General features: G+C 35.2%; 2 protein-coding genes across 2 annotated transcripts; both read left to right on the top strand.

Moving 5' to 3' along the window:
• Nucleotides 1–24,746: 24,746 nt before the first annotated feature.
• LOC145134619 (thylakoid soluble phosphoprotein) lies at nt 24,747–25,377 on the top strand. The gene has a single exon (XM_079069464.1). It carries the CDS (start codon nt 24,877–24,879, stop codon nt 25,243–25,245), a length of 369 nt encoding a protein of 122 aa, XP_078925590.1. The 5' UTR covers nt 24,747–24,876; the 3' UTR covers nt 25,246–25,377.
• Nucleotides 25,378–61,504: 36,127 nt separating this feature from the next.
• Nucleotides 61,505–65,694, top strand: FTSH9 (FTSH protease 9). The gene is made up of 13 exons (XM_079064263.1): nt 61,505–62,636; nt 62,711–62,776; nt 62,877–63,011; nt 63,143–63,208; nt 63,312–63,497; nt 63,565–63,651; nt 63,728–63,841; nt 63,956–64,080; nt 64,171–64,279; nt 64,357–64,482; nt 64,570–64,893; nt 64,981–65,104; nt 65,256–65,694. The coding sequence occupies exons 1-13, from the start codon at nt 61,761–61,763 to the stop codon at nt 65,399–65,401; spliced, it is 2,484 nt and encodes an 827-aa protein (XP_078920389.1). The 5' UTR covers nt 61,505–61,760; the 3' UTR covers nt 65,402–65,694.
• Nucleotides 65,695–72,089: the final 6,395 nt, after the last annotated feature.

Genomic DNA, 72,089 nt, shown 5'->3' with positions numbered 1-72,089 from the left:
ATTTTTCATGTGAAATCTAATTTAAAAAATAAAACATAATATCAACATAAAATTAAACAACGCAAACATGTTATGATATATGTACAAGAACCAACCATCTAGTGACATTTTGTGAGCCATCACAAAAATCTCAAGGCCGTCCTAAGGGACATAAACAGACCAAAAAATCTTTAATTGTTGCATTTTGTCCTCCCACTTGCTTTGACAACTCCAACTTTGAAAACTACATAATTTTATAAAAGTTAAGAAAACTTTTAAAATCATGGGGTGAACTCTTGATCCTCTAAAATGATCTTCATCTTCATTGTGTTACATTTTTATAAAAATAAACTATTTCAAAAACTAATCTAATACTTACAAAAATAAATAAAATGAAAACTAATATATTTAATTATTACATATCATATTAATAAGCAAAACAACCATTTCATCAAATCAACACATACAACAACACAAGAGGTCCATGGCTAGTTTATGCACATCATACATTTATAAATACTCAAAAATTTATAAAACAACACTTTGTTTTTCTAAGATAACTTTTATAACTAAAAAGATACATGTAAACTTCTAGTCATAAAAATAACAATTATAAACGTTTTAAAGTTTTCATAGAAAATATGTATAAATTTTTTTTACAAAAAGAAAAATCATCTATGGTTTCTAAAAGCAAAGATAATACCAAATTATCAAATAATCTAACCAAACTTGAAAAAAATGACTATAATACCAATTGTTGAGTTTTATTCGAAAATCAGTTTCTAAAAACACTAAAAACGGCAACGTAAGCTTTAAAATTGTGAATAAACTTAAAAAAAAAATTAACCCACCAATTAACATTTTTAAAAGCAAGGAAAGATTAAAATAACCATATAAGGAAAGAGATTATAACCTTTGAAGACATTGATTCCTTTTGGCAATTAAGAAGTTGATGAATAATGTAGAGTATAAATCCTCTTATGTAGAGGCAACAACACTTCAACTTGATAAGAGGCTAGTCTTGACTCTTGTAACAAAATAATACTATTAAGCTTTATGTTAAAACCCAAGTAATAAATTAAAGAGATTTTTTAAGTATCATATTCATATATCAATATCTTAACACTTTAAGAGAAATGAGAAGAAGAAAGAACAAGCATACGATTTATATAAATCATCTCTTATTTTATAAAAACTAAAGCGTTTAGTTTATATAAATTATATAAATTATTCCATATGATTTTATTTGACACTTATAATAGAAAATTATTGTTTTCATAAAATAATTATTTTCCAATTAATTAAAAGAAATATAAATGTTTATTAAGAATCAATGTCTTAAAAATTATATATATATATATATATATATATATATATATATATATATATATATATATATATTATAAATTTTTTTTTATTAAGAATCAATTCTAATAAATAATATATTATCATCAAGTTGCTAGCATGATCCTTTTAAGATCATATATTATCTAACAATATCATTCTATAATGTTTCTTATGCATAAAGATCTTTCATATATATATATATATATATATATATATATATATATATATATATATATATAGAAAAGTGAATATACCCTACAATATATATAAGCTTAGGTATCCAAACTGACTATACTACATCGTTTTGGGTCATATATGAATTGTAATCATCCAAAGTTCTTAAAATTAAACTCCTAACTTGATTTACTTGCTAGATTTATAGAAATTTCACCATTATTTTCCTCCTACATAATTTCCATTTCCAACTATAATATATGTTAAATGTGACTCGAGCATTTGGAGCACTTTGAACTCAATGTAGCACTTAGGGTTCATGGAGCATGTGAAAAAGGAACAGATAATCTGAGAATGGAATGGATATCCTGACAAAGGAACGAATAAAGTGACAAAGGAACGAATAAAGTGACAAAGGAACAGATCTTCTAAAAGGGGGTATGGAGCACCTAGAAATAGAATGGAGCATCCTGATGCATGGATGTGACATCTATGCTTGAAGCACCATTATAGATGTAGAAGCGCCACCCATAGTGTCACTCATTGTCTAGATATGACATTCTAGAGGAGGAAGTGCCACTTTGAAGGTAGAAGCACCACTATGATTCTAGAAGCGCCATTATGAGGTAGAAGTGTCATTCTGTAGGAAGAAGCGCCACTTTAAAGGAATAAGTGCCACTATGGTTCTAGAAGTGCCACTCATAAATAGGAAGCACCATCCCTTAAGAAGAAGCGCCATTCCATACAGAAGAAGTGCCATTCTCATGTTGATGTGTCATCTTGTTGCAATGATGCACCACTTATGTTCTTTAACACCCGTGTTCCGGATTGGTTAAGATTACTTGTATCAAGGAAGAAGAGGGAGTTTTGGAGAAAACTTTGTGCCACGACATGGCAATAATTGTTTGATCAAGTATTTATGGACCAACACGACGTGACAGATGATCAGGCCCAAGCCCATGACTCTTTTAGGGTTCCCTTCGTATTTAACCCCTCTAAACCCATTTTAGGATTCATTATCAGCATCCAAGCCCCCTTTCACCTTAGAAAACCATAGCCTTCATTCCTTGTTTGATTCTTGAGTTTTTTAGAGCTTTCTGGGCTTGAAGAAGAAGATAAAAAGAAGAAGAAGGTGATCGTTTTGTGGAGCTTGCAAGGAATCAACATTATCATCACCTCACATTGTCTCTGGACCTTTGTAAGTGTCCAAACTTCTTGCTTTACGAATTTTGGTGGTTAGAGAAATTTTTCCCTTGTTATTCATGTTGGGCAAGTTTGGAAGGAAGGAGTTCATAAATTTAGAAACTTTGTGAGTCTCCTGGATCCCAAGAGTATTATATGTTATGGATCTAGTCTTTCATGGAAGTTATTATCATTTGCTTAAGCCTTGGTCTTTAGAGCTTATTATTTTTTTTTACCTAAATTGGATCTTAGACATGTATTGGACATACATGTCTATAAAGCTTCCATCTTTATGTTAGATCTGGTATTAGAAGCCTTTCTGGAGTAGTAGGGTTAAGGACTTTTTCGGATTAAGAGCTTAATGGTTAAGAAATTATGGGTTTTGGCCTTATTTGGACCTAGGGTTATAGATCTTGATCTCTTTGGGTGTCTTAATGGATAAAGTTGGAAATTTATCCATTTAGACCATAGTATGGACCAGATTTGAGCTTTGGAGCTCTTGGAATCGAAGAAAGTAGCTTAATCCATTAAGTGGCTAGAAACCCAGTGCCCACGACGTGGCCACAGGTTCCAGGACATGGCGACTTGGTTTTTCCCGTCGGCTGGTTTTATGAGGGCCACGACGTGGCTGGTGGCTAAAGTCAACTCTGGTCGTTGACTTTGACCATTGACTTTTGGCATGGGTTGACTTCTGGTCAATCTCTATTTTTAGAAGGTAGACTTAGGGTTTGCCTTGTGTAGATTGTTCGGAGGTGTTTAGAACCCATCTTTTGGCGGTGAGAGTTGTTGGTCGTGATCGGTGCGGCGTTGCGCGAGGTTTTAGTCAGCATTGTGATTCAAGTGAGTCTCCTAACTATACACGGGGGTCGAAAACACCAATGATGGCCCACTTATTTATGTTATATAGGAAGACCAGGGGGTGCCGCCTGGCATTTGTATGAAAGAACCTGAAGTGGCTCCCGACAAGTTGTATGCAAGACCATGGACCGGACCCCTGGCACATATATGTAGTATGTTAGTTGTCTTTATGATACTTACATGAAAGACTAGGAGGTGGCTCTTGGCACTTGTTTGTAAGACCCATGGTTTTGGCCCCCGACCTGGAAAGGAAAGACCATGATGCAATACATTGCATAATGACAGGACTATGGATGGCACATAACAATCTTTATTGTATGTATGGTATGTGGTATTTCTTGGAACTCACTAAGCTTTGTGCTTACGGTTTTATGTCTATGGTTTTAAGTACTTCCGGTACGAAAAGGAAGGGCCAGGAGTGACTGCACAAAATCCCCTAGGGTTTTTCACATTGGCAATTTATGTTCTTTACTCTGATGTTTAAATTATATATTTACTTTGATCGTTTTTGGAACTACTCGTTTGCATGGTTTATTGTTTTAAAAATGAAATATTTTCTATGAATTTTTGGGACGTTACATGTTCCTTGATGATTCATATGCTACGAAGTCCCCTATGATGCTCAATATTATTCGAGGAAGCTCGAAAGTTGAAGATGCGCAAGGATTATTGCTTGATGCGCCACCATGATGGTTGATATGCCATGGTGATCTCGATGTGCCACTCTTGCATCATGATATGCCACTATAGATCATTTTACTCTATTATGTGTGTTGTTCATGCTCGTGCGAGGATGAATGTTCCATAAGATGCTACATGGCGTATTGGGATTGGTTGACACCATTCAAGGGCCAATGGGCTTGACCCATTTGGGTTTCTGATCCCTCAAGTATAAATAGGGATGCATGCTAAGTAATTTTGTATCTTGAATTCTAGAGTGATTGGAAAATCTATGTGAGAAAGTACTTGTAAGCTCTATCTGAGAACTCTTAAATAAATAATACTCCCCTCCTGCCCGTGCACGTAGGTCGCCTTGACCGAACCACGTAAATATTGTGTCTTGTGTGCTTTTAGTTTTGCAAGTTATTCTCTTTACTTTTTGACAAGTGGTATCAGAGTTGTGGTTTGTGTTTCTATTGATTAAAGATGACATCTCACAAGTTTAATTTGTAGAAGTTCAATGGTTCAAATGAATTCACTTTGTGGAAGGTGAAGATGAGGGCTCTTCCGGTTCAACAAGTATGTGCAGTGGCACTGAAAGAAGAGGCAAAACTTCCAAAGGACATGGCAGCTGATAAGAAGGTGGACATTCTAAAAAAGGAAAACAATATCGTTCTATTAAGTTTGACAGATGAAGTACTAAGGGAGGTCGTGGATCTAACACCTACTTCTGGGATTTGGGATAAACTTTGTGACAAGTACCAGAACAACTCACTGACGAATAGGTTGTTACAGAAGCAAAGGTTGTACACTCTCAGAATGTCTGAAAGTACCCAAATGAAAGATCATTTTGATAACTTCAATCACGTCATCTTGGATCTAGAAGGGGTTAATGTGAAGATTGAAGATAAAGATCAGACGCTCGTTGTCTTATGTTCTCTTTCGAACTCATATGATAATTTCATTGATACCATGCTCTATGGTAGGACAACGACCACTATCAATGATGTGAAGGACTCTCTGATGTCCAAAGAACTGGAAAGAAAAGTTTCAGTTAGAAATAAGGTGTCTAGTTCCAGTTTGTTTGCAGGAAAAGGAAGGACAGAAGAGAGGAAAGGGGAAACAGAGGGAGATCTCGTTCTAAATCAAAGTCTAAAGGTTCATCGAATGCCCAAATTTATAACTGCAAGGAGATAGGGCACTTCAAGAGAAATAAAATTGTTGTTGTGGTTCAAGAAAGTTCATATGAAGGGGACGATGGAGAGGTACTGACTGTAAGTACATCTAGTTCTGCAGATGCATGGGTCTTGGATTCTAGAGCATCCTATCACATGACATATAATCGTGACTGGTTTGACTCCTTAAAGAGTGGGATGGCATAGTCAAGATGGGCACTTATTGGGTGAGCATTCTCAAGGGTAGTGGCACGATGCAGATCAAGATACACGACATCATGGTCAGAAAGTTAGATTGCTGGTACATTTCAGAACTTCAGAAGAATATAATTTCTTTTGTTACATTGGCTAAGAATGGGATAAGGTACACTGGTAAAGGTGATTAGGTCAAGGTCACCAAAGGCTCTCTGGCTATAATGAAAGGGAAAAAGAATCGTGGATGGATTTATATCCTAGAAGGCAATACGGTTATATGAACAATGGATATCTCTCAATCCTTAAATGAAGGCAATGACAAGATGGAGTTGTAGCATCATAGATTGGGGCACAAGAGTGATCAGGTCATGTCAGTTCTAAGTAAAGAAGCACTGCTTGGTGGAGAGGCTACTGGAAAAACAAAGTTTTGTGAAGCTTGCGTTAAGGGAAAGCATTGCAAAGTGAAGTTCGATACCGGTCAACACAAAAGCAAGGAAATCCTGGAATATGTTCACTCAGATCTATGGGGTCCTGCACTAAGGAAGTCTCAAGGAGGATGCTCATACTTTATGAAGTTCATTGATGATTATTCAAGGAAGGTTTGGTTGTACTTTCTGAAGACCAAAGATGGTTTTTTAGGAATTTCAAGGAGTGGAAGACCATGGTTGAGAAAAGGACGAGAAAACAGGTCAAGACTCTAAGGACTGACAATGGGTTGGAGTTTTTCAATGCTCCATTTGATAATTTCTTCAAGGTAGAAGGTATAGTGAGGCACTGCACTGTACGACACACACCACGGAAAAATGGAATGGAAGAACGGATGAACCAAACACTTATGCAACATGCAAGGTACCAGCGGATAGTTGCTAACTTATCTAAGAAATTCTGGGCAGAAGCAGTAAACACTGCTTACTATCTGCTGAACAGGTCACCATCAACTACTATATAATTGAAGACTCCTCAAGAGGTATGTTCCGGGAAACCATTTGACTATTTTGGTTTATGTATATTTGGATTCCCTGTGTATGCTCATATGACTGATGGTAAACTTGATCCAAAGACAATGAAGTGCATATTTCTAGGATATGCCAAAGGAGTAAAAGGTTATCAGTTGTGGTTTATAGAAGAAGAAAGAACTCCTAAATTTATCATGAGCATAAATGTAAGCTTTGATGAATCTGCCATGGGTAACCAGGGAGGAGGTGATACAATTCAATCAGGGAACAAAGATCAGGGTGCTAGCTAGAAGGTGGAGTTTGCATCTCAAACTCCAGATAGAGTGGTGATAAGTGATGAAGAGCAAGGCGGCAGTGAACAAACTAGACAAGATGAAACCCAATAGAAACCTATGGGATCTTCGTCCAATATTAATGTCGGGAAGGATGATGGGTCTAAATCTATAGCAAATAGAATATCCAAGAGGGTTATTCGACAACCCGATAGATATGTGAGATGTGTCAATTCTAGTGATATTGTAACGCCGTAGATTCGGGCTAGTCAATTTAGAGACGATAAGCGTCAAAAATGACTTTTTAATAGAAGATTATTTAGAATGAATAATCTTAACCAAGTGATAGTATATGTTACAAGGGTTCCGTACATATAAAGAACACCGAAATCCGAGTTATAACGAAGAAGTTATGGCCCGTTGAAGTTTTACGGCAAAACCGGCACGACACCAGGAGACGTAAATAGTGAATTTATGATAGAAGACTTTTAGCCTTAGTGATCTAAACAAAATTTGTATTATACGTTAAACCGAGAACATACAAAAAAAAAGAACGTCAAAATCTGACTTCGTATGAGGAAGTTATGATTTTTCTAAGATTTGGCATAGCAGTGCATAGCCCGAAATTCGAATTTTAGATCTATAGATTTTTGGGCAACGCAACCTAAATGAGAATTGAAGATCTCATTAATAGTAGCGCAACGGTAAAAATACAGACGAAAACGGACGTCGGATGAAGAAGTTATGAATTTTTAACGGACTTTTCCTGTCCCGGCCTGTTAAAAATATAACTTTAAAAATAAAGTCAAAATTAGCCGACGGAGTCTAAATGAAAGTTGTAGAGTACGTCTCCACCTACGCGTGGATATAAAGAGCGTCAAAAACGGAGTTCGTATGAACAAATTATAAATTATAATAGCATATTTACGTATTAAAATAAAGTATAAAGCATATATACGTACATATATATATATATATATATATATATATATATATCATTAGAAAGGTATCGACGATGCGGTCACTATAAGACTAGTGTTGAGTACTTTCGACATTAGTTTAGTATAAATATCGTTAAATCTATTTAAAATAGTATTATGAAGGGGTGTTTAGTTGTTTATATAACTATAAGGTCATTAAGTAATTATGGAGGGTAGTTTTTGTAAATTCAATTACTATAAATAAGAGCCTTGGGCTTTCATATTTCTTGCACCATTCTCTTGAATCAAAAGTCTTTCTCTTCTTATCCCCCGAGCATTTCGGTCCCTCGTGATTCAACTTCTCTTTCTGTAGTTTTAGTATAGTAAGGTGAGCGCTGAAGCGCTGTACGAATCTTTCCTAGAAAGATTCAGCGACGAAGTTCTGCCCCTGTAGAGCCCGACTCCTAGCTAAAACTCTCTTGTAAGTAAGTTATGCTTACCCTATTTTAATATAGCGTATATTTAAAATTAATATTGTTATTATGAACTTATAATAAATATTTGGGCTATTATTATGACTTATATAAGTGTCGTTATAATATCTTTTTTAACTACTCGTGGTACGGGGAATCTGGTTTAAAGGGCCGCATATGGTTGTTGGATTTCAGAAGTGCTATATGCCAAAATGGTCCTGCCCTCCGGTGTTTTATGTCTGGCCCCTGTCTGTACATAGTGGTTGGAAAATATTGTTTAAACGCTTATATTATTATTATTATTATAATAATAATAATAATAATAATAATAATAATAATAATAATAATAATTAGTCACGGTAAATATTAGACTAAAATCTAGTGGTAATAATACTAGGTTTCGTCGAAGGAAATTATTTTTAAGAAGCGAAGCGCTGTCTGAGTTCGGAATCACCACCTTAACAAGTGAGTGCATAGTTACTTTCATCTTACACATAGATATGAAGTATTTTAATATAAATTACGTGCTATGTGTGCGTATTGTCTGAATACTTGCTGTCTATGCTGAATGAAAGATTTTATACATGTTTTAAATGATTTAAGATGTATATGTATTTTATATCTACAAAATATGTTGGGTAAAACATGGGTAGATGAAATATGAATTGAATGTTGAGATAAGAGGTGATATAGACCATAAGATAAGGGTGAGAGGTGAACAATGAAAGAAGCCTTTTACCCAAGTGTGGCCCCGTCTTCTAGCAGAGTATAGATGACAACCACAGACTATTCTAGACAGTCCAGTGGAACACTAGCAGGCTCGCAACCTGTAGGTGTTGTGAACGATGTGTTCACCCGGTGTACTCTAAACCCAGGCAACTATGCAGACTTAGTTCCCGAATCTTGGCGATCATGCAGACTTGGTGCCTAAACCCTGGCGACTATGCGACTTAGTGTCTGTTGTGTAAACCCTGGCGACTATGCAGACCTAGTTCCTAAACCCTGGCGACTATGCAGACTTAGTTCCTAAACCCTGGCGACTATGCGACTTAGTGCCTGTTGAGTAAACCCTGGAAACAATGGACTTCGTGCCAATTCCTTAGGATGATCCTTAGGAATGAATGAACGAGGAATAGTTGATTCTTAGGGTAGATCCTTAAGAATAAAGAAGATAATGGGGATGGGTACTTGGGTTTATTGTTTGATGTTTAAACATAATAATTATATTATTGTGGGTTGAAAACCCTATGTACTCACTAGGTTTCCCAACCTGACCCACTCAGTTTATTTGCATCACAGGTGTCTATATGAAGTTACATTACACTGAGGGATTAAGGAGATATAATCACTAGTGATAATGAATGTAAGTTCTGTTTATGCTTATGTGTCTGTATTGACGATGACATCCCAATGTTTTCAAATGAATAAAAATACATTTCTTCAAAAATGCTTTGATAACGTATTTATCATGTTTTTCTGGGAACAAATTCCGCAACATTTTTTTTAAAAGAGGTGCTCTGATTTTTATAAAGCATAAACAAAACCGGTCTTTTCTGGCCATGAAAATGGGGATGTCACAGATATTAACTCCATTGCTTTTTCTTTAGCAATTAGAGAAGATATTGACACTGAGGAGTCACAACTGTACAAAGATCCAGTGATGAGTAATGAAGCAACAAATTTTTTGATGGCCATAAATGAGGAAATGCAATCATTAGAGAAGAATGAAACATGGGATCTAGTTCCATTACCAAAGGGAGAAAAACCAGTGGGGTGCAAATGGATCATTAAGAAGAAGGAAGGGATACCATGAGTTGAACCAACTAGGTTCAAGGCAAGGTTGGTGGCGAAAAGGGTTTTCTTAGAAAGAAGGAATTGGTTATCATGAGGTGTTCTCACCGATCATGAAGCACAAGACAATTCGGGTTCTTTTGGCCATGGTGAGTGCATTTGATCTAGAGATTGAACAACTTGATGTGAAAACTGCATTTCTTCATAGAAACTTAGAAGAGAAAATTTATATGTCTTAGAAAGAAGTGTTCATTTATTCTAAGGAGGATCATGTATGTTTGCTGAAGAGATCTCTATATGGTTTGAAGCAGTCTCCAAGAAAATGTTATGACAGATTTGATTCATTCATGATCTCACATGGCTACACTCAGAACCAGTTTGACAATTATGTTTACTCAAGGGAATTGTCACCAGATTCCTACATATATCTATTGCTATATGTTGATGATATGCTCATCGTAACCAAGTAGATGGGTGGAATAAATGACTTGAAGGTGACCCTGAAGAATGAGTTTAAGATGAAGGATTTGGGAGCAAGAAAGAAGATACTAGGGATAGAGATTCAAAGGGATAGAAGAGCAGGGCGGTTGTATATTTCTTAACAAAAGTACACTGAGAAACTTTTGTAGTCTTTCAACTGTGATCAGTCCAAACCAGTTGGAACTCCTTTAGCGGCTCACTTTAAACTTGGTCCAGATACTATACCCACAACTATTGAAGAAAGGAAGTACATGGGCAGGGTTCCTAATTCTAGTGTTGTTGGAAGTATCATGTATGCAATATTTTGTACCAAAAATTATTTGGCTCATTCAGTTAGTACTGTAACTAGGTTTATGAGCAATCAACAGAGGCTCATTGGCAAGCTGTCAAGTGGATAATACAATACTTGAAGGGAACAATGGATTTTTGCTCGGTGTATGGAGATAATATGAAGATTGACTTGGTTGGATATGCTGACTCTGATCATGAAGGTGATTTGTTGAAGCACAGGTCACATACATATTATATTTTCACTTTATTCGGATGTGCCATCAGTTGGAAGTCAATGTTACAAGATAATATGGCTTTGTCTACAACTAAATCTGAGTACATGTCTATGACAAAACGAGTAACGGAGGAGATATGGTTACATACGCTTATTCAGAGTCTTAGTCTAAAGCTAGAGAAGCCGGTATCATACTGTAACAATCAAAGCGCGATGAATATTGCAAAGAATCCTATGTATCATGAGAATATGAAGCATATTGATGTCAGATTGAATTTCATTCGTGACATTCTGGAAACAGACAGGTTCTCAATTATGAAGATTGATACCAAGGTGAATCCAGTAGACATGTTGACAAAGTCGTTTCCCACGGAGAAGTTCAAGCTTTTCTTGGACTTGGTTGATGTTCGTAGGAGGTAAGTCCCTCCGAGGCTTGATGGCAGGAAGGGAGAGGAAGTTCTTGTTTAAGGTGGAGTTTAGAGGATGCTCAAGTCAAGGTGGAGATTGTTAAATGTGACTCTAGCATTTAGAGCATTCACATGGAGCATTTGGATCACTTGGAACTCATTGGAGCACTTCGGGTTCATGCCGCATGTGAAAAAGGAATGGATCAACTGAGAGGAATGGATCTCCTGAAAAAGGAACAGATAAAGTGAAAAGGGAACGGATCTTCTAAAAGGAGGTATCGAGCACCTGAAAGTGGAATGGAGCATTCGGTGCATGGATGTGCCATCTATGCTTGAAGCACCATTCTAGAAGTGTCATTATGGATGTAGAAGTGCCATCCATAATGTGGTAGCACCACTCGTTGTCTAGATATGTCATTCTGTAGGAAGAAGTTCCACTTTGAAGGTAAAAGCATCACTATGATTCTAGAAGCGCCATTCTGGAGGAAGAAGTGCCAATTTAAAGGAAGAAGTGTCACTATTTTTCTAGAAGCGCCACTCCGAAGGAAGAAGCGCTATATCTTGAAAAGAAGTGCCATTAGTTGCACAAGAAGCGTCATTCTCATGTTGATGTGCCATCTTGTTGCAAGGATGCACCACTTATGTTCCTTGATGAGCCGTAGGCTATGAAGTCCCCTATGATGCTCATGATTATTCAAGGAAGCTCGGAAGTTGAAGATGCTCAAGGATTATTGCTTGATGCGCCACCATGATGGTTGATATGCCATGGAGATCTTGATTTTCCACTCTTGCATCATGATATTCATTATAGATCATGATGCTCCATCATGTGTGTTGTTGATGCTCATGCAATGATGAATGTTCGAGAAGATGATGCATGGCAGATTATGATTGGTTGACACCTTTCATGGGCCTATGGGCCAATGGGCTTGGCCCATTAAGGTTTTAGGTCTGATCCCTTAAGTATAAATAGGGATGCATGCTAAGTCATTTTGTATCTTGAATTCTAGAGTGGTAGGCGAATCTTTATGAAATTGTACTTGTAACCTCTGAATGAGATCTCTAAAATAAATCATACTCCCATCCTGCCGGTGGACGTAAATCACTTTGACCGAACCACATAAATATTGTGTCTTGTGGGCTTTTAGTTTTGCATGTTATCCAATTTACTTCCTAACTATATATATATATATATATATATATATATATATATATATATATATATATATATATATATATATATATATATATATATATATATCCTAGTAGGTGTTCGACAGAAAGATGTGATGTAAGATGAGGATAATAGTAAAATTTTAAAAACATTGGAAGAAATCAAGTTTACGGTTGAAGTTTAAGAACATTGTTTTGCATATACGATACAAAACGACTAAGTATGGAGGGTTTAGGTATCTAAGCTTATATACCTTGTAGGGTATATTCACTTTTCTCATATATATATATATATATATATATATATATATATATATATATATATATATATATATATAACATTTAAAAAGAACATAAATAGAATATATGATTATGAAAGCTCTAGTATGATCAAAAGTCATATTAAAGTAATATTGCTAATTAATGTGATACTAATGAGTCACACTAACAACAACCTGATACAATTGATTATTTATTAGAAATTGATTTTAATGAATATTTAGTAAATTCTTATAATTAATTGGAAATTATCTAATTGTTTGAAATATTAATTTTCATTAGCACGTAACATAATATATCATATGGTATGATTTATTAAGCCATGTATATTATTTTGGAATAAAATACACTTTTGTCTTTTAACTAAACGTTAAATTTTATATCTTATAAAGAGTTATAAGAATTTTATAAACTTCTGTTCTCTTTTTATATAAAAAAGATAAGCTAGTTTTTAGGAAACAAGACACGGTATTTTGAATATAATAAGGGAAAATAAGCATTGCTTAAGAGGCTTGGGAGACATGTAGGCATTAGGGTATGGAGTGCCTAAAGTGTTAATAACTCTTAGGTAATGATTTAGTTTTATGAAGGCTTTCTTTCATTCATATTTTACTCACCAAAACCGTAGCTACCTCATACTCTCTTATATTCTATCTTACAAAGAACTGTAAGAAGCTTACTTGCTTGCAATTTGCTCTGTTTAAGTCATATTTGGATATAAACTTAAAGCTTAAGAGTTTTGACTAGAATCTACATCAAATTGGTTTCATTTTGGTGTCTCAAACGTTCTCATTCTCCATTAACTTCCAAGCCGCCCAAGAGGACCGAAAGAACTACAAAGGTTGTTATCTCTTCACCTTCTTCTTTGGTTCTTGTTTTAATCTTTCTACAACTTGCAATATGATCATTGGTGGGTGTAATTTGTTATGTTATTTTCGAAAATCATAAGTCGTCAGGTTTGCCATTTTACAAGTCTATGAAACTAATTTTAAAATAAAACCCAACAATGAGTATCAGAGCCACATTTCAAATTAGGTTATATTTTATGATTTTTGGAAATCTTAGTTTTTGGAGAATATGGATAACTTGTTTTATATAAAAATACGTGCATACATATTTTCTTTGACAATTTATTAATTGTTATTTTATGTGACAAAGACTTAATGTATTTTTATCACTTAAAGTTGTCTTATAAAAACAAAGGTTGTTTTATGTTTATATGTATTTAGAGTGCATAAACAAGCCTTGGACCATTTGTGTTGGTGTTTGTGTGATTTTGTTAAAAATGGTTCGTAATATTCTTTTATTCATAAAGTATGTAATAAAAGTAGCTAGTTTTTTTATTCTTGTTATCTTTATGTAATAGATTATTTTTAGACTAGATTCACTTTATAAAATATGTAACAATGTGAAGATGGAGGCCATTTCTTAAAGAACCATGGAGACCAACAGTTTTATGAACATTTTATAAAAGTTCATAACTTTTATAAAATCTTTGTAAATTTTCAACAAAGTTGGTTGTCATTGCAAGTGGGAGTTTGAAGATCACATGAAGAAGAAAATATTTTGTTGGATCACAAAAGTGTTAACTAGATCAATGTCTGTTTATGTTAAATGCATACTTGTGTTGTTTATTTTTCAAGTAAATATTTTGTATGGTTGATAATTTAGCTTTTCACAAACTCAAACTATTTTTTGGACAAAATAAACATCACATGGATTTTGGTTTTCAATTTTCAAAATGAGAACAAAATATGTAACAAGTTATAACTTTAAAATAAAAACCAGTTTTATTAAAACGATATTAACAGAAAATTTTGAAATTGTAAAATTATAAGTTTAAAATGGTGATTTTATAACTTATTCAAACTCCAAAATATTAATAATAAAAGAAGTTTTATTAAGTAATAAATAAGGTTCTATATGGCTCAAACTCAAACTTAATATTGGATATTATCGTTAAAATTGAACCGCATCAAAAATATAAAACCAGATTTTATATTTAAACCTTAAGTGTGATTGTTTGGAAAATTGATACCATGATCAATTGGTTGCATGAAGTTATCATGATATCATATGTTTTTAAAACTAGAATTATAAAATATAAAAAGACCATTTCAAACCTCAAATCTATGCAATCCATTTTGAAGACCACTCGCACATCTCTTGTATGCACTAGTGAGATAAATGATACCTGGCCGCTTAGTGTTATCTTTTGATGGTCGGGGTGTATTCGTGATTTCTATAACCAATTTATAGTTCGACTACACGATTTTGTCAAATTGGATGATTTGATCAGAAATCTTTTGTTATAAATGATACCTAAGCAAGAGAGTTCTGAGGCATAGATGGGATCAAACATGTCTAATTAATTTTTTTATTAGCAGTCCCATAAATCTAGGAATTATATAGTAAGATATAACTGATAATTGATATTTAGCAGGTTGGATTCAAATGGATGGGATAAAGGATACCTAACCATGTATTTGTTTTGCAACTTGGATACTAGACTTTGATAATTTTGGACTAGAAATACTCTTTTGTCTTTTAACTAAACGCTAAAGTTTATATCTTATAAAGAGTTATAAGAATTTTATAAACTTCTATTCTCTTTTTATATAAAAAAGATAAGCTAGTTTTTAGGAAACAACACACGATATTTTGAATATAATAAGGGAAAATAAGCATTGCTTAAGAGGCTTGGGAGACATGTAGGCTTTAGGGTATGGAGTGCCTAAAGTGTTAAGAACTCTTGGGTAATGATTTAGCTTTATGAAGGCTTTCATTCATTCATTTTTTACTCACCAAAAACGTATCTCCCTCATACTCTCTTATATTCTCTCTTGCAAAGAACTGTAAGAAGCTTACTTGCTTGTAATTTGCTCTGTTTAAGTCATATTTGGATATAAACTTAAAGCTTAAGAGTTTTGACTAGAATCTACATCAAGTTGGTTTCATTTTGGTGTCTCAAACGTTCTCATTCTCCATTAACTTCCAAGCCGCCCAAGAGGACCGAAAGAACTACAAAGGTTGTTATCTCTTCACCTTCTTCTTTGGTTCTTGTTTTAATCTTTCTACAACTTGCAATATGATCATTGGTGGGTGTAATTTGTTATGTTATTTTCGAAAATCATAAGTCGTCAGGTTTGCCATTTTACAAGTCTATGAAACTAATTTTAAAATAAAACCCAACAATGAGTATCAGAGCCACATTTCAAATTAGGTTATATTTTATGATTTTTGGAAATCTTAGTTTTTGGAGAATATGGATAACTTGTTTTATATAAAAATACGTGCATACATATTTTCTTTGACAATTTATTAATTGTTATTTTATGTGACAAAGACTTAATGTATTTTTATCACTTAAAGTTGTCTTATAAAAACAAAGGTTGTTTTATGTTTATATGTATTTAGAGTGCATAAACAAGCCTTGGACCATTTGTGTTGGTGTTTGTGTGATTTTGTTAAAAATGGTTCGTAATATTCTTTTATTCATAAAGTATGTAATAAAAGTAGCTAGTTTTTTTATTCTTGTTATCTTTATGTAATAGATTATTTTTAGACTAGATTCACTTTATAAAATATGTAACAATGTGAAGATGGAGGCCATTTCTTAAAGAACCATGGAGACCAACAGTTTTATGAACATTTTATAAAAGTTCATAACTTTTATAAAATCTTTGTAAAATTTCAACAAAGTTGGTTGTCATTGCAAGTGGGAGCATGAAGATCACATGAAGAAGAAATTTTTTTGTTGGATCACAAAAGTGTTAACTAGATCAAGGTCTGTTTATGTTAAATGCATACTTGTGTTGTTTATTTTTCAAGTAAATATTTTGTATGGTTGATAATTTAGCTTTTCACAAACTCAAACTATTTTTTGGACAAAATAAACATCACATGAATTTTGGTTTTCAATTTTCAAAATGAGAACATAAGATGTAACAAGTTATAACTTTAAAATAAAAACCAGTTTTATTAAAACGTTATTAACAGAAAATTTTGAAATTGTAAATTTATAAGTTTAAAATGGTGATTTTATAACTTATTCAAACTTCAAAATATTAATAATAAAAAGAAGTTTTATTAAGTAATAAATAAGGTTCTATATGGCTCAAACTCAAACTTAATATTGGATATTATGGTTAAAATTGAATCGCGTCAAAAATATAAAACCATATTTTATATTTGAACCTTAAGTGTGATTGTTTGGAAAATTGATACCATGATCAATTGGATGCATGAAGTTATCATGATATCATATGTTTTTAAAACTGGAATTATAAAATATAAAAAGACCATTTCAGACATCAAATCTATGCAAATCATTTTGAAGACCACTCGCACATCTCTTGTATGCACTAGTGAGATAAAGGATACCTAACCGCTTAGTGTTATCTTTTGATGGTCGGGGTGTGTTCGTGATTTCTATAACCAAGTTATAAGCCGACTACACAAGTTTTTCAAATTGGATGATTTGATCAAAAATCTTTTGTTATAGATGATACCTAAGCAAGAGAGTTTTGAGGCATAGATGAGATCAAACATGTCTAATTAAATTTTTTATTAACGATCCCATAACTCTAGGAATTATATAGTAAGATATAATTGATAATTGATATCTACCAGGTTGGATTCAAATGGATGGGATAAAGGATACCTAACCATGTATTTCTTTTGAAACTTGGATACTAGACTTTAATAATTAATGTTTTTGGAAATTAAAAGGGTATTAATTGTTCAAGAGTTTAAATATTGAAAATAATAAATGAATTTTGTTAAAATTTTGTAGATGAGAACCAAATCTAATGTCACTACCATGAATCACTTTGAACTTAAATATCTACGAGAGATCATAACATTCGATAGGTATAATATCATTGAATGGACTCTTTCCTTAAAAGAGAATCTCGAGATATGTGAAAAATTGTGTGTCCTTAAAGTCTCTATTCCTAACCCACATTCTTTGTACGATTTACCTACAAATGATGTATGGTGGATACATAACTGTGATTCTGATGATGTCTGTGAGACTATTATGGGTACAGTCATTCTTGACTTTTGGAAAGAGTTGAAAGGCTTGGATGCATTTCATATGTATCATTAGGTTACAAATATATTCCAAAGATTCTGTGACATCTGATATGAACCAATTTAAACAATGGAAGAAACCAAGGCTGAAAAGAGTCACCCGGTGTGCTCTAATCGGCCTCAAGTTTATGGAAGGAACACCTTTAGGCCCAAGAAATTCAACAAGGCCCACATTGATGTATCTTGTTTATTTTATGGAGAAACTAAACATTGGAAGATTAACTACTCCTATTATCCGGAAAGAAAGTCTAGAAGAGGCTAGTACTTCAGGTATCTACTAGATAAAACTCATATTTTTCATAAAACACTCAAGTACTTGGTACTTAAATGTTAACCTAATATTTGTAAATGGCTTGCCGATATTTACAAGAGAGTAACCAACTGAGCATAATCAAGTTGGAACTGCACTCTTGTAGTTTAGTTTACTAGTTATGCTAGGAACATAATATACTTGTATTGTGAAACAATATTTATTTTGGAATAATGTACGTTTTAATTTTGCTTGTCTAAATATATGTCTCAATTAATTTATGAATTATTGACCATTTACTTAAATCGTTTTTCATAATGATTACCTTCATATTCGGAAATGATTAAACTCTTTTTTTAGACTAGATCTCTTAATAAGAATTATAAAGTAAATATCAATGTTTTATAAATAACAAGTTCTATATGCAAAGTACTTTTGATGTAAACTTGTTTTAAATCAAACTCATCTTTTACATTGTTATCTTTATTATATAAATGACATTCACATATTCCAACTTCAAGAAATGGATCTTTAAAGGCAAATAATGTAGTTTGTTTGACTTCTGTGAATCTTATTTGTATATAAAAGATTGCTAATGATATTTCACTAAGTAGTTGAGAAAAAAAAATACTATTAAGGAACTATAAACTATGGTGTATGACTTCTTTTCTAATGAATGTCTAAGATTTAGCACAAGATACCAAATCAACTTTATTAACAACTATAGTAGTTATAACCATATCTTACATGGTAAAGCATAATTGTGAAATATTGTTTGAAGCTTTCAAATATAAAGTAAAAGTTGAGATACAAACCGGTAAGAACGGTCTAAAACGTTAATGATAATAAATGATGAATTAAATCTTACTTGATATGATTTACTTTCTAATCAGTAGAAATGTCCTCCTTTCATTTCCTTGTGATTATACCTATAACACTATCAATTGTACCTTAAGTACAAATACCAACTTATAATTAGATAAAACATTTTCTCTATAAGATTTTGTGTGGAAAGGCTCCATCCCTATCTTATTTAAATGTTTTTTTTATTTGAAGCCTATGTTGGACCAAAGCTTCACAACCTAAAATCTACTGAATACATATTTGTATAATACTCTAAATGTGGCTTAGATTATTATATTCAAATCCACCAAGAATAATTTCTTTTATTCTTCTGAAAGTTAAGTTATCAGAAAGCAAGCTTCTAATAACAAAGCAAGTGGGAGGTACATGGAACTTGAAGCAGCTCAAGAACCATAACCTAATGCAGTAACAGTCGGCACTAGTTTTAACAAGGGGTTCTTAAACTTGAACAATATCTCTTCACAAACACAAATTGTTCGCATTAGTGGTAGAAATCATCGTTGAATTGAGAAATGTGGAATTTCTCAATGATGAGATCTTCTTGATGGTTTTTAGCAAATCCATCAACTACCAAAATGTTATATCAGATCTTGAAACTGATAAATGACTTAGAGTCATGAACGTGAGATGTAATGCATGTAAAATAATCAAGTGTGCTCTTGATTAAACTTCCTCCTTATAGCAAGGCTAAAAGGACTAAGTGACTCTTCTAGAAAGAATACATTACATGGATAACTATACACATTTAAAGCAAGACTCGTTATAAAAGGATTTTCTCATACTCATTTCATTGACTATGGTTCTTATCATACTCATGACATTGACTACGATCAAACATTTTTCACAAGTAGCTATGAATAGACCATCAAGGCTATTATTTTCTATAAATCATATTATTAATATGACATATAGCAAATAGATTTCAAGAAAGACTGATTTTCCTAATAAACATAAACTAGAAGATATCTATATATATTACCCTGGAGGTTTTCTTAATCCATGATTATCCTAGCAAAATATGTAAAGCTTGAGATCCACTTGTGGATATAAAGCAAACATCTCAAGGTTGTAATCATCTTTTTAATATAAAACCATAAGGTATGCTTTTATATCAAAATGAATAGAACATGTGTGTTTACTAAGAACTATTGGGAGCATAGTGACATTCCCAATCTTGTATGAATGAGACATACTTAATCATAATAAATGACATTTTGACCATGCCAAACTTTTTCACCTTGACTCAGAATGTGTTTCTAAAATGAAAGACTTAGGAAGGACAAGATACATTCTTGGAATGTAAAATCTATAGATAGATAAAATGAATGTTAAAAGTTTTATATCTTTATGCATATATTGACAATATCTTGAAAGTGATCAAGATAGAAGATTCCTTTGGAGCAACCTTGGCATTGTCACATGGCACTAAGTTTGAGCTAGCCTCAAGAACCTATTTCATAGGTTTGAACTCATTAAAATAATTTATATTCAATTTGCATGGAAAATGAATCTATCAGTTATGTCATATTATGCATAAGACCTGTTATATGATCATGCTATGAGCATATCACAAGATACCAATTAGATACATGGTTAAGTCACCTGATGACTATAGGAGCATTCTAAGAGTACTTTTGAAGAACTAAGAGAATGTATATGAGATAATTAGTTTAGAATAAAATCTTCATGTAAAGAGCTACATTAGATTCTCTAAAAAATATAGATAATTATGAATTATAATTGGATTATGAATTCATTATGGGATGAAGAATAAGTTTAGTTGGAATGTGGTCCAAGCAAAACATAATGACACAATTTACTACAAAACAAGAATACACTACTTTAGAAGTTGAAATTGAATATGATTGGATGAATGAGTACATTGAAATCTTTGTGACTTCGAGATTGTACTTAATCAAACTAAGAGACTCTATGTCACGAAAGAACGCTAATCATATTCTACAAGATATTTAACTATACCTAGAGTAAAGTCAAATATGGAGATGATAGTCTTCACATAATTCATACAAATTAAGTTTAGTTGAACCTATTAATAAATTTCTTCTTCTGAGCTAAGTATGAATGGTCACACTTCACCTATAAGACTTTATTATTTTATAAATGGGATTTTGATTTGGATTTAGTATTTGGATGTTAGAACATTATAACAACAACTACTATATAATGTTTTGATATACTGGGATATGATCATAACATCAATACTTGTTGTGTTCTATATTAACATGTTTAATCCATGAATAATCTTGTTATTCTAAAAGTTCATAGTATGTTATAATATTGGGAGCAATTATGAAGTAAGACTAATATAAATCGGATTAGTTGACTTTCACCAAATGAAAGTAGGCAATGGGTTGTAACCAAGTTTCATAGATAGAACTAGTATTGAAATGACCCGCATCAAGATCACCTCATGGATCGCTATCATGAGTGATAATTGATTAAAAGGTACTATCTTTGTATCCTTAACTAGGAAGTTATAGAAGGTATTTTCAGGTATAATTTGAACTATGCAAGAGGCTTATGTAGTGAAGATGAGATTTGTTCCTCTTATGTGTTGAGAGTTAGACATCTAAGGCGCCTTACCAAAAGTTGAACACCTAATGAGATTGATCGCGATCCGTATCTCATGTTCAACATGATGTATGTAGCAAATGGATAATTGATAAACTTACCTTATACACCAATTATAGCTTTGAGATTTTTGGGAATTGGGTGTTGATAGAATGTCACAAAGTCATATGTTGTTGGGGGCAGTGAAATGTTGCTAGACGTTCACCAATGTCTATATTAGTCTAATATGAGTCTTGCGCAAGTGGGAGATTGAAAGATCTAGTGTGATCAAGAGTCATATTAAAAGTAATATTGCTAATTAACATATGATACTAATGGGTCGCATTAACAACAACTTGATACAATTTATTATTTATTAGAAATTGATTTTAATAAATATTTAATGAACTCTTATAATTAATTGGAAATTATTTATTTCATGGAAATATTAATTTCATTAGCAAGTAACATAATATATCATATGGTGTGATTTATTAAGTTATATACATTATTTTGGAGTAGAAAGACTCTTTTGTCTTTTAGCTAAATGTTAAAGTTTATATCTTATAAAGAGTTATAAGAATTTTATAAACTTTTCTTCTCTTTATATATATATATATATATATATATATATATATATATATATATATATATATATATATATATATTTATATATAAAGAGACGAGCTAATTTTTAGGAAACAAGACATGATATTTTGAATATAATAAGGAAAAATAAGCATGGCTTAAGATGCATAAGGGACATGTAGGCTTTAGGGTATAGAGTGCTTAAGGTGTTAAGAACTTTTGGGTACTGATTTAGCTTTATGAATACTTTCATTCATTGATTTTTTACTCACCAAAATTGTAGCTCCCTCATACTCTCTCATATTCTCTCTTACAAAAAAGTGCAAGAAGATTACTTGCTTTCATTTTGCTCTCTTTAAGTCATATTTGGACATTAACTTGCAGCTTAAGAGTTTTGACTAGCATCTACATCAAGTTGGTTTAATGTTGGTGTCTCTAAAGTTCCTCAATCTCCATCAACTTCCAAGCCTCCAAAGAAGACCCAAAAAACTACAAAGGTTGTTATCTCTCCATCTTCTTCTTTGGTGTTTGTTTTAATCTTTCTAAAACTTGGAAGATGATCATTGGTGGGTGTAAGTTGTTATGTATTTTTGAAAATCATAAGTCTTCCGTTTGACATTTTACTAGTTTATGAAACTAATTTTGAAATAAAACTCAACAAATTAATCATTTTTCTTGCATACAAACATTGTTTTTGCATGAATACATACAATATGAAAAAAATATACTTAGGTAAAAACAATACAAAAAAATTATAAACTTAAAAGTTATTTGCGATTTAATATAATTGTAACCAAATATTTTTGTTATGATGGGTAAAAACGATAAAACCAAATATTTTTGGCAAATATCATGTCATTAATGAACATAAAAACGAATTTAGTGTAAAACCGAACATATTTGGCAAATATAAGAGCTTTATGGCATTAATGTTATAAAGCATGTTCCCTTTTAATGTTATATATGATTTCCTACTCGCATTTACCTAATTTGTTATGATATCAGGTTTGTTTGATATACATTTTATCATGTCTAGTAAGAGGTTAATTAGGCTTGATTGAGTCAAATACAAATTGTTTGATACCATAATTAGAAGTTTCTTTATTCTGATATGCCTCTTAGTGGGTATAATAAAGTGTGTATAACTTAATCGGACTCAGTCAGATCTAACAACCATCATTTATATTTAATTTTTAAAAATTTAATTAATATTCTGTTCTAGACCGACTAGGGGTCGTTTGTTTTGCACTTACCCGGACCGGTCAGAGCTGACTGTTGACTCGGTCAGCAGTCAGACTGTTTGATGGGCCTTCAAAAGTGGTGATTCGGTCAGCAATAGCTGACCCATTGGCTGACTTGGTCCCCCACAAAAACAAGGCTGACTGAAAAAATAACCTTATCTTCCCGTGTGTTCCCCTGCGCCCTAAAATAGAAATCACGCATCGCATTCCTCAAGCGACTCCTCCCGCTTCGACGCTTTCTCAACAAGGATTGCTTCAATTCCAAAATCGACAGCAGCATCAACAGCAACAACGATAGCAGCAGGTTATCTTTTTTTTTTTTTTAATTTATCTCAAGGCCATATGAAATCATCGCATCTTTTTTTTCTGATGTATGAAATTCGTTTTCAAGTTTGATTCTGAATGAACCTGCCACACAGAATAATCTTTAAAAACTTTATTACAAAAGGGTACTTTGATTGAAGGACAGTGATGTTCATGTTCCATTAATTAACGACAAGAACAATTAGCAAACATTACTATGAGCATAATATGCAAATGTAGGCAGTTTACACATACCAAGATATGGAGATACTACTACTTCCAAATCCATTACAGACTCTTTTGAGCTTATAAATTTTTTAATCCCAAGTTTTCCCAACCACAAGATTCACATTGATGAAATAACTTATCGTTACCCAACATTGATGAAATACTTTTAGATTTTGTATGACACTTTATATTTGGATTTTAAAAGATGTATGTTTAATTTGGATTTTATGTGATAGTTTGTATTTTTATAATTATTTTATCTAACACAATCGACAACATAAGGGTAATATGGTCATTTTCATGATTCAGCACAATCAGTCGGAGAAATAATCAAACAGCATAAACTCAGTCAGATGTGGAGTCAGTCAGCATTTCTAACACAGTCAGCTTCTAACCCAGTCAGCTCTAACTCAATCATCAACTATCAAACGACCCCTAATATCTAATCATTAGGGACTAACCTACTACCGTCTAATCATTTTTAAAACATTGATATAAAATTATGTCGCTAAAAAAAGTTGAATAAAATTATGTGCTAAAAAAAGTTTTATGTGCTTTATACGGAGTCACGAACCACAAGATCATTTTGGTACGGACATAGACGGCTCGTTTTTTCCCTTCAGTCGTAGTGTTTTTATCACGCCTACCCAAAAAACTTGATCTCACGTGTCAAACTTGTAACCATGTTTGCTTGAAGATGAGCCCCTCCACCTTCTCATCCCCACGAAATAATAATAAAAACAAAACGTTATTTATATTTAATATCTAGTTTTTCTATAACACAAAAAAGTTTGAAGATAAGCAACTTGTGGAAGGCTTGTGGCACACACCAGTTGTATTATCTCCATATACTTTGATCGATTCCTTCATCCTCACAGAAACCACTCAACCAAAAACTAAAGTTTCCAAAAATGGCTTCCTTGAACATGTTCCTTGCTCCGGCCACCATATCGACGACCGTCAGCAGCAGTACTAGCAGCATCACCACCACCACCACCAGCATCGCCACCACAAGAGCAAGAAGAGTACAGACCTTCGCTACAGCTGCAAAAGGTTCCGGTGGAAGCAGTGAGGAGAAGGGGTTTTTCGATTTTCTTATGGGTGCACTGGTGAAGTTCGATCAGCTGGTGGAGACTGATCCAATTCTCCAGAAGGTGGAGGGCAAGAGCGGTACCACCACCATTTCCAGTAAGAAGACCACCACTTCGGCGGCGCCACCAAAGAAGGATGCTGGAAGCGGTGGCTTTGGTGGCCTTGGTGGATTCTTTGCTAAGAAATGATATGTGGATTCTATAATGTTAGTTCGGAATTTTTATAAAATTCAGTATAATATCGCATTTTAATATTTGATTATAAAAATATAATCTGTCCAAAGCACATTAAAGAATTATGCATTTCTCGATTTTGCTATATATACCTTTACATCTGCACATTGAGCATTGTTACGTCTTGTTAAGAATCATCTACAATACTTTGTATTTTAGTAAAGGATCTTAAAATTTTTTACTAGGCAGAGCGGATATGGCCAGGGACATAAAATTAGAACATATAAATAGGCAAACTACATATCTCCATGATGTTGGGGAATATAGAAATTAGAAAAGAACTCTAACTTGAATTTTTGACATTTTTTGTCATTTAAATTATATTGTGTAATCCTTCCCATCTCTTTCCTTTAGTTAGCATCATTTTTTGTTAATTCAGGTAAAATTCATACTAACACCATTTTCTTTAGCATCATTTTTTTGTTAATTCAGGTAAAATTCATATTAACACCATTTTCTTGAGTTCAATTTAACGAAGAAAAATAAAAGAGATAAATGGAAGTAGTTAAAAGAAAAAAACTGGTGTTCTTTTTTTTTAATTAAAGGAATGGGAAGGAAGTTGAAAGATAACCTCCCCTCCTAACTTCAATTTTGGAAGAAGTTTGAGAAAAAAATGTATATATTTCTTTTCATTTCTCTATAACTTAGGAACATCAAAAAAAAAAATTTCTTTTGTTTTCTTCTTTTCTCTAATTATCTTATTTCGCCTTCTTTCTTAAAAAAACTAAAAAAACAAGATGTCAAATGAACAATTTATAACTATGTACTTATAATTATTTTTTTATAAAATTACATAAATAGTCTTTGTTGTTTGGTATAATAGACTACTCTGGTCCAACATTTTTTTTGTTAAGTAGCTCGTCCTTGTGGTTCTCTTTTATTACAACGCATATCCCTTGAGCAGGCGTCGTCTGAATGTTGTTTTCTTCCTCTCACATCCATATCATGTGAGAGTATATTTGTCCAAATAATTAGCTCGCATTCCTTTTAGGTCATCCGTTATACCCACCACTAACCATTATAATGGTGAATTTCACATCATCACCACACTCTCTACCACAAACTATAGGATACCTACCACTAAACACACCACTCCACCTTATTTTTTTAATTAAATTTAAATCAAAAATACATAAAAATCATATAATTTTTTTTAAATACTAGTTTTCATTAATTGAAAATACCAAATTACATTACTTAAAATAAAAAAAATAACATTAGAAATAAAAATTACACTAATTAAAATAAAAAAAATAAAAATAACATTAAAAATAAAAAACCTAAAATTACCAAGCTTAAAAAAAAAAAAACTATCCCCTATTCTTACGTCGGACTCGAACAGACTCCTTCATCGCGAGAAATAGCTCAAAATCTTCGTCTTCGAGGTCGTCCGCTTTCATTTTCAATATTTCCATATTGGTTTTTGTTTGAATCACCGATTGTGTTTCTATTATTTTTTGTTCTACCCGACTCAACATCTCCGCCTTCGTTTCTTGAACGTGCACATAACGATCAAATTTCTCTCCAAATTGATCCATAACACTAGATCCCGAAGCCGTTGAAGCCGCTTTTTTTGCTTTATTTCTTCCAACGGGCCAACGAAGAGGTTGCTCGTCTTCAAGATCGAGCAGTTCATCGTTGATGTCGAAATGTGTCCGCCCGTCCGATTGTTGAGACGTTACTGTAACACCCAAAAATTTAAACCAATTTAAACTTTTAAAAACATTTCAAACCATTAAAAATCATTACAACTTTGTTTTCAAAATATATAATATCAGAGTTTTCCCAGAAACATAGACAAAACATGAGGAGCTGTACGATCACGCCTTCGCCTTGTCGCGATCCCTTGATGTACCTGAAACAATAAACTGAAACTGTAAGCCCGAGAGCTTAGTGAGTTCCCCCAAAATACCGATACATATACAGTCCATATAAACATATCATAACAAACTGAAAAACATGTAATAGGCCCCCAGCTTTACAGACTGGATTACCCCTGAGCCCACAGTACGAGTCTCCCTTTAGCCCGTAACTGGAATGCTCCCGAGCCCACAGTACGAGTCTCCCTTTAGCCCGTAACTGGAATGCTCCCGAGCCCACAGTACGAGTCTCCCTCTAGCCCGTAACTGGAATGCTCCTAAGTTCTGTTGGCTACCGCACGGAGCAGTACAACCTCAACCCATCCCACATAACATATAACATACCACATAACCACTGAGCATGCAATAATCATATAACATCACAGGTAGTCCTACAGGTCTACCTAACTGACATAACTACTAGCATGCAACACTAACTTATACTCAACATCTAACACTGCTAGAATAACATATCCAATGGGCCGGCCTTGGTGCCTTAGACCCCTTAGTATAGTGAGGATAACTCACCTTGCAACTGTCGTCTGAAACTAGAAAGCTCAACTCCCGGATCGCCAACACAAACTCCACCACCTATAGTTACCATAAAACCCTTTTTCATAAATCTCCAAATTACCAGAATACCCTCAGAAGTCAACTGGTCAACTCTTGGTCAAAGTCAAAGTCCACAGTCAAAGTCAACAGTCCATGTTGACTCGACTCGTCGAGTGCAGTTCATTGACTCGTCGAGTCCTTCCTGAACTCGAGAAGTCGTGAAATCCTTGATTGGCTCGTCGAGTTCCCCTTTAACTCGTCGAGTTCATACGTGTCCAAGAATTGGGAGAAACCCTAGCCGACTCGCCGAGTCTTCGAACGACTCGCCGAGTTCAAGGCAATCTTCAACGGACTCGCCGAGTTTGTTCATCAACTCGACGAGTTCACGACCATCTTCATATGACTCGCCGAGTTGACTATGCAACTCGCCGAGTCCTTACAGACCTTCATCCATGCAGACACTTTTTAAGCCATGCCAAGGTTCCAGATTACAGATCCAAGCTTCTAAGGCATGTTTAACACGTAAAGTTGCAAACTTTACACACATGCAAGGCCCTAAAGGCTCTAAATGACCAATCTAAGCTTCTAATGGAGCTTTACACCATAGGAGAGTCTCATCCTTGCAAAAGCTGGAAACTTTATGGACTTAGGACTCATAGAGGTTCAGATCTGAAGTTTCAACTTCAGATCTAGCTCTCATACCAACATCCCTTCATGAATAACTAAAGAAAGCCCTAGTTTTCACATATGAATGATTCTAGAAGAAAAATAGGTTAAGGTAACAGTTGATTACCTCCAAAACGTGCCCAAACTGAAGTAGACTCTGGATCCACACGGAAATCTTGATGCTAGCCTCTTGATCTACAAGTTTCCTTCACAAAAGTCACTCCCTAAAGCTCCAAAACACTCTCCAAGCTCTCACTCACAGCAATTAGGGTTTCTGGGTCTCAAGAGGGTGATAGAGGACAGTGGGAGGCGCTAATGGTCCAATATATAGGGTGCAAAAACCCTGAAAATTAGGGTTTCCACTGCCAGCTCCTACTCGTCAAGTCCCATGCCGACTCGACGAGTAACTCATTAATCGACGTGTCCTGGCCCGCTGCTACTTGACGAGTCATAGCGCCAACTCGTCGAGTAGACCTTCAATGTGAAGTCTAAAAGGAAAAATATTAATAATACCTGACGGTTGGGATGTTACAGTTACATCGGGATTTCTTGAACGCTTTGAACCGGAAGATTGTGAACTTCCTTCTGTTTGCTCTTTCCATTTCGGAGCATCTTTCAACTTTAGCCAAGGTTTCACATACGGAAAAGCTTTGCGGGTTGGCGTTATTTTTTTCAAATTGGTCCAAAGCTGCCTAGAAAACATCAAAATCATTTGATCCGCTTTTTCGTATGTTTAGGAGGTTGTTGTAAATTCCTCCAAATTCGGTGCATTTGAGTCGAATATCGCGCCACTTGGAGCTAATTTGATCGGGATTTCGACTTTCATTTCCCGTCAACTCATAAAACACCGTGCAAACTTTCTCCCAAAAACAACCTAACGTTTGACTATCGCCTTCAATCGGGTCTTGGGAAGCCGAAATCCATGCCTCAGCTAGCATTTCTTCTTTGTCTTTTGTCTGTGAGACCCTTTCTTGGGTGGTGTTGGGTCGGGCCATTTTTTTTCCTTTTTTTTAGGTTGAGGTGGTGGTGAAGGTTGAGTTTTCGAAACAAAATTCGGTGAATGACGAGGTTGTGATGGTTGTGGTTGGAATTGTTAATGTTGGAGTTGTTGGAAAGCTTGATATTGTTGAAGTTGTTGTTGTTGTTGTTGGAAGGCCGGGAAATCTTGATAGTGTTGTTGGAAAAGTGTTGTTTGTTGGATAGAGGAACCGGTTTGAAGCAAATTGACAAAACCACCTTGAGGTGATTCTATGGTTGGAAATTGGCGAAGGGTCGTGTCTAACACAAAAGCATTATCGGGTTTGCGATTTCTAAAGTTTGGGGGGGTGTTTTGGTTGGGATCCATTTTTGATTGATATGAAATTGTTGTGTGTGTATTGTGTATAGATAAAGAAAAGAATGGTGTGAAAAATAAGTGTAAAAATGTGGTATTTATAGGTACAAATAGAAGTTGTTTAAAAATGTTTAAAAAATGTAGTCGTTCAACGACTAATTCTTTTCCTCTTCCCCCATTCGCCGTTCTCCTTCGTCGTCCCGAGCACGAGGCTCAACGAACACGACCGACCACGAGATACAGGGGTGTTGTGTATGGACCACTATCGTGGCCACGTAGACCACGAACCAGCTCGTGGACGGTATACCGGAAGGCCTTACATTTAAAAAACCATATTTATCCCCCGTCCCTAGACGTGTCAATCGTGTCCTGTCATGTAGATCTGTGTCTTGTCGAAACTGATGAGTTTTATAGGTTATCAAAAACATGTAAAGCGGAAAATCTTAACATTTAAGTTCACATGCAACCTATAAAGAATCTATGTTTTCTCTAACTGATAGCAACATACTATGAACTTCAAGAACCCTAAAGAAACTCTATGAAAATCAAAATTCATAAATTAGGGTTTACATATCTTTAGATTTATTATAGCAAATAAATCTTTGATCCTTTCCTTTGTGTCTTTAGAAAGCAAGCATCAAAAGTATCATATCTATAATGGCTCACACCTAAAACCCTAGAATGAAGAGGAGATAGAAGAGAGGGATAGAAATTTCGTTCCTAAGCTTGTAGGTAAAGGTATGAACGAAATTTATTGGTCTTGGGATCATATTTATAATTTAGGTAATTTACAGGCAAAACCATATTTGAATTAATTAAATAAAGGATTTAATTCAAATTCAAATCATTTCTTTATTAGCATCTAGGAGGCTTCTGGAAACCCTAGAAGAGCTCCCAAAACCGTCCACCCTTGGATGGTTCTAAAATTGTCTCTTTTGTTCAACTATTGAACAATTAAAATTCACCCATTGCACCTTTAATTAATCCCGAATTAATTCCAAATTAATTTTGATTAATAATTAATTAATTATAATTGATTTCTTATTAATTTATTAACCATATAAATTAACAAATCAATTATTTAACTATTGATCTCATTTTAATTTATCAATCACATAATAAATTAACAAATCAACTATCTATTTCCAATTAATATATTAATCGCATAATATATTAATTAATCATTTCTCTCTCTCTCTCTCTCTCTCTCTCTCTCTCTCCCAATATCATTTATAGTTATTTCTTATTATGAGGGCAACCAAAAAAAAACTTTGCTTTTATTTGCAAGTTTGTACCAATTTAGTTTTGAGCTTAGACACCTTAATCCAACAGAAACAATATATGGGTTGAAAGTGATTAACCTTAACACAAGTCGTTTAATTAACGTATCGTGTTGTGTCAACCCGTTTGTTTTCGAGTCGGATTAGTGTCGGGTTTTGTGTTAGGGGTATACCTTGAAATATGTCGTGTCATGTGAGGTTGAAACACTAAACATGTTGAAAGAGTATGAGTTAGTTAGGCTGAAAGGAAAAAGTAATAGTTGGAGGCGGAAAGATAAAGCTATAACAAGTTTAGATGACAAAATGGAAATAGTAGGAGATGGGAAGGCGGAAAACAAGATCATGAGGATGAGAGGGTTGTCAAAGGCACTGTGTAGTTTAGGAGAGAACGAAAAAACTGAAAATGAAGTCTTGATCTAGAAGGCTAAGTCATTTCCACATTACAAAACGAATTAATCAAAATGAAGGCACTGTGTAGTTTAGGAGAGAACGAAAAAACTGAAAATGAAGTCTTGATCAAGAAGGCTAAGTCATTTCCACATTACAAACGAATTAATCAAAATGTTTTCTTTTACTTATGGTTTTGGTTTTGGATCTTTCTAGTTTTTTTAAAGAATTCAAAAAACTTGCATATAAATAAAAGAGTCATATTCAAGCTCTCAACCGTGACCTTACACGTTTAATTTTTGTGTAATGTCGTGTCAAGGCGTTTATTTAAACGGGTTGAAATATCTTACCCAAACTCGTTTATTGCGTGTCAGGTTCGTGTCGTGTCAAATTTTTGCCACCTCTACCCCTTCCATCATCACTCTCACCTCTAATGTCTCTCGAATTTTCTTTTCTTCTAAATCGAAGACAACAATGGTGATTTGATTTTTTAGACGAAGGTCTATAATCTTTACATATTGACAAACAACAACCTGAGATGAAGGTTATAGCCGTGCTTCAAAAAATAATCAAAGTTCCCATTTATTAGATGGGTAGACCCACCAATATGTCATAGATCAATGAAATCATACATGGATTGTTTGAGGTTAAGGAACATGATCGAGGAATCTCTTAAAGAGTATGTTTATGAACCAAGGACAAGATTTTATACTTATATAGTTGTCTTATTTTTTGTATTGTGTATTATTTATGTTTTTTTTGGTCTTGTATTAACATTTTGAAACCTATATTGTGATTGTTGGGTTTTTATTAAAAAATAGTCAAATTATAGTTTTAAATTTGACGTAATTAGCAACAGAAACATTTTACAAATTAAATAAACTAAAACCATTTTAACCCACCAATGATCATTTTGCAAAGACTTAGAAAGATTAAACATAACCAAAGAAGAAGAAAGTATAACAACCTTTGAAGACTTTGGTTCCTTTTGGTAATTAGGAAGTTTATGAAGAAGGCTTTAAAACTCCAAGTACAAGTTCTCTATAATGTATCCACCAAGAAAGATTTGAACCACCAAAATATGCTAGTATACACTTGTATAAAGTTGTTCGTAAGATTTAAGACTTATACCAAATAAGTGCTTAACTTTAGAGCCTTCATTTCTAGCACCAAATGGAAAAAGAAGAAGAGAATGACAGCATGTAAATTCCGAATTTTGGCTGCCATTTTATGGAGATAATGGTGAGTAAACCACTAGCCAAAACTCATCTCTTAAGCCTTTCTTTTATACCAACACTTAGTACAAAAGGATGGCATAAAATAATAGAAGCATGAAGCTTTCTTACAAGCATGACATGAGGTAATAAACAAATCAAAAGGCATGTCTAACACCATCATTTCATATAGGACAAAGGATACAAAAATGAAATGCTCTTTACTTTATTCAACTAGCTAGTTACATATGTTAACTTGATGTTTACTCAAAGTGCTCACTCATTTGTAGATGACATAAATAATCATACAATATGATAATTCACTAGTTTTATTCTCTTTATTATTATTTCCTAGAAACAATATTTCCTAATATGTTGGTAAAATATTATTTCCCAAAATAATGTTTTTCCAATTAAATACAAGTGTTGATATTTATTAATAATCAAAATTACTCTAATAAATAATCAATTAGTGGTAACTTGCTATAAGGTGTGACCAATATAGGATCATATGTTATTACCAATATCATTCTATAATGATGTGACATCCCTATTTTCACGGCCCGAAAAGACCTTTTCTTTATGCTTATTTTAAAACAAAGTATTCTTTATATTGTGAAATTTGTTCCATAAAGAATTTCCGAAGAAATGTTTTTCGTTGATTATGAAAAAAACTTGGGATATCATAACTGATACAATAAACATAAACATAAACATAGTCATTACAGGCCTTATAGTATCTTATTATACTAATGGCCTATATCTCCTTAAATCTCTCATCAGATCACTATCCATGTACCTTTTTACTGATGCTTGTGACACAAAGAAATTGAGTGAGTTAGGTTGGGAAACATGGTGAGCACATAGGGTTTTCAATCCACAATATTATAATCTTTAATTATTTATTTTTCAGCGATCAAATAACCCAGTTACCCATTCCTGTTATCCTCACTTCCTAATCCTAAAACAATGATATCGAGTGATCTCTCCTAAAGGATCTTTATCAGTAGTAGGCGTTGTCTATACTTTCCTAGGTGACTAGGAACAATAGTACCATAGTACAATGGGTGAGCACAACAATACGATAGTATTTTGGTCACAGCACAGCAGGTCACAACTTATTATTCCGCACAACCTTTTTCTAGCTATTACTTTTCTAAATTACTAGGCACAACAATATAATAGTACTTGGGGTGAGCACAACAATACAATAGTACTTTGGGTAAGCACAATAGTACGATAGTACTTTGGGTAAACACAACTGTACGATAGTACTTTGGGTGAGCACAACAGTATGATAGTACTTTGGGTAAACACAATGGTACGATAATACTTTTGGTGATCACAACAATACGATAGTACTTTGGGTAAACACAACAGTACGATAGTACTTTGGGTGAGCACAAAAGCACGATAGTACTTTGGGTAAACACAACAGTATGATAATACTTTGGGTAAACACAACAGTATGATAATACTTTGGGTAAACACAACAGTACTGTGACAACCCGAAACTTTTCCGTTATCCTTACTCAATTTCCGTTAATCACATTCGGTTTTTTATTTAATTCCGTCAAAATTTGATAGTTTGGGAAAGACTTTGCGTTTAAATAAATCAATTCGGATTTATTTCCGTTCACGTTAGTATTATTTTTGGACTAACGGAATATTCTAAACTCAGTACATCAAAGGAATCGGTATTAGGATGAATTTGTTGAAGTTCTAGACATGAAGCAAACCAAAAACCTCCTCAAAAAGGAGTTTTCGGTCAAGGTGACCGAAAACCCCACCTTATATATATATATATATATATATATATATATATATATATATATATATATATATTCAAGATCATTTGGATCATTCTTTCCCTTTTTACAAGTCTAGAACTCGAAAACTCTCTCAAGTATCATCAAGTTCTTCACTTTGATCTTCAAATTCTCAAAAAATGTAAGTGTTTCTTTCCCCTTGATTTGTTATTAGATCTTCCTAACTAGTAACACCCTTCGAGTTCATCCATTAACTTCATTTTCTGGGTTTAATCTTCAAGAACACCAAGAACACACACTAGTGTGTGTTTGGCCGAAAACACCCTTTCTTGCTCCCATATCGTAAGTATTACTTTCTGCACTTATTTTCTAGTCGAAACTCTTGTTTAAGGCCTGGAAATCGTCATTTATCCAATAAGAAAAGGTGTTTTCGGTCTATGCATCTCCTTAGACCGAAAACCCTCCTTAAGGGGTTCTTATAGCCTTAAACCTTCCTAAGACTAAGCATGAACCCTCGAAACCGATCCCCTTTGAGCATGACCCTTGAAAAACATCATTTTTACAAGATTTGAGGAGTTTTCGGTATAGTGCATCTCCTTAAACCGAAAACCCTAAAGAAAGGTGCCTTTAAGACCTTAAAACTCACTTAAGGCTTTGGAAAAAACTTAGAACCCCTATGCATGTTTGAAAGCCATTGAAAAAAACACCACATGCACCAAGTATTTTGAATTTTCGGTCTTAATCTCTTCGGACCGAGAACCGCTTCGGACCGAGAACCTCTTCGGACCAAAAACCATTTGGACCGAGAACCACTTGGACCGAAAGCTCCATTTGGTAATCATGCACTCCTTTTATGCAATCATTTGTGATTGTAACACTTCCATATAAGTGTTTCCTAGACTATAAGGGTCCCGACAAGCATTTCCAAGTCTTTAGGGGGGTTTCCCGTCATGTTTAGTCATGAAACACCCTAAATCTAACACACATATGTGTTATCACATGTTAATAGGATCCACTTGCGTACGAAACATCGGTTGACACTCAGCATTCGTAACTGATCATACACCCAGATCCTACGTCAAACTGTGAGTTCATACCCCTACGCTTTTTACGAGTTTTTCATGTTTTCAGGGGGGAATACAAGCAAAAGTACAAGGAAACTTGTGCTCAAGTATATTATTTTGTTTAAAATAATTATATGTTCAGTATGCTTTTAACTCAGAAAACCGTTTTACCAATCGATTAAGAAATCAACTCGTAGAAACAGTTTTCAAAACTAAAGCAAGGAACTTGTAAATCTTATCATAAAATGTGATATTTTATAAAGGATTTATACAAACCATAAACAAGATTTTCGATACTATTACTTGTAAGTTTGTTATTTTAGGATTGGAGACACGTCCTTGGTAACACTCCACCGGATTTCGTGAGTGTAGGACTAACTCTTATAACCAGAATCTCTTGTAGGGAGAGCGTAACTATTGTGTATAGATCTATACGGGACTGACTATCCCGCACCTAAACTGCTAGCTACAGTTCGGCAGCCATGTCTGGAGTGACAAATTCATAAAAGATACTGGCCCCGTTACGTGCCATATCCAGGTTAATGTATGGTTATAAAACTCGCAACCTAGATAACATAGATTTACTTTGGTAATAATGAATCAAGTGAACTAACCTCAAAGTAATAACCGATTTGATTACTAGAGGGTATTGATAATACCCTTAGGATCTAGTTCACTACCTACTTCTTTATTAGTTTTATTTATGTAATAAGGCTAATACATCTCACAGAGAGTAAACAGGGTTTTTCAAGGAAACTACATCTAACGATACAAGTATGGTAGATACTTGTACACCTCATTTCAGAATCGATAACCAACTATCAACTTTTAAGGAAAATATAGGATTTTCCTGGGATAACTTAATCTTTCATAATCAGGATGTTTAACATATAACTAATGGATAATCAAACCTCTTTCATAAGAAAATATAGGATTTTCTTGGGATACACTTTTCAAAGGATCAAAGAAACATTTCTTTTACTAGAACTAAACGCTTATGAACTCACCAGCTTTATGCTGATATTTTAAAACTGCTTGTATTCTAAGGGCATCAATAGACAGGTACTCCTGCCGACTTTTGGAGAAGACGGAACATTCTGAAGTCACGTCTTTTACTTTTGCTATATTTACTGATATGTATAAACCATGTTTTTGAACAATGTAAATACTCATATTATAATGTAATGGTTGTGTTTACTTCGCTTACTATGATACAACTGTTGTGATACTACACATGACGTCCTCCGCCCCGGAACGTTTCCGCCATCGGTTTCGGGGTGTGACAGATTGGTATCAGAGCTATTGTTTATAGTGAACTAAGTATACCGAACCTTACATGGTATACAACTATAAACACTAAGGGGCTGAAGTGCTCTGAACTAAAAGTATACTTTTAAAATACAAGTATTTTCTCAAAAAGTATACAAGTGTACCTACGTACCAGAATCAGTATCATAAGTAGAACAAAACAAAAGTATTTTGGGTGTTGAACACTGCGGTTAAACCTGGGCAGTTATGTAATCATGTCTAGGGTCAATATAGCCTGATCAACTATATTTATTCGAGACATGACCAACATGTGCTTGGGAGTGACTTTGGTGTTGCAACAGGCCTAAAACTTACCCAGTATCAATACAACTTAAAATACTATAGGAGTATTTTAGTCAGAGCCGAATACATCGTAGAAATTCATTCCTAGTGTTGCTACCTATTCGTTTCTTAGCGATAACTTACTTGCATTAGTAACTTTCCTTTGCTTATCACTTGGTTGAACACTTTATTATCAGGATAGGATATATTTTGTTTCATATATCTTGAGGACTTACCATCCTCTTCTTCCTGATTGTTTTTAGAACAAGATGCCTCCTTGAAAAAGACCTATCAGAAGGAATGACGACGCTCCACCACCACCACCGCCCCCTCAGTTTGATCCCGTTATGTTCCAAGCAGCTGTTACTGCTGCTGTGGCTTCCGCGATGTCACAGATGAATCCTGGCGGATATGGTGGACAGGGAGGTGGTACGCATCCCCAAAATCATGAAGGTGGTCAGGGACACCAGAAGGAGTGTTCCTATAAAGACTTCATGAGCGCGAAGCCCACATCTTTCCACGGCAAAGGAGGAGTTATTGCCCTGACTCAATGGTTCGAAAAGATCGAGTCCATTTTTGAAGTTTGTTCCTGTTCTGAAGCCAACAAAGTAAAATTCGCCGCTTGCACTTTCGCCAACAGGGCACTGACCTGGTGGAATGGTTGGGTCAAATCCCTAACCCTACCAGTGGCAAATGCTGTGGGTTGGGAAAGCTTAAAGGAACTCATGATAGCTGAGTACTGCCCACGGGGCGAGATGCAGAAGCTAGAGCACGAACTCTGGAATTTAAGGATGAAGGAATCTGACATTGCTACCTACACTTCTAGGTTTGAAGACCTAGCACTTCTTTGCCCGGGAATGGTCACCCTGAAAAGCAAGAAGATAGAGAGATACATTTGGGGACTGACACAACCCACCAAAGGAAACGTCTTGGCTGCTAGGCCAAACACCTTTGACAGCGCTAAGTGTCTGGCGCAAACTCTCATAGATCACGGAGTTGATCTTGATAAAGTGGCAACCGCTCCTGAGCCAGCTAAAGGGAGTGGTGAGAAATGAAAGTTTTGGAAGCAGCGGAAGGGCCAATCTTCACAGGAGCCCTCGAAGAAACAGCAAACGGTGGCAGTCCACGCTGCTACTACTCCTATCGCTGCCCCTGTCACTCAAGCACCTACCAGTGGATATACTGGTACCCTCCCTTGGTGCAGCAAATGCAACTATCATCATCGCATCCCCGGCCCATGCCGAGAAATGTCATGCACCAACTGTGGCAAAAAGGGACACACAGCTCGAGTTTGCAAAACACCAGTACCACCAGCCAATCAGGCATCTGGAGCAGGTGTCGGTCAAGCCTGTTATGGCTGTGGGGAAGTCGGGGATTTCAAGAGAAACTGCCCCAAGGCAACAACAGCAGGTGGCACAAGGAGAGTGCTAACGATGGGTCAAGAAGAGGCAGTCGTTGATCCCACTGTTGTTTCGGGTATGTTCCTCCTCGACAACTCTTATGCATGCATTCTTTTCGATTCTGATGCGGAGAGAAGTTTTGTTAGCCATGCATTCAAACATCTTCTTAGGCATAAACCTCAACCATTAACTAAAACATTTACCGTCGAGATGGCTAACGCTGAGAAAGAGAGCACTAATGATATATATGTAGGCTGTGCTCTTACCCTAAACGATCATTCTTTTCCCATCGACCTTATGCCAGTCTCCATAAAAAGCTTCGATGTCATCATCGACATGGATTGGTTGAGCCCCAATCATGCTGATATCCTTTGTTACGAAAAAGCTATCCGCCTCAATCTCTCCTCTGATGAAACTCTCATGATTTACGGCGATAAACTCAGTTCGAACCTCAGTATCATTTCATGCATCCAAGCCCAGAAACTCCTGCGAAAGGAGTGTTATGCATTCCTAGCCCACGTCATTAACGAGAAGCAGAAAGTTAAAGACCTCGAGAGCATCCCCGCAGTCTGCAACTTTCCCGATGTTTTTCCCGAAGATCTCCCGGGAATCCCTCCCGAACGCCAAGTCGAGTTTCGTATCGACTTAGTCCCCGGAGCTACCCCCATAGCTAAATCCCCATACCGATTAGCGCCGGCAGAAATGCAGGAGTTATCCAGTCAGCTCAATGAGCTGCTCAGCAAAGGGTTCATCAGACTGAGTTCCTCACCCTGGGGAGCCCAGATCTTATTTGTGAAAAAGAAGGATGGATCCTTTCGGATGTGTATTGACTACCGAGAGTTGAACAAGCTCACAGTCAAAAACCGTTACCCTCTTCCTCGAAGCGACGACCTCTTCGATCAACTTCAAGGAGCTAGTTACTTTTCCAAAATAGACCTAAGATCAGGGTACCATCAGCTGCGATTCCATGATAGTGATGTTCCTAAGATAGCATTTCGGACTCGGTATGGTCACTACGAATTTGCAGTGATGCCCTTCGGTCTAACCAACGCACCGGTAATATTCATGGACCTGATGAATCGGTTGTGCCGTTCTTTCCTGGACAAGTTCGTAATCGTGTTCATCGACGATATACTTGTCTATTCTAGAAGTGAGGAAGATCATCGACAGCACTTGAGATTGGTGCTGGAAACCCTAAGGACGGAGAAGCTGTACGTGAAATTCTCCAAGTGCGAATTTTGGATTCGAAAAGTAAGCTTCCTAGGTCACGTGGTAAGCGAGGAAGGCATACACGTGGACCCCTCCAAAATCCAGGCGATAGAGAACTGGTCAGCACCGAAGACGCCCACAAAAATCCGTCAATTCTTGGGTCTCGCTGGCTACTATCACAAATTTATCCAGAATTGCCAAACCCTTAACCACTCTGACGCAGAAAGGCGTACCCTTTTGTTGGAGTGAAAAGCAAGACACTGCGTTCCAAACATTGAAGCAGACCTTGTGCAGCGCACCTATCTTGTCCCTACCCGAAGGGACGGAGGACTTCGTTGTTTACTGTGATGCATCTAATCAGGGCCTAGGCTGTGTGCTCATGCAACGGGGAAAAGTCATTGCTTATGCCTCAAGACAGCTGAAAGCACACGAAGTCAACTATACAACACACGATCTGGAATTGGGAGCAGTAGTCTTCGCACTGAAGATATGGAGACATTATCTCTACGGAACCAAGTGCACTATTTTCACTGACCATAAAATTCTGCAGCATATCTTCGACCAGAAGGAGTTGAACATGAGACAACGGCGATGGGTTGAGCTACTCAGCGATTACGAGTGCGAAATCCGCTACCATCTCGGCAAGGCCAATGTGGTGGCAGATGCCCTCAGCCGGAAGGAATACTCAGGTTGTAGAGTGAAGGCACTGACCATGACCATCCATTCCCACTTATCCGCGCAAATCAAGGAGGCTCAGTTGGAAGCCTTAAAATCAGAGAACATGCCGGGTGAAGCCTTGAGAGGAATGGAAAAGAACCTAGAGATCAAGGGAGACGGAGTCTATTATTTCATGGACCGGATCTGGACCCCAAAGTTCGGTGGTTACAGAGAGGTTGTAATGAACGAAGCTCACAAGACTAGATACTCCGTTCACCCAGGTTCGGACAAGATGTACCTCGATCTCAAGAAACTATATTGGTGGTCGAACATGAAAGCGGAGATCGCTACCTTCGTGGGCAAGTGCCTGACTTACGCCAATGTGAAGGTCGAATATCAGAAACCCTCAGGTATACTCCACCAGCCGGAGATACCTGAGTGGAAGTGGGAGAGAATTTCTATGGATTTTATCACCAAACTACCCAAGTCTCCGAGTGGGCACGACGCCATCTAGGTAATTGTCGATCGGTTGACGAAATCCGCCCATTTCCTGCCAATCAAAGAAACTTTCAAAATGGAGAGACTCACGCGAATCTACATCCAAGAGATAGTCCGACTGCACGGTGTGCCTGTGTTCATTATCTTCGATCGAGATAGCAGGTTCACTTAGAGATTCTGGCAGTCACTACAGAAAGCTCTTGGAACTAAGATGGATATGAGCACAGCTTACCATCCTCAGACTGATGGACAGAGTGAGAGAACAATTCAGACGCTGGAAGATATGTTGAGAGCCTGCGTCATCGATTTCGACGCGTCATGGGACACTCATCTTCCTTTGGTTGAATTTTCCTACAACAACAGTTACCATACCAGCATCAAGGCTGCGCCTTTCGAAGCCCTCTATGGTCGCAAGTGCAGATCCCCTCTGTGCTGGACTGAGGTGGGCGACACGCAGCTAGCCAAGGGACAAGTCCCTGAAAGCACTCTCACTGGTCCAGAAATCATCCGCGAAACCGCTGAAAAGATCGTACAAATCCGAGAACGACTTAAGGCCTCACGTGATAGACAAAAGAGCTACGCCGATAAACGATGAAAACCCTTGGAGTTCCAGGTTGGAGACTGTGTTCTGCTGAAGGTCTCGCCCTGGAAAGGCATGATACGCTTCGGAAAGCGTGGAAAGCTAAATCCAAGATACATAGGACCCTTCGAGATCCTCGCTAGGATCGGTCCCGTAGCCAACAAACTTCGTTTACCGCAAGAACTTAGCAACATTCATCCTGTATTCCACGTTTCGAATCTTAAGAAATGCGTATCCGACGAAACCTTTACGATTCCTCTCGACGAGATTGAAATCAACGAGAATCTGAACTTCGTAGAAGAACCAGTCGAAATCATGGATAGAGAGATCAAACGAACGAAACAAAGTCACATCCCGATAGTGAAGATTCGCTGGAATGCCAAGCGGGGACCTGAATTCACTTGGGAGCGCGAAGATCAGATGAAACAGAAGTATCCGCATCTCTTTTCTAATCCATGATTGTATTCTATGTTCGAATTTCGGGACAAAATTCCCTCTAACGGGGGGATGATGTGACAACCCGAAACTTTTTCCGTTATCCTTACTCAATTTCCGTTAATCAAATTCGGGTTTTTATTTAATTCCGTCAAAATTTGATAGTTTGGGAAAGACTTTGCGTTTAAATAAATCAATTCGGATTTATTTCCATTCACGTTAGTATTATTTTTGGACTAACGGAATATTCTAATCTCAGTACATCAAAGGAATCGGTATTAGGATGAATTTGTTGAAGTTCTAGACATGAAGCAAACCGAAAACCTCCTCAAAAAGGAGTTTTCGGTCAAGACCTTAGAGTTTTCGGTCAAGACCTTAGAGTTTTCGGTCAAGGTGACCGAAAACCCCACCTTATATATATATATTTCAAGATCATTTGGATCATTCTTTCCCTTTTTACAAGTCTAGAACTCGAAAACTCTCTCAAGTATCATCAAGTTCTTCACTTTGATCTTCAAATTCTCAAAAAATGTAAGTGTTTCTTTCCCCTTGATTTGTTATTAGATCTTCCTAACTAGTAACACCCTTCGAGTTCATCCATTAACTTCATTTTCTGGGTTTAATCTTCAAGAACACCAACAACACACACTAGTGTGTGTTTGGCCGAAAACACCCTTTCTTGCTCCCATATCGTAAGTATTACTTTCTGCACTTATTTTCTAGTCGAAACTCTTGTTTAAGGCCTGGAAATCGTCATTTATCCAATAAGAAAAGGTGTTTTCGGTCTATGCATCTCCTTAGACCGAAAACCCTCCTTAAGGGGTTCTTATAGCCTTAAACCTTCCTAAGACTAAGCATGAACCCTCGAAACCGATCCCCTTTGAGCATGACCCTTGAAAAACATCATTTTTACAAGATTTGAGGAGTTTTCGGTATAGTGCATCTCCTTAAACCGAAAACCCTAAAGAAAGGTGCCTTTAAGACCTTAAAACTCACTTAAGGCTTTGGAAAAAACTTAGAACCCCTATGCATGTTTGAAAGCCCTTGAAAAAAACACCACATGCACAAAGTATTTTGAATTTTCGGTCTTAATCTCTTCGGACCGAGAACCTCTTCGGACCAAAAACCATTTGGACCAAGAACCACTTGGACCGAAAGCTCCATTTGGTAATCATGCACTCCTTTTATGCAATCATTTGTGATTGTAACACTTCCATATAAGTGTTTCCTAGACTATAAGGGTCCCGACAAGCATTTCCAAGTCTTTAGGGGGGTTTCCCGTCATGTTTAGTCATGAAACACCCTAAATCTAACACACATATGTGTTATCACATGTTAATAGGATCCACTTGCGTACGAAACATCGGTTGACACTCAGCATTCGTAACTGATCATACACCCAGATCCTACGTCAAACTGTGAGTTCATACCCCTACGCTTTTTCCGAGTTTTTCATGTTTTCAGGGGGGAATACAAGCAAAAGTACAAGGAAACTTGTGCTCAAGTATATTATTTTGTTTAAAATAATTATATGTTCAGTATGCTTTTAACTCAGAAAATCGTTTTACCAATCGATTAAGAAATTAACTCGTAGAAACAGTTTTCAAAACTAAAGCAAGGAACTTGTAAATCTTATCATAAAATGTGATATTTTATAAAGGATTTATACAAACCATAAACAAGATTTTCGATACTATTACTTGTAAGTTTGTTATTTTAGGATTGGAGACACGTCCTTGGTAACACTCCACCGGATTTCGTGAGTGTAGGACTAACTCTTATAACCAGAATCTCTTGTAGGGAGAGCGTGACTATTGTGTATAGATCTATACGGGACTGACTATCCCGCACCTAAACTGCTAGCTACAGTTAGGCAGCCATGCCTGGGGTGCAAAGTCATAAAAGATACTGGCCCCGTTACGTGCCATATCCAGTTTAATGTATGGTTATAAAACTCGCAACCTAGTTGACATAGATTTACTTTGGTAATAATGAATCAAGTAAACTAACCTCAAAGTAATAACCGATTTGATTACTAGAGGGTTTTGATAATACCCTTAGGATCTAGTTCACTACCTACTTCTTTATTAGTTTTATTTATGTAATAAGGCTAATACATCTCACAGAGAGTAAACATGGTTTTTAAAGGAAACTACATCTAACGATACAAGTATGGTAGATACTTGTACACCTCATTTCAGAATCGATAACCAACTATCAACTTTTAAGGAAAACATAGGATTTTCCTGGGATAACTTAATCTTTCATAATCAGGCTGTTTAACATATAACTAATGGATAATCGAACTTCTTTCATAAGAAAATATAGGATTTTCTTGGGATACACTTTTCAAAGGATCAAAGAAACATTTCTTTTACTAGAACTAAACGCTTATGAACTCACCAGCTTTATGCTGATATTTTAAAACTGCTTGTATTCTAAGGGCATCAATAGACAGGTACTACTGCCGACTTTTGGAGAAGACGGAACATTCTGAAGTCACGTCTTTTACTTTTGCTATATTTACTGATATGTATAAACCATGTTTTTGAACAATGTAAATACTCATATTATAATGTAATGGTTGTGTTTACTTTGCTTAATATGATACAACTGTTGTGATACTACACATGACGTCCTCCGCTCCGGAATGTTTCCGTCATCGGTTTCGGGGTGTGACAGATTGGTATCAGAGCTATTGTTTATAGTGAACTAAGTATACCGAACCTTACATGGTATACAACTATAAACACTAAGGGGATGAAGTGATCTGAACTAAAAGTATACTTTTAAAATACAAGTATTTTCTCAAAAAGTATACAAGTGTACCTACATACCAGAATCAGTATCATAAGTAGAACAAAACAAAAGTATTTTGGGTGTTGAACACTGCGGTTAAACCTGGGCAATTATGTAATCATGTCTAGGGTCAATATAGCCTGATCAATTATATTTATTCGAGACATGACCAACATGTGCTTGGGAGTGACTTTGGTGTTGCAACAGGCCTTAAACTTACCCAGTATCAATACAACTTAAAATACTATAGGAGTATTTTAGTCAGAGCCGAATACATCGTAGAAATTCATTCCTAGTGTTGCTACCTATTCGTTTCTTAGCGATAACTTACTTGCATTAGTAACTTTTCTTTGCTTATCGCTTGGTAGAACACTTTATTATCAGGATAGGATATATTTTGTTTCATATATCTTGAGGACTTACCATCCTCTTCTTCCTGATTGTTTCTAGAACAAGATGCCTCCTTGAAAAAGACCTATCAGAAGGAATGACGACGCTCCACCACCACCACCGCCCCCTCAGTTCGATCCCGTTATGTTCCAAGCAGCTGTTACTGCTGCTGTGGCTTCCGCGATGTCACAGATGAATCCTGGCGGATCTGGTGGACAGGGAGGTGGTACGCATCCCCAAAATCATGAAGGTGGTCAGGGACACCAGAAGGAGTGTTCCTATAAAGACTTCATGAGCGCGAAGCCCACATCTTTCGACGGCAAAGGAGGAGTTATTGCCCTGACTCAATGGTTCGAAAAGATCGAGTCCATTTTTGAAATTTGTTCCTGTTCTGAAGCCAACAAAGTAAAATTCGCCGCTTGCACTTTCGCCAACAGGGCACTGACCTGGTGGAATGATTGGGTCAAATCCCTAACCCTACCAATGGCAAATGCTGTGGGTTGGGAAAGCTTAAAGGAACTCATGATAGCTGAGTACTGCCCACGGGGCGAGATGCAGAAGCTAGAGCACGAACTCTGGAATTTAAGGATGAAGGAATCCGACATTGCTACCTACACTTCTAGGTTTGAAGACCTAGCACTTCTTTGCTACCTACACTTCTGGTGGAATGGTTGCCTCAAGTGGTGTCACAAATCACCCAAAACAACTTGGAAATACTTGAGAGAAAATGATGCTTGCTAAAATCGACCCACCCTTGTTTCTCACACACACTAGTGCCAATTCTAGAACCAAGGACCTCCTTATATACTATGGAGGATTAGGGTTACACCCTAATACCCATGACTCTTCATTTACCTAGGATCCATGGGTTAAAAGCTCCATGGACTATCCATGGACTTACATATACTCTTAGCCCATCCTAAATAAATCTTAGCCCATTCCATATATATGCAAGAGTCCATATTTAAGATATATATGATATTACCGTCTCACGATCACTCGAGATAAATTCCATGAAGTGATACAAGTGAGTGTGGGTTTAATCCAATACTCAGAAGTTATGAGCACTCATGAATGTTGTAGCAACCATTGTTATGTCTAATGCACCTTAGACAAATCTTACAAGCCAGATTCATGACAGTCTTAATTCAATACCTACTTCCAACGTATGACCGATTGTGGAGAGTTTGAATAATTATTCTGGAAGTCAAAACATGCAAAATTGAAACAATAGTAAACGATCAACATAGGATAGTAACACTTTATTCATAAATAAATAACAACTTTTATTTAATCATCAAATGTTAATTACATTTTACAAGTTTCAGAAAACTATCTAATTATTAAAACTAATATCGTATCTCAGGCCGATGCTTCTCGCATGCTGCAAATGCCTAACCCTAATCAGTCCCTTCGTGAGGGGATCTGTAGGATTCTCTTCTGACGATACCCTCTTTTCCACGAGGAGTCCTTCTTCTATTTTGTGTCTTATGAAGTGATATTTTCTGTCAATGTGTTTGGATCTACCGTGATCTCTTGGTTCCTTGGCTAAGGCAACCGCACTATTGCTATCACAGAAAATCTCCATAGGCTCCTGTATAGCTGGTACAACTCCAAGGTCTCCAAAGAAGTTCTTCAGCCATATCGCCTCCTTTGCCGCTTCACTTGCTGCTATGTACTCTAATTCACAAGTAGAATCAGCTACTGTCTCCTGCTTGGAACTTTTCCAAGTAATTGCTCCTCCATTTAGGGTAAAGACCCAGCCTGACTGAGAGCGTAAATTATCCCTATCAGTCTGAAAGCTAGCATCACTATACCCTGCTACTCTCAAGTCATCACTCCCACCGAGGGTAAGAACCCAGTCCTTAGTCCTCCGTAAGTACTTGAGAATGTTCTTTACCGCAGTCCAGTGAGCCTTGCCAGAGTTTTCCTAATATCTGCTGACCATGCTCAAAACAAAGGCCACATCATGACGAGTACAAGTCATAGCATACATGATCGAGCCAACAGCGGAAGCATATGGTAATCGACTCATCTCAGCTATCTCAGCTTCTGTACTCGGACTCTGAGTTTTACTCAGTCTGGCATTGTATTGGATTGGTAACTCTCCTTTCTTGGAATTCTCCATGTTGAACCTCTTCAACACTTTATCCAAGTAGGTACTCTGACTAAGTCCAATTAGTCTTTTACTCCTGTCTCTCGGTATCCTTATCCCTAGGATATAGGCAGCTTCTCCAAGGTCCTTCATAGTGAAACACTTCCCAAGCCAGGACTTAACCTCCTAGAAAGTTGGAATTTCATTTCCTATGAGTAGTATGTCATCCACATACAGTACCAAAAAGCTAACTACACTCCCACTAGCCCTAACATATACACAGGACTCATCCTCGCTCCCCGAAAAGCCAAATTCTTTGACTTTCTCATCGAAGCAAAGATTCCATCTGCGAGGTGCTTGTTTCAATCCATAGATGGATTTCTCAAGCTTACACACCTTATTAGGGTACTCTGTACTGACAAAACCCTATGGCTGACTCATGTAAACATCCTCAGCCAACTTTCCATTAAGGAACGCGGTTTTGACATCCATTTGCCATATTTCATAATCATAAAATGCAGCAATGGCTAGCATAATCCTAATATACTTAATCTTTGCCACTGGTGAAAAGGTCTCATCATAATCAACTCCCGAAGTTTGAGAAAAGGCCTTTGCAACCAGTCGCGCCTTATAAGTGTGTACATTACCATCCATTTCGGTCTTCTTCTTGAAGATTCATTTGCACTCGACTGTCTTACGACCTGGTACATTGTCAACCAAGTTCCAAAATTGATTGTCATACATGGATTGTATCTCGCTGTCCATAACCTCTTTCCATTTAGCAGCTTCAGGGCCTGCCATGGCTTCTGTGTAGCTGTTAGGTTCATCCAGACTTACCAGTGTACTATCACTGATAAGCGTATCACCTTCTGCAGTAATATGGAAACCATAGTAATGCTCAGGTGCATTCCTAACTCTCGTAGAACGCCTTAGAGGTATGGGCTCGTCAGTCGGATCAATATGAGTTTCCTCCTCAGGTTGATTACTAGGGTTTGAGGTTCCTTCATCATTTGACTCTTGAATTTCTTCAAGGTCAATTTGCCTCCCACTGTCTCCTTGGCTTATAAATTCTCTCTCATGAAAGACTCCTCTCCTTGCCACAAAGACCACATTCTCAATGGGTCTGTAGAAGAGGTAACCAAAGGATTTCTGTGCGTAGCTGATGAAAATACACCTTTCGCTTCGAGGTTCGAGCTTGTCGTGAGACTCGCGCCTCACGAAAACCTCGCAACCCCAAATCTTGATGTGGTCCAGATTGGGAACTTTTCCGGTCCACATCTCATGAGGTGTTTTGGCAACCTTCTTTGTAGGGACTAGATTAAGGATATGGGCGGCAGTCTCTAAGGCATACCCCCAGAATGAGATTGGTAACGAAGCTCGACTCATCATGGAACGAAACATGTCCAACAAGGTTCGATTGTGCCTCTCAGCCACACCATTCAGTTGTGGTGTCCTAGGAGGTGTCAATTGTGAGACAATCCCACATTCCTTAAGATAGTCAAGGAACTCGATACTAAGATACTCTCCTCCCCGATCGGATCGGAGCATCTTGATGTTCCTGCCCAGTTGATTCTCCACTTCCTGCTTAAACTCTTTGAATTTCTCAAAGGTTTCTGACTTATGCTTGATTAAATAGATATATCCATATCTACTATAATCATCAGTAAAAGTCACATAATACCGATTAGCATCCCTTGTGGCAGTTTTGAAGGGTCCACACACATCAGTGTATATGAGGTCCAGTAAACCCTCACCCCTCTCACAAGTACCAGTGAAGGGTGACTTTGTCATTTTTCCAAGTAAACAAGACTTGTAACTATCATCCGACTTTAGGTCAAATGATTCCAAAACTCCAGCCTTTTGGAGTTGGCCCATGCGCTTCTTGTTAACATGTCCAAGACGACAATGCCACAAGTATGCTTTGTCTAAGCTATTTGAAGAATCAATACACAACACATTATTTCCTAGATTATCTACAACATTCACAACTTCATATACACCATCACAAGGTAATGCTTTAAATTAAAATACATCATTGTAATAAACATTAATAGCACCATTATCATTATCAAATGAAAAGGAAAACCCTTGTTTGTACGAGCCATGAAAGGAAATAGTATTTCTCGCCATTTCAGATGAGTAACAACATTTATTCAAATCTAACATTAACCCATTATTAAGCAATAAAGAATAAACTCCTATCTTGGTAACATGTGATGCTTTCCTATTCCCCATGATTAAGTTTATCTTCCCGTGCTCCACTTTCTCACTTCTTCTTAGGCCCTGCAAATCAATACAAATGTGAATACCACAACCTGTATCAAGCACCCAAGAGTTAGTATGAAATGAGTTATTAGACAATATAGTGTAAATACCTGCATTGGTGGGTTTAACTTTCCTATCTTTTACATCCTGCAAGTATTTGGGGCAGCTTCGCTTCCGGTGCCCCTTTTCATGGCAATAGAAGCACTGTGCTTCCTTTGGGTTTGAAGAAGGAGGAATGGAACCTTTCTTGGTTCCACTTGAAGAGGAGCCATCAAGAGACTTTCCCTTGGTACCCTTCGAAGGGGTCTTCCTCTTCTTCCCCTTTCCCTGCCCAATTGCCAGAACAGGGGTTGTAGTAGGAGTAAGAGTAACAACTGATTTACTTTTAAGACCACTTTCAACGGTCCTTAAAAGTCCTTGAAGCTTACTTAGTGTGACTTCCTCCTTGTTCATATGATAAGTCATACGAAACTGATCATAACTTGGAGGTAAGGAATGGAGAATGATGTCAATCGCCATGTCCTCAGGAAAGTCCACATTAAGCTTCAATAACCGGTCCACGAACCTTTACATTTTCTGCACGTGACCGGTGAGGGGTTCTCCCTCTTTCATCCTAGCTGTTATCATGGAGGAAATGATTTCATACCTCTCCTGACGAGCACTCTGATGGTACCTATCTATCAAATCCTGGTGCATCTCAAAAGGGTAGAAATCTTCATAGGATTTCTGGAGTTCTGCTGTCATTGTGGCCATCATGATGCAAGACACCTTAGTGACATCTTTTTCATGGGTAGTGTACTCAGCAATCTCCTCAAGAGTAGCAGTCGACTCATCGATAACCTTCAGCTCCTTATCGAGGACATACTCTTTGCCCTCATAGCGAGTAATCATTTTGATGTTCCTAATCCATTCATTGAAGTTGGAACCATCAAAAGTGACTTTCCCACACAAATTCATTAGGGAAAAGGAGCCTGTAGGGTTTGAGCCAGTAGCAGTGTTGGAAGACATCTGAAAAGAAAGAAAGACGGGTTTTATTTAGATAAAGAGTCCTTAATAAGTCACCCAAATGAAATATTAAGGCTAGGATCCTACAAACTATTTCATAACTTGGAAGAGGGATGTCGTAATCCAAGCTATAAAATATTTGAAGGAAGGTAAATGACGATTTACCAATTTCCACCATTATAAACGAAATAAATTATTAAGTTTTAATTGGATTTGAAACTCCTAGATCTTTTGAGATACATTGAACTTTCAATGACATGTTTAAATCTCGATTGTGCCCTCTCAAGTTTGTGACTGGGATGCCGAGGATCACAAACAAGGTGTGAATAACCATGCAAATTGACTTGGTACCCTTAATTTTATCACCTAATCGATGTGCCGATTAACCACACGCGCTCCACCGATCTATGATAAAACTTAAGTCACCCTTTGCCACTCTTACTAGTCCTAGTTAGTGTGACGGTTAACCACACGCGCTCCACTAACGACTTGGTAAGGTACAAAGTTTAATTTCATGGGTTAGCACCTATTTCACATTTTCCTAAAGTAACTAAGATTGGGAATTAATAAAGGTTTAGTTACTTTATATTTTCATTATACTTTTAATGAGTATTAAGGTCCTATCCTACCCGTTCGGCTAACGACCCTCCACCAGTCAAGGAAGCGGTGGGTGAGAGTGGACACCCATTAAGTTGTCATTTTATAGGCAACAACCTTATACCCCCCTTATAGACCGGCTTCGTGAATGAGGTGTACTAACGGTAAGACTGACTTATTCTTATACATATATATATAATAATTAAACTTTTAATATTATAAAAGTATAAGGGTTGAATTTTAAACTTTTAAAATTCTAAGGTTCAATTTGGAATTTAAAGTATTAATGTGTGAGACTTTACAAATTCCAAACTTGAGGGCAAGTATTGAAACTATTCAAGACTTTTCATTTCATAACTAATGAGTTTAATGGTCCATTAAAGTGAAGACTCTTCACTTTATGTAACCTCTTATTCTTTAATGACACTTTTAAAGAAGTGACTTTTGGTGATCCATAACTTGAGGACAAGTTATGGACCCCATCATTAGGCATTAAGATCAAGAATCAATTATCAAATAATTCAGCAAATAATTCCTATGATCTAATCATAACTCATAAGAACATGAAGATTCTTATCAAAATTTCAAGAATCATATTAACACATATAAAACATGGAATTTTGATATTAGCCATTGTAAATGGATTAGCATAAGCATTACACCATCTAAAACAAGTTTTAAAACACCAAAACAGTTTAGGGTAATGTTTCTAGTCCATTTCCAACAGCAAAACTCGAAAATTTGCATTCAGGGGCTCCTACTCGTCGAGTGCAAGAACCTACTCGACGAGTAGGATGAATTTACACATGGACTCGTCCATCCCCCCCCCCCCCCATGGACTCGGCGATTCATGCTGCAGAGTGCAGATTTTTAAGCTTTTTCAACAAGTTTGCATCAAGTATCAAGAAAACAAACCTGGCTCTGATACCACTGTTGGGTTTTGAGCATACTAACTCTCCTATGGTGTACATGCAACCCTAGAAACCCTGGATCTATGTTTTCTCTAAAATACATGCAAATTTGATTTCCAAGGTTTACAACCTAACTAGCATGTTATGGGGTACTTGTAATACAAAACTTTAAGTAGAATAACATACCTTTCTTTTGTGGTTGACTGCTTGGAGTTTTAGAGCCTAGCACCAATAGTGTGGATGCCTCAAGTGGTGTCACAAATCACCCAAAACAACTTGGAAATACTTGAGAGAATATGATGCTTGCTAAAATCGGCCCACCCTTGTTTTTCACACACACTAGTGCCAATTCTAGAACCAAGGACCTCCTTATATACTATGGAGGATTAGGGTTACACCCTAATACCCATGACTCTTCATTTACCTAGGATCCATGGGTTAAAAGCTCCATGGACTATCCATGGACTTCCATATACTCTTAGCCCATCCTAAATAAATCTTAGCCCATTACATATATATGCAAGAGTCCATATTTAATTAGTTCCATTTGATCATTGAATTAATTCCATAAATCAATTCTTGATCAACACTAATTAAATAATATTAATATATTATAACAAATAATATATTAATGGATCATAAACATCTTATTCTCAAAAATATATCCATACAAATTGTTAGGTGAAGTGCAACCCAAATGGACCATGTTGGGTCGGGTCAAGTTATACCAAATATAGTTATGGACTTAGACACCTTATCCAACACCCTTCACTAGCTTATCACAACCTCTTATTTATTTGTCTCGCACAACCCTTCACTACCCAATCATATTTTAAGTATGATAAATATATAGTTTAATCAAGTAATAGCTATATCGTATTGCACATATATATTAAGCACAACTAAAAATCACACGTAACATTTAAGAAATTAGATTACTTGTATCTATGCACAAGTTGAAAGTAACTATGCACTCACTTGATAAGGTGAATGACTTGAAATTTAAGCAGCGCTTCGCCTTAGCACTTGGCTTTTCCTTTGATATGACCTAAGTTTAATTATCACTAAGTCTTAGTCTAATATTCTTCGTGAATAATGATATTCTAGATTCCTCAATAATCCTAATGTTTACTGATGTATAGATGATAAGGAGCAACCAGGTAAGAACATATCAGAGGTAGGTTCTGTTTGGTATACAAAGTATACTATTTGGAAATATCACTTAAAAAACCTCACTAAATCTAGCCTAGACATCACCCCCATAAGTAGATCAATAAGTATTTTGACATGGAATCATTGACAAATCTTATTTATAGATTCATAATAACGAATATGAATATAAACATAAGTTACACTTGAATTAAGATAAATGCAGCTTAACTTATAGAGATTTTCTAGCGAAAAGTCGGAAATTGCACTGGCAGAACTACGACCTCGAAAAGCTTCTATTTTTCGGGCTCTCAGAGACCTTAGAGCTTGCTAAAATACCCTAAATACTAGAGAATTTCGAAAATTTCCGATAGATATTGCAGAGAGAGGTTCTGGTGGAGTTAGAAATGAATGAGGGTTGAAAGCTGCTATTTACATAAATTTTTTGCCAGGTGCATGACGTGCTTTTAGAGGCGTGTCGTGCGCTTCGATGACGTCGATCCTCTACCCTGCTGCCACGTGTTAAATTATGGGTGGTCTGTGTCGCTACTTCTAGAAGCGCTTGTGCGCCGCACACACACGGATTTTCAATTTTTTTTTAAATTCATATCATTCTCATATTGGCTCCGTTTTCGACGTTCTTCACATCCATGTGTAGCTATCGACGAGTACTACAACTTTCATTTAAACTCTATGGGCTAATTCTCATTCTATTTTTAAAGTTATAATTTTAACAGACTTAGACTGTAAAAGTCCGCATAAAAATCATAACTCTTTAATACGACATCCATTCTCGACTGTCTTTATATCGATGGAATCCTATTCACGATATATTCAACTCTCGTTTAGATTGTTTTGCCTAACAATCAACCGATTTAAATTTTGATTTCTGTGTCGCATACTGTTACGCTGAAACTTTGAAAAATCATAACTTCCTTATATGAAGTCATATTTGGACGTTCTCTATATGCATGCTATCGCTTTTACAGTTACTACGACTTTCGTTTATATTACTTAGGCTAATAGCCAATCTATCACTGACTCACTATTCACGACACACATGACTATGTCGGTTTAGCTGTGAAGCTTCGAAGAAACATAACTTCTTCATACGAAGTCGGATTTAAATGCTCCTTATATCACTGAGATAGTCATTAAAACTACTACATCTTTAGCTAAGATTTGTTTATTATATCTTAAATGCGTAGTCCAAATCTGCGGACGCTACAAATAACTCTTTGGCATACAAGATCTTTCAGTCAAATAGTTGTTATGTGCTATTTTAGGAAAGGGATTAATGTTTTGAAGGTTATGTATGTGTAACATCCATAAAATTCAAGTCAATTTAAAACTTTTTCAAGCATTCAAAAACCCTTATTTATTACAAAATGTTTTCAAAATGGTTTCATATCAGAGTATCCCAGAAATCAAAATCATAAATGTGAGGAGGTTTCGGGCTCTTAACAGCAGTGTATCGGCCCGACAGTCGAAGAAGTCTGTATTTTGTATCTCTTGTGTGTTTATGGAATTGTTATCACCAAAGGTTGAATAGATTGTTCGATGGATAAGTGTCATGATTTTAGCAATCGACTCAGTTCAGGAGGTCTGTCAGGGAGTCAGACCAATTCAATACCCAAGTTCATATATATATATATATATATATATATATATATATATATATATATATATATATATATATATATATATATATATATATATATATATATGGCTGAGTCTTTGCATGGGATTATGGGTTGTTCTTCTTCTGGTTGGCAATTTCTGTTTGGGTCTGATTGTTTTGGGAATGTCGTTTTATGTACAAAATTTTCCGGGTGCATTCCTCAAGTGTTGTTTTTTTATGAGTGTTAGTAAGGAGCGATTTCGAGGACGAAATCTAATTTAAGTGGAGGAGAGTTGTAACATCCGGTTTTCGTTTATTTATTTCTATGAAGGAAATTAAATTAATTAATTATTTGAATATTAGATGGCAACAATCTCATCAATACGGTTATAAATTAAAACCCTAATGATTCTCTAATTAAATATAATTATTCTTTAATTTAATTTCCTTCATAGAAATAAATAAACGAAAACCGGATGTTACAACTCTCCCCCACTTAAATTATATTTCTTCCTCGAAATCGCTCCTTACTAACACTCATAACAAAACAACACTTGAGGAATGCATCCAAAAATTCTGTACATAAAACGACCTTCCCAAAACAATCAGACCCAAACAGAAACTGCCAACCAGAAGAAGAACAACCCATAATCCCATGCAAAGACCCAGTCATATATATCCGAACTTGGGTATCGAATTGGTTTGACTCCCTGACAGAACTCCTGAACTGAGTCGATTGCTAAAATCATGACACTTATCCATCGAAAAATCTATTCAACCTTTGGTGATAACAATTCCATAAACACACAAGAGATACAAAATACATACTTCCTCGACTGTCGGGCCGATAGACTGCTACTAAGAGCCCGAAACCTCCTCACATTTATGATTTTGATTTCTAGGATACTCTGATATGAAACAATTTTGAAAACATTTTGTAATAAATAATGGTTTTTGAATTCTTGAAAAAGTTTTAAATTGGCTTGAATTTTATGGATGTTACACTATGGAAGTTTTATTATTATGATGAAATAAAATCTAGGAAAAGGGTTAGATGTTTTAAAGGTTATATACGAAAGTTGTATTATTATGATGAAATGAAAATGGTGTTTATGTTTCTTGGTTATGTACTTGTGTTTAGATCTAGCCTAATAATGTTACGTCATGCACTAAATTAAATCTACAATAAAGTAAGAGTATCTTTAATGCGAATTTTTTGTAAAGGCTTTTACCGTTTGAATAGGTCATTTAAAAAATTATGACCTCTTAGAAAAAAGTTTTTAACCCTATATTTCATTCTCAAAAGATAAAAAATCTTTATACAAATTTATATGCATTAGGATAAAAGATTTTTTAAAGATTTTTTTTATTAATTTGTTAGCAGACAATCTAGTTGACAAATAAAATAAGTATTTATAAAGACTTGTGCATTTGTATATGCTCTAAGTATTCCTTAAAAGGTGTCAAAATAGATCATTCTTTCAAAAACAATCATAGGTACCTTAAAAAACTAACCAATGTCCATTGTTTAACAACTACCAAACCAATATCATTGTCGAACAAGCACCAAACCAAAAGCATATAGTTAAACAACAACCAAACCAAAAGCATATAGTTAAACAACAACCAAACCAAAATCATAAGTATAAACATACACCGAACCCATACTGTCAACTTAAAAACCAACTTTCAAATTGAAGACGCCTTCTCTTTTCCTTTTTCACAACTTTTCCTGTTTTTGCTTGAACTTTCACCTAGTACACCTTGTCCCTTTCATCTCTTAGAGTTGTGTACTTGATTATGACACTTGCTGGAGGTAATTGTAATTGATTTATTAATATTTTGTTGGGATTGGCTACTAATAACCTCTTGAGTTCTTGTCCTCATTTTTTAGCCTCACAACATACTATTAACAACTATTAGTCACGATACTAGCAAATTCTTGTTATCAACAAAGTTACGTTAGAATCACCAACCCGCTTGTGATGTAATGGTGTGGTAATAATATAGATACAATTAGATGTGGGCCATATGCTTTTTCCATTTATATGATAAATCGTGAAGGTGTACATTTCCTTCAATGTTTTGAACCAGCAACAATGATCAACCGATGTATCTGGACGTTCGAATTTTTTTTCCATTATCTAGTATATCACAAATAATAGTAACCAATATCATTGTCGAACAAGCACCAAACCAAAAGCATATAGTTAAACAACAACCAAACCAAAATCATAAGTATAAACATACACCAAACCCATACTTTCAACTTAAAAACCAACTTTCAAATTGAAGACACCTTCTCTTTTCCTTTTTCACAACTTTTCTTGTTTTTGCTTGAACTTTCACATGGTACACCTTGTACCTTTCATCTCCTAGAGTTGTGTACTTGATTATGACACTTGCTGGAGGTAATTGTAATTGATTTATTAATATTTTGTTGGGATTGGCTACTAATAACCTCTTGAGTTCTTGTCCTCATTTTTTAGCCTCACAACATAATATTAACAACTATTAGTCACGATACTAGCAAATTCTTGCTATCAATAAAGTTACGTTAGAATCACCAACCCGCTTGTGATGTAATGGTGTGGTAATAATATAGATACAATTAGATGTGAGCCATATGCTTTTTCCATTTATATGATAAATCGTGAAGGTGTACATTTCCTTCCATGTTTTGAACCAACAACAATGATCAACCGATGTATCTGGACGTTCGACTTTTTTTTTTTCCATTATATAGTATATCACAAATAATAGTAACCGTATGTTTTGTGACATCCCCAAAATGTGACCATTCTTTAAAACATTTTATGTTTTTTATTAAAGGTAAAATCTTTATTCAACAATGGAAATTCGCATACTAAAAGAAATTTTTTCAAAACATTTATTATTTTAAAACCTCATGGAGTGTCAAACTGTAGTTCAAATCATAAGTAAAAGTATAAACAAAATAGCCAAATAAATTACATTTATTGTAAGTCTATGTCGTGAAATTTCCAAATCTCTCATGTAAGGTCACACCTTATGATCTGATGAGTCAAGTTCAAGTCGAAATCAAGAACCAATCAAGTTAAATATGAAGAGTTGATAAAAGACAAAGAAGATGTGTAATATACTGAGATTGATCTCTCGATAATGGAATCATAGGGGTAAGCTTGGATTTTTTGTCCATAATGGAGCTTACCGCGTTTACTGGACGAGTTTGGAAAAAATGAGGGGTTGGTCAAGCTAAGTTTTTATAAACGAATTTCCGTGAAATTATTTAAAAAAACACTATTTACACAAATTTAAATCGACGTAAAAATTATTTACTCAAACTTGATTTGACTTATTAAATATCAATTTTGAATCTGCAATAAAGGTATTGAGACTGTTGTCTAGGTAGTGATTTAATTGGAGCTTTCTTGTTGTGAAATCTGATCATGTAAGAAAAAAAAGAGTGAAATATTTTTAGTTCAGCTTTTTAATTTAATTTATTTGAAGTTCTTTTTTGGTCATCTACATCTTTCCATTTGTTTATAATGTTTAATATTTTTATTACTTGAGGGCAAGTAAGGTTCAAGCTTGGGGAGATTTGATAGATGCCATTTTATGCATCTTTTAGGGTAGTTTTTTATTATCATTTAGCATCATAATTTGTAGATTTGCATGTCATTTGTTTAAATAATGTTCAGCTCATGTTTTTTTTTATCAAAATTCCCGTACTGCTAGCATTTTATGTGTTGTTTTCAGATAAATCGAACGGAGCGGTGCTTTGGGAGCAGTTGGATGCATGTTTGGAGCTTAAATGGATTTGGATTTGAAGAAGGATGCTAAGGAATAACCTGGAGTGCTTTAACTGAAGAATCATATCCAAAACGAGCCAGAAACTCAAATCTACGATCATATTTTCTGTGTCTATGATTGTATAAATGCCTCGAAGTTTTGTAGAGCCAAAATAAGTCATTTGGATGCCATATGAGAAGAAATACCAATATATGCGATCACATAAGCAGTATATGCGATCGTATTTATTTGAGGCGACTCACGAAACTTCAGAAATAGCATCGTACTTCATTTTAAACGCAATCCTGGAAAAAAAAATACAAAAATCTACGATTGCATAAACCTAATCTGCGATCGCATTTTTGTCCTGACATTCTAAAAATGTTGAAAATAACATCGTAAATCATTTAAGGGTAAATCTGAAAAAAAAACCCTCAAAAACTGCGATCACATTTATGCCTTCTACGATCTCATTTTTCGCCGACTTTATCCGGAAGCTTCTGTCTTGCATATAAATAAGACCCTCATAATCAGATTCGAAGGTTAGACGGTTCCAGACGACGAAAATCACTTCTGAAGGTGATTTCTGATACCTTTCAGTGATTTCTGAAGATTTGAAGGTTGTGAATCATCTCATACAATTAGTTTAGAATATTATTTAGTTTGTTTTTCTTTCTACTAGTTTAGATTCGTTTTTAGCCATGTCTGGCTAAAACCCTAGTTTTCAGTTCTGCATAGACTAGTACTTTTCATGCGATTAGTTATCAGATCTGTTTTCTTTTTGTGTTTCTATCTTGATTTTTCACTTTTGAACTTAATGAACGTTTGATTTTTAATTCTTGTTAGTCTAATCACCTAGCTAGCGTTTTATCATTCCAGTCAATCAGTTAATAGAATCCGTAATTGTTCTTGTCAACTGGTAATAAATAACAAATATCAAATTGGCTTCGTGTTTGGGATTTGACACCGGTATAAACTACAAAATTCATATCTTTACGCTTCTGAGCTTGTGAGAAGTATTAGGTATTGCTGGGAATTTTACACAGAACTTAATGCAACTTTTTTTATTTTAATTAAGAGCTTATTTAATTAGACAATAAAAAGTTATGGTTAAATGAAGAGTTTGTTTTGGTTAATTTAACTAGGTAAAAGAGATTATACTAGAGTTTGTTAGTTTTTCTCAGTACCACCTTAGATAGAACGCATTCTGAATAACCAGATCTGGACTGATTGCATGATTAGGAAAGTCGCAGCAGAACTGAATTCGTTTTTATCATTGAGTTTTATTTAGTTTATTTTCACTTCAATTTTTAGTTTTTAGTTTAATTCAAAAACCCCCTTTTATGATTTCTCTTTTATTGACTAGAATGTACCTAATGAAAAAATGCATTAACCGTTAGGATGTGTTCCTGAGGATTCGACCCTGCTTCCCCATGCTATATTATTAGTGCAATCAACATTGAAACTTTATTTGCTTAATATGCCCGCGATAGCGTGTTAACATACACATATAAATTTCAAGACTGAAGTTGGTATCAAAGCCCTTGTTTGAGGGATCTGGATGACACTCGTGCGATTCCAAACTCAAACTAGGATCCGAGAAATTTATACAAACCTTTTGGAAAAAAATTTATACAACCTTTTGTGGAGAAGAAAGATTTCACAAACCTTTTACAAAATAATTTTATACAAACCTCTTCCACCTTGTTCTCCTACCATATCTTCGAACAAGTAGCAACACAAACAATAAGCTTTGTTCTTTTTAATGTTGTACTCTAACCATTTAAATTCACCAAACCCTTCAACAACGAAACATCTTAGCTTCTTACCAAAAACCTTTGATGAGAAATCATGCCCCTTTGGTTAACAATGTCCTTTAGTCAAAATACCATCCTTTCATCCCTTTGATTAGGGTGATAAGATGTAATTTTTGGCCTATCCCTAGGGTCCGAAGGAAGATCATTTAAATTGAAAGTTGTTGGAATTTGTGCTATTTGGCTTTGTGGAAGTGGAACTTATGGTCTTTAAGTAGGTTTATTAGGTTATAAAACTTGTGGTCTTATGCTTTTGTGGAACTCGTGGGCTTTCATTAGAGTTATATCTTTCGGAAGGTCCACCACCAGTGTCATCTCCAACATATAATTGTCTTTTAAAAACATGCTAATGGAACCTTACAGTGAAAATATTTCAACTTTTCAACTAAAAACTTGATTTCAAGTTTCAACAACAAATTATAACTAACTATTAACCCTAAGTCCTTTATTAAATAAACATAATTGTTAATTTTTAGTTTTTCAACACAATGACAAATAATGAAAATTTAAAATAATCTAATAATAAGTAATATGATTAAGTTGCCTACTTGTTTCATTATGATAGGTGGCTTTGTTGGCCAGAGAGCATGTATCCGGAAGCCTGTTGCATCAAGTCGACTACAAGAGTTGAAGAGCAACAGAGCAACATTTGTCTTATGTTTCCCCCCTTTCGACTTTGACCAACAAAAGATTAATGTGGGCTGCATCTTATTTTCTTACATGAATGGATGTACAAAGGAAGTTGAAGTGTTGGATTAATGATGAATTGAAGCTCTGAGTGGTTGTAGATGATGGTTGCATATGTGTGACGGTTGTTGAAGGCCATAATTTCTCAGGTTGCTTCCGTCGGTGAGAATCACCAAACCTCGTCCGCCTCATATTCCCTCTCTCCAGGGAGCTTTGGTTTCTTCTATGTTTTGCAATTGAACAAACACAAACACACAAAACCAGAATATATATCCCGAGATACTTCGGACATGAGCGGTCATGGAGGGGAGATAGTAGAATGTGGAGAAGATGACTGTCTTTTCTTTTGTGGAGGTTTACATCAAGCAAAAGCATTATTAAACACCTATAAATAGGAACTTAGAATGGTCATAATTGAAAATAGATAAAATTGTATAATTCTATCATGAAGCTATTGACCGAACTTTCATTCATAAACATATACTATGAGGACTTCTAAACCAAACAATGAGATTTTCTAGCTGTGACACCGATAGGTTTGTTAAGATAGGATTCTCTTAATAATCGTTTAATTTTAATTTTATCTTTATCAATTTCAGCCCATTTTTATCTATATTGTCTGTTTTGGCCGGTGTCTACAAAAACAGCAAGGAAAAACGAAGGCAGAAAGTTCAATGGTCCACAAACCTTCCTCAACCTCCATCCTCTCTCTCCCTCTGAAATAATTGTAATCCTGATCCATACCCAAAACCAGATTTTCCATACCTTTCATAATTCACTAGCAGACACTATATGTAAAGCCTTCTTCCTTATATTTTTTCTTGATTTTAGTTTTAAACATTTCAGCGACGCTCTAGGGCATCAATCAATAAGATGGCAGCTATTGAAACGCTACGACCTATAATTCACGGTCAAATCCATTTAAACTCTTCGAATTACAACCCAAAATACTCATACAGGTGCACCTCCTTCCGCGAAAGATTTCGTGTTGTACATGAAAAGTCGAATGCTTTTGTTACCAAATCGTCATTATCCATTCGCCCAGCCACCAATTTGTACAGAGAATCTAGGGTTTCCAATTTTAATTCATGGGGCGGAGGGTTAGGGTTTCTGAAGATGAATAAAAGTTGTAGAGGAAGGAATAAATTGGGTGTGAATAATAGTTCCTGCGAACATGATACAGAATCTTCGGGGCAGAAGAGCGAGAGTGAGAGCAATAAAGTGAGTAAGAAGAGAGAGAAGGGGGAGAAGAAGGGAAAGGGTGGATGGGGGTGGGGGTGGGGGAAAGGCGGTGGCAAATGGAGATGGCAACCGATAATTCAAGCACAAGAAATCGGTGTGTTGTTGTTGCAGTTAGGGATTGTTATGTTTGTCATGAGATTGCTTCGGCCAGGTCTTCCATTGCCAGGGTCGGAGCCTAGGGTTCCGACCACATTCGTGAGCGTTCCATACAGTGATTTCTTAACTAAAGTCAGTACCAATCAGGTGCAAAAGGTGGAGGTTGATGGAGTTCATATAATGTTTAAGCTGAAACAAGAACAAGGTACCCCAGAAAGTGACATTAGTAGTAGTCTAAGTAAAATGCAGGATTCAGAGTTGTTGTTAAGGAGTGTGGCACCTACAAAGAGGATTGTGTACACAACAACCCGCCCTAATGATATCAAGACTCCTTATGAAAAGATGCTTGAAAATGATGTGGAATTCGGGTCTCCTGATAAGAGGTCTGGTGGCTTCTTGAACTCTGCTTTGGTAAGTTTGGATTTTAGGTTGCTTTAGACATCAAACATGGAAACAAACAGCTAATGGTTCAATTATGTTCACAGATAGCATTGTTTTATGTAGCTGTGTTGGCAGGGTTACTTTCCAGATTCCCTGTAAACTTTTCTCAGGTAGGTTAACTCTACACATTATTTAATTATTTCTTCACATGTTATAATTTCTTTTCTCAGTGAAAAGTGACATTCACTTCTTTTCATAATTCATACACAGCAATCTCCTGGTCAACTTAGAAACCGCAAGTCAAGTGGTTCTGGTGGGTCAAAAGTCAACGACCAAGGGGAAGTAGTTATGTTTTCTGATGTTGCTGGTGTTGATGAGGCCAAAGAGGAGCTTGAGGAAATTGTAGTAAGTTCATTGTGCTTATAGCATGTAATAAGGATTTAAAATTATTGTTGATGACACGTACATAGTAATAGTATAACACTTACTCCAAAGACACATATCATTTATCCTTGTAATTTTTCTACTGAATTCAGGAATTTCTGAGAAATCCAGATAGATATATACGACTTGGTGCTCGCCCACCTCGTGGTGTCCTTCTGGTGAGTTTCAAAACCCTAATTCACAAGTTCTTACATTCTGTTTCAACGAGGGGTAAATTTGTAAAATGGCTTCGTGGGTATGTTAATGTATCTTATCTTACAGGTTGGTCTTCCTGGGACAGGTAAGACACTTTTAGCAAAAGCTGTAGCAGGTGAAGCTGAAGTCCCATTCATAAGCTGCTCAGCTAGTGAGTTTGTAGAGCTTTATGTTGGCATGGGAGCTTCACGTGTTCGTGATCTCTTTGCAAGGGCAAAAAAGGAAGCTCCATCAATCATATTTATAGATGAGGTTCAAATATAAAATATTTTTCATTTTCTAATTATCTCTTTTATTAAACTTTTAAAAATCTTTGCAGATTGATGCTGTGGCCAAGAGTCGCGATGGCAGATTCCGTATTGTCAGTAATGATGAAAGAGAACAGACTTTAAACCAGTTGCTCACTGTATGTTTTAATAACTCAAACTTTTATATATTTATTTATTTATTTATAAATGGTAATTTAATTTATGTTTTTTTAGGAAATGGATGGTTTTGATAGTAATTCTGCTGTGATTGTTCTTGGAGCAACAAACCGTGCTGATGTACTGGATCCGGCCCTTCGTCGACCAGGGAGATTTGATCGTGTGGTTATGGTCTGTCTTCTTCTCCCTTTTGGTATTTATTTATCTCTCTAATAGTTTTATATTTATAATTATTTAAAAAAAAAGAATAGCATAAATGCTAACTTAAGTTTTTTGTTATTTTAGGTAGAAACACCGGATAGGGTTGGAAGACAAGCTATTTTGAATGTGCATGTTTCCAAGAAAGAGCTCCCCTTGGGAGAGGATGTTGACCTTGCTAAAATTGCTTCCATGACCACTGGTTTCACCGGGTAATAAAAAAAAATCATCTTTTTTTTTATTTCCAAAACTACCCTTGATCTTATTTTTTTTGAAATACATTTTTTTGGGTTGGTGTACAGGGCAGACCTTGCTAATTTAGTAAATGAAGCGGCTTTGTTGGCAGGGAGACAAAGTAAACTAGTGGTGGAGAAAATGGACTTTATCCAAGCAGTGGAGCGTTCAATTGCTGTAATTATCTTTTTTTTTTCTTGTAAAATAATTTTTTTTTATCTGCAGTATATGATTTATTTTTTGATAAAAAACAGGGGATTGAAAAGAAAACAGCCAAGTTACAAGGCACTGAGAAAGCAGTGGTGGCTCGACATGAAGCTGGTCATGCAGTGGTAGGCACAGCTGTTTCTAAACTTCTTGCAGGGCAACCAAGGGTTGAGGTAAAGATTTTTATCATGGAATGGAATTGCGAATTCCAATTCCAATTGAGTAATGATAACTATTTTTCATGTTTTGTTTTGTATCAGAAACTAAGCATACTACCAAGGTCAGGAGGGGCATTGGGATTCACTTACACCCCTCCAACAACAGAGGACAGATATTTACTTTTTGTGGATGAGTTAAGAGGGCGCTTAGTCACCCTTCTTGGAGGACGTGCAGCTGAAGAGATTATTTACTCGGGTCGCGTGTCAACAGGTGCACTTGATGACATACGCAGGGCTACAGACATGGCATACAAAGCTATTGCTGAATATGGTCTCAATCCCACCATAGGTCCTATTTCATTGTCAACACTTTCAAATGGTGGAATGGATGATTCCAGTGGATCAATGGGTTTTGGAAGGGATCAGGTTTTCCTTTTTATCTTTTTTTTAATGGTGAATCTAGTTCTTTACTTTTTGGAAAAAAGTAAAGAGCATTTTGAACATGATTTATAGGGGCATTTAGTGGATCTTGTTCAAAGAGAAGTTAAGTTGATGCTTCAATCAGCACTTGATGTGGCGCTTTCTGTCATGCGTGCTAATCCCACTGTTTTGGAGGGGCTTGGTGCTTATCTTGAAGGTAATTAGTTCCCTTTACCCCTCCCCCATTCATATAGATGAAGGGTAAAATGGTCATTTAGTCTCATTCAGATGGTTTAAAAGGAATTGGACTTTGTGTGTACAAAACTTATTGAAGTAATGTTTTTTTTTTTTTGGGGTGCTACTTATAGAAAAAGAGAAAGTGGAAGGGGAAGAGTTGCAAGAATGGTTAAAGTTGGTGGTTGCACCGGAAGAGCTTGCGGATTTTGTTAGAGGCACGGAAAAGACGTTTCTGCCCCTACAGTCATCGGCACCTGATCTAAAGCAACTACTGTAACACCAAATGATCCCTAGACATTCCAAACACACCCTTCCTCTATCTGCAACTTTGTATATTACAAAAAAGTCAGGTAATTTAGATATAACATATACAGTTCCTCATGTTCAAATAGTTGCAGATTTTGGCATTGCATTATGTTGTAGATTCTTGGAATTTATAAAATTTGTTTTGGGTCAATTTTTAGCCGATCCCAACTTGTTTGGGGGTGGAAAAGCTCTTGTTGTATGTAAACAACTCACAATTGTAATAACTAATAACTTGTAACAATAAAATCAAAAGCTCTTAATGCATAGATGATGTTAGTAAGAGTTACTCTTAAAAGATTAGGCAGCAACTGAAGAAGATTAAAGAGAAGCATATTAGTCTAAATCAAGCTTAAAGTAAGGTGGTATGTTATGTGATTTATTTGGTGAATACATGACACCAAGAAGAATCTAATATAAGTGTATAACACATTGTAATGTTTCATTTGCACAAAATGATGTTACCATTATATGGAAAATATATATGTTTTATGGCATGTTTTAATGTTAACATGCGTTTAACACATGGTGTATAAAAGTTTTATGCATGTTAAGTATCACGATTTAATATCGTACGCATGATATATGGAATGATTTGACATCTTGCAAACAGAACTTGTGTGACAACCTTACATGAATCTTGAGGTTAGTGAACTTCCTAAGAGATTGACATATTTACATGTAGCTATGAGAACGTAAAAAAAGTGTTTTTTTATGAATAAAAAATGTTTACAAAGAATGGATTTATAGGTTATTCTTGCATTAAATTTGATTAAATGTTTATGAAAAATGCTAAATCGTAAAATAATTACTACTTGCTAAAAGCCTAAATATTTCATATACGTGGTTGGAAAGGTGTTGGTAGCTATATTTAAGAAGCTACATGTTTTGTGGGTTCTAAGTCGGCACCCACGGCTTGGAGGTGTGTCACTTATTTATTTTTTATGTAGATGATTCTATATTTTTATTTTATTTGTCTGTTGATAATGTTTGATCTTTGGTTAGAATTCTTAGATTTTTTTTTTGTTCTTCGGTCTTAAAATCAATTTGCACAAATGTAAATTAAATGGAGTGAGTTAATTTAGAGAATGTTAAAAGTGTTTATGGGTCTTATACCCGCTCACCTATTTGGTTTCCTTTCCTTTATCTTTGTTTGCCGGTTGTTTCGAACATGAGTCGGAAGGTTGGGTTGAAGTTATTGATAAATTCACGGGAAGCACATTAAATGGAAGGTAAAAACTTTATCGATTGGAGATCTAACTTAGGTGGTGTTTGTTTTTCCTGAGTCAAAATGTCTACAGTCTGCGGACCACATCTGTAGACCTCTACAGTAGAAGAGGTGGACCAAACGTCTGCAGTCTGAAAAAAAAAAAGATTGTTTGTTTTTTTAACATCTGCGGGCTACTAAAATAAACTGAAATCTGAATAAACTGATTTTTTTAAACTTCAAAGTGATTTTTTAATATTTTTATGACTTTGTTATAAATAATTAACGAATCTAGATCAACTTTTATGTATTATTGTATAAAAAATAAAAATAAAAATGGTATGAATTAACGTATATATTTGATAAAAACCAACAACTTTGGTTGCAAAGTTATAACTAAACATTATAATTAGTGATCAAAGAATTTAATACATAAATGGATGAAAATAAACTTCGATTTTTTCAATCACATCCATTAAAAACGTACCATAAATATTTTCTCGAGAAATTGACGATACTGTATTAAATAATGTTTTACAAAATTTGGCAAAAAAGTATAAGAATATATTATGATTTTTTTTTTCATATTTATATAAACAACTTCAACGACTATTATTGTAATAAATCTTTATTTATAAATTTGTCAAAAATATCATGTTTGTATCGTCGAACGTTTTTTTTTTTTTTTAAGTTTGTAATTTTTTTTTCAAATTGTTTATCATTAATAAAGTTGGAAAAAATATAAATTAAAAAAAAACTTAAAAAAAATAAAGATATATATGTTTTTTTAGGCTAGATGTTAGAAGTCTCTGGTCCACATCTGCGCCAAGAAGAGGGCGTGAAGACATTTTTATGTCTGCAGTCTTCAAAAAAACAAACAGTCTGCGAAGGCTAATGCAGACAAAAAACAAACACTACCTTACTCTTTAACATGGTCTTGGTTGATTGGCGATTTATTATGTCTTTTTTCTGAAGCTCCATACATTAATAAATAAAAAAAAATTGTAGTCCTTAGGAATTTAAATACAAAATGAAATAAAGATAAATAGAATGACTAACCTGAATGTTGTTATTATAATTTATGATATGAACTTGGATGTTAGATAAACTCTAAATGTTGTGATTATAATTGATGATATGAACTTGGATGTTAAATAAACTCTGTTATTCAGAAATATAAATTTCAACAGAGGAAAACTTTGAGAGTATTCAAGTTTTACACAAAATAACTCTGATTTATTTCATAAGTAGAACAAACCTTATATAGGCAAATATCTTACAAATGACAATTTTATGTAACACATATTCTTAGTTAAAATTATGAAGTTTTGTTGTTTGTAATAATGTGAGAAAGACTTGTATAATAAGACTTGTATAATAAGTTTATCGTGCAATTATAATTGTGATATGAGTAGACTAGACTAGCTATAGTACGTCCATTATAAGAAAGGATGTGTAATAGTAAGTCGAGGATAGAAAAGTCTAGATGGTATGTGTTAAATATAGTCGACTAACAACAGTTAGTCTAAAATTGTAGTTTGTAAGATATTTGCATATATAAGGCTTGTTCTACTTATGAAATAAAGCAGAGTTATTTTGCATAAGACTTGAGTACTCTTAAAGTTTTTCTCTGTTGAAATTTATATTTATGAATAGCAGAGTTTATCTAACATCCAAGTTTATATCATCAATTATAATCACAACATTTAGAGTTTATCTAACATCCAAGTTCATATAATCAATTATAATCACAACATTTAGGTTAGTCATTCTATTTATCTTTATTTCATTTTGTATTTCATTTTGAGTCATTCTATTTATCTTTATTTTATTTTGTATTTCATTTTGGTATCAGAGCTAAAAATATGAGTCTTTCTAGTTTAGAAATGTGTAAACAAGAATTAATTTTTTTCATAAAGCAATAAAAGAAGCTAAGAATCTTCTTTCTTTTTTAGAAGCCGATTTTAATACATCTATACATAATAACATATTTAATATTGCAGCAATACGTATAGTAAACAATAGTATAAATTGGTAACAAGAACATATAAAAAATCTTGAAGATAAAATAAAAAAATTAATCTGTTAAATATGTCTCAAGAAATAGAAAATTCACCAATTATTATTAGTAAGGAAAAAAACGAATCAATATATACTTTTGATGCCCTTATTAATAAAAACAACATTAATAAAGATGCTATACGATTTTTTTTTTACATTATCAGAAAAACATAATTTTAAATATAACACTTTAAAAAACTTAGACAAAACTTCATAAATGGTCCCTGTGGTTTTCGAAAATATCAAGTTTAATCCCTAAGTTCAAAAAATCTCACAGATGGTCTCTGTGGTTTCAAAACTTTTAACAAACAGTCCCTTAGCCACATAAAAAGACTAATATGCCCTTTCTATTTCTTTTTAGAATTAATTTTACCTAATCCTATTTTAAAAAATAGAAAAACAAAATAAATAATTCATTGGGCCCACCTCCCCTCTCTCTTTCTCTTTCTCTATTTCTCTTTCTCTTTCTCTCTCTCTCTCTCTCTCTCGTGAAAGTCTTTGTCATCTTCTTCTACTCAATCCCCAACACCTTTTGACTGATAAAAAAACGGGCACTTCATTTACATCAGTTCATAGCCCAAGCCTCTTGATTTTGAAACATCACCGCTGCTCCACCACTACTCCGCCATAGAACCACCTGTATCAAATGTGAATCACCAACGTTGGCCACCGTTTGTCAACCAACAACCCCCCTTTTCCCTCTCCTGCTCTGACAATCAATCCTAAAAGCAATAACACTAGCAGAAATCGAGCGAAGGCAGAAATCGAGGGAGGTTCTTCGATCCTCGTCTGATCGAGAAGGGAGAAGCAAGAATGGAAAACAACAGCAGGTGGGGGTGTTCGTGAGGAAAGAATCCGGCGAACCAAGGCTGCCTCCCCTGTTTCAGTTTCTCTCCTTCCTCCCTCATTCTTCCCTATCGATCAACAACTCAAAACATCCCCTCGTTTGTAGTGGTCCTCAATTTTGGCTTCGATAAAGTGAGAGGAAGAAGAACCGATAAACTAGCGAGCTGTTACAACTCCCCAGCCATCCTCACTTGGTTCTCCATCACCTCCAGCACCTCCTCTCTCCGCCTACTGTTGGTGATTTGAAGCCACAGCTCCGATGAGTGAGCTATCAGCCGAGAAGGAGCTCATCGGAAAAACCGACTGCTCTTCCCTCTTCCACCATTATAGCCGCCTCCGCCTTTTCCCCCCTTGTGACTGCTTAACTACTGCAGAACCACACTCCACCATCGGAGCTTCCTGATCGCAACCTTCCATTCGTGATTTCAGCTTCTCCGAACAGACGAAGACGGAGACCTGTTCCCTTAGCTCTCAACCGGAGATGATGCAAGTTAAAGCCTCAGAGGGTCGCCAGAGATCGACGACTCTGTCTCTCCTCACGATTTGAATGACCACCATCGGAACTTCTCATCGCTTCCGATTTGTTCGTTCCTCTAAATCCCCAAACAGATGCAGAAGACGATGTGCGTTTTTTATGTTTAGAGAGAGAGAGAGAGAGAGAGAGAGAGAGCAGGTGGGCCCAATGAATTATTTATTTTGTCTTTCTATTTTTTTTAAATAGGATTAGGTAAAATTAATTCTAAAAAGAAATAGAAAGGGCATATTAGTCTTTTTATGTGGCTAAGAGACTGTTTGTTAAAAGTTTTGAAACCACATGGACCATCTGTGAGGTTTTTTGAACTTAGGGATTAAACTTGATATTTTCGAAAACCACAGGGACCATTTTTGAAGTTTTGTCAAAAACTTATTTCTAGAAAAATATTATATATTATGAAAAAATTATAGGAGAAGAACCTATACCTATAAAATCAACTAAAGGAAATAGTATTATACCTTATAATAAATAAACAAAAAATAAGAAATCGATTATATAGTATTAAAGATATAGATTAAAAATTGTCTATATTCACATATCAACAATTCAAATAATTTTAAAAAGTATTTTTAGTGATTTAGATATTCGAATAGAATTAGAAATAAGAGACGATCGTATAAATAATAATCAGAAAAGTATTATTGCAAAAGGAAAAAAGGTAATTTAATAGAAGGAAAAATAAAATTTAATATCAATATTCAATTAGGATTAAGTCTTAAAGATAAAAATTTAAGTAATAGTATTACCGTATGATATAAATTATTAAGACAAAGTTTTATGCTAAAGGTAATCATCCGTTTACTATTAGATATCAGATAAACTATGCATTAACAAATTCTCATCATAGTATTATATTTAAAACAGTAAATAGAATTTATATTGATAAACTAGTTGCGTCTTTATTATCCCTTAAACCACCAAAAAACAACAAATAATAGAATATTTAATGAAATCCAATTATAGAACCTCCAATTTCAACCATAATAAGTAGATCTTCCATCTCGAAAACTCAACCCTCAACATCCTTTGAAAATAAAGATGAAAAATTAGAAGATATCAAAGAAATGATTAGATCTTTAAGTGTACGAATATGACAAAATCGTCTAGTAATTCTTTGAAATATTTTAAAGTACTTGAAGGTCCATATCAAAATTCGAAACCATGTATACTAGATAAAGAAATGATTATAAAAATATCGGTCTTAATTCTGAAGAAGATAAACCAGTAGGAGGTAAATTAAATATAATTAGTAAAAAATTAAACAATATTATAGAAATAGATAGTTTACTTTTGCTCAAACAAATTCCTGAATTATTACAAAATATAACTCAAAAGAAAAAATTAATTGAAAAATACCTAAATATTAAAAAAGAAGAACCACGTATTATTAAACTATATTTAACATGCGATAACATGAGTAGTAACAGAACACAACTAGTTAATCATTATAATTATAAACTTATCGAAGAAATAAGAGATTTAGAAGAATGATTACAAGAAGCTAAAATGCGATTAGATCATATAAAATATCATATAGCAAATATAACTTATGAGAATTTAAAAGTTTTATTAAGAGTAAAAAGGATTTGTAGAAAAAAAGGGTAAAAACATTAACTAACGAAATAAAACATAAAAAATCTAAATAAAATACAATTTAAATAGAAACATTTAAAAGAAAAAGAATTGAAAGTACAAGAGTTATGTGCCGTTTGTTTTTTCGAAGCGATAATGTTTGAAGTCTGCGGACCACCTTTGCAACCCTCTGGAGCAGAAAAGGGGACCAAACGGCTGCAGCATGTAATAAAAAGTATGTTTGTTTTTTAACCTATACAGACTGCTGCAATAAGTTAAAGTAAGATATGAAGAGGTTTGAAGCAAAGGGTCAAGTGTTGCGCCACACAACACACGTATAACAGTTTTTAAGTCAGAAGTCTTCTGAAAACAAACAACTGCGAAGGGCCAAGTGTTGCGCGTGTGCTGCACACCGCAACCATAAGTGGTCAGAAAATGTTT

The sequence above is a fragment of the Lactuca virosa genome, chromosome 8, assembly GCF_052849685.1.
Source record: "Lactuca virosa cultivar CGN04683 chromosome 8, Lactuca_virosa_CGN04683_v6, whole genome shotgun sequence".
Classification (NCBI taxonomy): domain Eukaryota; kingdom Viridiplantae; phylum Streptophyta; class Magnoliopsida; order Asterales; family Asteraceae; genus Lactuca; species Lactuca virosa.
This window is presented reverse-complemented; position numbering and strand designations above follow the sequence as displayed.

Coding starts and splice junctions, on each gene's coding strand:
- LOC145134619 (XM_079069464.1), top strand. CDS start 24,877: ATGGCTTCCTTGAACATGTTCCTTGCTCCGGCCACCATATCGACGACC.
- FTSH9 (XM_079064263.1), top strand. CDS start 61,761: ATGGCAGCTATTGAAACGCTACGACCTATAATTCACGGTCAAATCCAT. Junction 62,637..62,710: donor GCTTCTTGAACTCTGCTTTG/GTAAGTTTGGAT, acceptor TTATGTTCACAG/ATAGCATTGTTTTATGTAGC. Junction 64,081..64,170: donor ATGACCACTGGTTTCACCGG/GTAATAAAAAAA, acceptor GTTGGTGTACAG/GGCAGACCTTGCTAATTTAG.